The sequence below is a fragment of the Numenius arquata genome, chromosome 7 (assembly GCF_964106895.1).
Source record: "Numenius arquata chromosome 7, bNumArq3.hap1.1, whole genome shotgun sequence".
NCBI classification, from domain to species: Eukaryota; Metazoa; Chordata; class Aves; order Charadriiformes; family Scolopacidae; genus Numenius; species Numenius arquata.
Genome location: NC_133582.1, coordinates 57,109,604 through 57,178,807, shown reverse-complemented (window position 1 = coordinate 57,178,807; position 69,204 = coordinate 57,109,604). Strand labels below are relative to the sequence as shown.

Genomic DNA, 69,204 nt, shown 5'->3' with positions numbered 1-69,204 from the left:
CTCACTCATACATAGAAGGTGGAAATAAAACACAAGATGGTGTCAAAAACACTTTCCAGCTCATCCTGGGAAGTAAACTAATTATTTTCAACTTGAAAATTCACCATCATTTAAAATTCTTGGCAGAATTAAGTTTAGATTTACCTTTACATTTGCTTGGAATTCAGTGTACTTTCTGTAAAGCACAGTCACTACAAATTTTCTTTAATTTTTTTAGTTCTTCACTCATTCTTTGAAAAAAAAAGAAAAGAAAAAAGAACAGCATAAAACCCACTGTGTCCTTCCTTCATCCCTTACTGTTTGCTTCTCTTACTCTCTTTCACAAGGATTCTTGACCCATGCGAAAGCACATAATGAAATGGAAGCTGCATTAGCACACTGGCAGAACACTCTTCTGACTGTGTAAACTGCACGGAAAAAAGCAACTGCATAGCAAAAAAATTAACAAACCGAAGTTAACACCTGATTGATTCACATCAAACAATTTTCAACTGATGGCCGTCTCAACCAGCACTGACTAGAAACATGAAAAACCCCAGCTTCAAAAGGGTGAACCCTAAATTAGGAATCCAGACCGGCAAACCAGCTGACAGAAAGAGGCAAGTCTTGGGACTCCAAGAAGAAACTTTGGTGAAAGATAAGCCATTCCCTATCACCTTTATCTTTCTTTTAGGGAAACTGTACCCAGCAAATTCAACTGACAGAAAATTCCTGTGTGTTTAAGGGATTACTTACTTATTGCAGATAACGGTATCTGACTGTCAGCTTGTGTGATGTCCCCAGTACAGATGTTTGGGCAGTGATAGCAGAAAGCACTGGCAGTAGACTCAATAAAGAGCTAACCTGTAGGATAAAATATAAAGCTAAGTATAAATGCATAAGTCTATACACTGCTTAGCTTGCAAAAGGTGAGAAATGCACTCCAAACCCAGACAAACAGGCTGATTTTCACAGTGGTACATCTACTGCTGGAGCAGGACATATAGCTCAAGAGCAAAGCAGTAAATTCAGAGTAAGCATGAGATTTTACGGTTTCGCTGTCAAACTGAGTATCATCCAACACCCCAAGTAACAAGGTTTGTTTCTTCTATTTCATAGTTAGTAGGTTCCTATTCCACCGTTAGTGACATCTGCTTGCAAGAAGACTACTGGAACATGAAGAGCTGTGCCCATAGGTTAACATACTCCTAAACACTCGTGTTGCTTTACATTTTTATGCGAGGGCCTGGTAGTCTTTCACTGCTTTGAAGGGAAAAGACCAAATGATGAAACTGCTTCCCAGCGGATGACAATGGTGACACGGCAGACCTGGCTGGCAGCAGCAGGTTGTTTTCCCAACTAGAAGAGCGAGTCATAGCTTTTTCCATATGCTCCTCATGCACGCTCGGAAGTACTGCATTCGCATCACCAGCAGCTCAGGGCTGTAGGTCTTCTCTTTGCAAGAAAAGAAGCCAGGCTGTTCTGATAATGAGATATTTTAAAGAAAGATGAATTGCTAGGGGCATGGAGCATTACTACTGAACCAACTGCTTCAAAATGTATGTCAGGTGTCTAAATTAGTAATGACGCCAGTTTAAGATTTGATATTGGGAAAGAAATTGGGTTTTTTAAATGTACTTTATGAATTTTGAGCCATTCAGTACTCACGTTTTCAAGGTTTTGCTCACAACTAAGTTCTTCCATTTCTGGAAGATTCTCACATCATCACAGGACCCAACTTTACTACAGATAAGCCACGCTAATGGAGCGGGGTGAGCATACTGATTGTGCTTACAGAAACCACAGAAACAAACAAATACACCAAAATCTGCCATTCTGCCTTTCTCTTCTTCCTGTGAATTTCTTTCATCTGGGGATTGCTGATTTGGACCAAATATCTCTATTCTCTCACAAGTGCTCTATCCCAGCAGGAGGTCAAAGGAAAATACCAGCTCATGACATCACGGGGAAAAATGGACTGCTCTGGCTCCTGAACAAATGATGGAGGAATGATGATGGAACTGTGTTTATTTAACCTAGATAAAAGGCGGCTGGGGGCAGATCTGACTGGCAGTCTTCCACCCTCTCAAAGGAGTCAAACAGGCCCAACCTCTTCTTGGAGGGACACAGCAAAAGAACAAGGCAATGGCCCCAAGTTGCAAAAAGGTTAATTCTGATAATGGAAAAGTTTTCACAGTGAGAGCACTCGAGCACTGGAACAAGTTGCCCCACAGGCTGTGGCCCTCTATCCTCAGAGATGTTCAAAACTTGACTGAACACCTCTATGAGCAAACTGCTGTGGCTCAGTAGTCAGCCCTACTTTGAGCAGAAGTCGCTCAGGCGATCTCTGGGGGTCCCTTCTACGTACTTGTAAACACTTTGGATTTCTGCTTCTTAGCATATGATGCCCAATTACTTCAGGATTTCTTGGAACTCTCCCAGGGAATTACCTGGGATGACATTCAGTGCATGGTATCTATTTTCCCTTCAAACCAAAACCAAGTGGTGGTTGTTTCCACTTGAACCTGATGAAGAGGAAATCTTCGGGACGTGATGGTAATGAGAACCTGCAGCACACATAACATAACACCAATAAAAACTGCAATCAATTTGAAAACTATGTACTCTCCCACTGCTTACACCCCACCGTTAGTCCATAGGCATTAACATGTCCTGTTAATCACAGAGTTATTGTCTTAACTTATATTTACTACTGAAGTCTGCTGGTTTTATCTCAGACCTGAAGAACAGATGTGACAGTTTACCCCTCATGAGAACAGGGTATGATAAACACTACCTCTGAGGGGCTACCTTCCCAGCAGTTATCCACCTCTCCAGAGAGACACACAAATGCCTTATACATAACAGCACAAAAAAATTTGGATTTGGCTGCAGGAAGCGTTAGACCGCTTTGTGGCCTGGATCTAGGCTTCTGCCACCTTCTCTTCCAGACCTAAAACCAGCCCAATTCCAGGACACCCCCAGTCCTCGTCTTGAACAGAAGGACAGGGCTTTGGGTCAAGCCTTTCATGTACTACTATTCAAAATATCATTATACTGCTATTTCCAGCCTCCAGCTGTTTCTTTAATAAATTAGATGCCACAAACTCTCCTTATCCTAATCCAGTACCAGCTTAATTCAAAATGGATATTAAATGTGCTGAAAGGCGATTCTTACAATTAAGATAAGATCTTAAGAAAATCCCAAGAACTAGCTTCTGAACCTATAAAATGAATATTCGCCTCTTTTACTGTTTTTAGAAGGCTGACCTCTGAAATACACTTTCCCTTTAAAGTCAGGCTCCTGGTGCTATATTAGTTCTTTGTTGGTTCCCTCCTCCCCACCTGTCTATAAACATTAGAGGGACAAGCTTCACCAAGTCTATCCTTTGTCTGGCAAGCACTATTCACGGGACGATTCAAAAGACATGGGCATAAACTGAATTAACAAGTAGACATGCTATTGTTACACTCCAATGTTATTTTCACCCACTGCATGGGAGATCCAGCAGGAATTATAAAGAATGGCTTAAAAAGCGAGGGTGGACATCCAGCCGCTACGCCCAGAACAATGGCTTCATGCTTGCCTGTAGCTGCTTTTGCTTGAAAAGTCTCTCTTCTAGGTAGTTTTCTAAAAGCGATTTAACTTTCCAGGCTTAATCCAAGAACCTTATGCCATGTTGATTTTGGTCAGAAAGTTTCTCACAGAATACATTCAGCCTCTGTCTTTCCAAGAGCAAAGATGAACGAACCGTTATTTCATTAGTAGTCATTCGTAACCACTTGTTAGATTTATTAAACTGAACATTTGTTATGTCTTTGTGCTTTTGGATGAACTAATTTCTGACCTAGTTGTGGGCTGCTCTAGCCACTGTACTTAGATGGCCTATTTTCCTGTCCTAATTTCTGTTTCTCGATGTAAAACACCCTGCTTCACTAAAAAAATAAAAAATAAAAATCCCAAACAGTTTTGTACATTTTTTTTTCCTCCTCTGCACAGAAGAACCACTGATCCAAACAACACGGGGGCAAGTTTATTCTGTAGGCCAGGATTGTCTCTCCCTTGTGTCTGGCTTGGAACGATCATCAACGTGAAACACCACCACAACACTTTGTGTATCTTCCCATAAGACAGCAAAGCCCCGTGGAGCAGCTACGCCATTCCTCGCTGCCCCACACCAAAAAGAGCTTCTTTAAGGTTGGGGGTGAAATGGCACAAGAGCAATAGCACTGCCAGGAAACTGGTGTTGTTCCAGGAAGTGGAAATAAATTCATGACTGCCTGCATATACCATGACACAGCCAGCTCATTACTAAGCAAGGCAGTAAATAACTGGGCTATGTCCACAGGACATTAGTGCTGAATTCAGCTTTAAAAAAAAAAAAAAAAAAAAAAAAAAAATCTCGGTTGTTACTGCAGCTAACATTTTAAGTGTATGTTTTATTGACTCCATATATTCTACCTCCTGCATTATTAATAACTAAGGTGACTAATTGACATGACTGAATAACTGAGGCAGTTCAGGTGACAAAGGTGACTCATATTTCCCTCTTCAGTGACACAAGAAATGACTGGACATTGGAATCTTTGCTTTACAGGGAGAGACATGTTTGATCATAAACATTTTACTTCACAGACTTTGTTGACCCTAACACAGATCCTACAGCCATCATCAAACATCAGACACACTTACTGGTCCAAGCACAAGAACATGCTGTAACGCTCAAGTGCCAAGGTAGGATAAGCCCTTTATTTACTCCAAGTTAAGCCAGTTCAAACCTTGTGCATATTCACTACGCACCTCAATGCTATCATTTAAAAATGTCAAAATGTCGACTGTATACAATAAATACTTTGAAAACAATTTAGACAGCAGATGCAATAAGCTTTAAAAACAATCCTATGGGACCTTTTTGCATATATAAAAGGAAAATGAGAAATTCCCTAGATGTTGCATCAGCATAACAAGTATATTACTGATTTTTAGCACTGTTGTTTGTAGTTTTCCTATGGTGCCTTAAAGGAAGCAAAAAGACTGATGCTAGACTTTAAAAAAACCACCACCACAAGCAGAAATACCAAGACAAACGTAGCCAGAGAATAAAATGTTGCAAGGTGCATCCCAAGTTTCATCATTAGCAATGCTTTTAACACACCTGATTGTTTTGCAATGGAGTTCATACAATTTAGACTCATTATGTTTATTCTTCCTGCTCGCACAAGTATTTTGCTTATACATTTAAGAAGTCAAATTAAAGTCTAAATTTAATGATTACAAAGTATAAGATTGCAAGTGGCACTCCTACTCCTGGAAATACCTGGCTTTTTTTAGCCCTGCTCTTCCCCTCCCCAATTTTGATGTGCATGAGAGATTTTAGACAAACAACAAGGGAAGAAGAAAAATTACTCTAAGACAAAGAGTGAAACTACTGAAAGCACTGTCAATGGCTTATTGTAAACCTGGGAAAAATGAAGCAATAAAAATAAATTTATGCACACAATGTTTCATTCACAACATTTTAGACACTCTGTAATAGTAGAGAGTAAGAAAAACAGGTCACACTGTCTTAATTTTACAACAATAGTATATACTTTAAGGCATATACTTGAGTCTTCACATTTCAAATTTGTGCCTCAAAAGTGACACACACCTTTAGATTTCAGGCACGTAATAAATAACATAAAGCAGCAGCAATAACGTGGGATTGCAGCCTACAGAAACAGAAGAGATTTGCCTATAAACCGAGTTCACATTCAGAGTGTTTCAGCAGAAAGTCCCAGGAGGAAAACCTCTTCCAAACGACCCCAGCTGATGTCAGCTTTACAGGGAAATGAAGAGTAAACTACCCAAATGGCTCCATTTGAAGCTCTTCCTACTACTAAGAAGCACGTGGGCATCCAGCTCCAGGAACTCTGAGTTTTCGCTGCCCTCTCTCCTTGCTCACTTTCATCCTGTCTGTAAGTGCACATTAGCAGCATTACAAGCGCCCAGCGTACTCTCCCCCCGTCGCAGTTTCCCATGAAAGAATGACTAATGCACGCCGTTTGTAGCTCCTCCTGTTGCCAGCAGTGCCATTGAAAGACACCAAAGAAGGGCAGGAGAACAAAGACTGTGCAGGGAAGCAGAGAATAAGCATCAGAAAAAGTGAGGGAAGAAAAGGAAAAGGCATGTTCTGCTTTTGGTTATGTCTGGCAGCTCTAGATTCATGTAACAGATGGGGGTGCAGAATTTGTCACTATAGAGACAAAGGGTGAAGAGACAAATACTTAGAATCCTCTCTTGGACCAGCTATTTAAATAATCTGTTAAAAAAAGCAATCAAATAAACACTATATGCTTTCCCTAAGGAGAAGGAAAGATTTCCCTCCAACTGCAAGAAAGCCTTTTTATAACTAACAACTTGTAATTATCCATTTGAAAGAATTAAGCCAATTTAGTTCTAGCCAGAATACAAGTGAAGTTCTGCAGCCTGATGGGGAATCGGAGCACAGGCATACACTCCCGACCACCACCAGAAATTACAGCAGTCAGCACAGCCAAATGCTGCAACAGCAAAAGCATTATTCTAAATCTAAATCACGTTATTCCAAGCTTCTATGTAACTTGTGAACAGAACTGGAGGGGGAAAAAAAAAAAAAAAAAAAAAAGAACTAGATCCGAGCTACACTCCTTATAGCTCTATTTACTTAATTGAAGCCACTGATTATTAATACCAGCTGAACTGTGCCCCAGAGTTTGTGGTCAGAGGTGGATACAAACCAAGTTGCATTAGTCATAGTTAGATGCCTACCTGAACCTGAAGCAGTAAACCTGTAGCAGGTACTTCTCACCCACAAAGGACTGTAGGAGCTGGGTTCCTTAACAAGAAATACCAGCATTAATTAAGAAAGTGGAGGTACACCTATTAATAATTAACACTGAAAGAGATCTTCTAAGAAGGGCAGCAGATGATAATATTGAATAATTCAGCACTATAATCAAAGGAACAATGTCCAGTAACTTTATATGTGAGCACTTGCAACAAAATCCAACAAAATCCATTTGATATGATGATAGCTTCTTGTGTTCAGGAAAGGGTATACGTTCAAGACACTCCTTCCTATAGTGGGCATCAAACAATTTCTTAAACCAGTCTTTACAACAAAATTAAAAGCAGCTGGTAAAATTGCACTGAAACAAGTGACTCTATACTGGGCTTACACTCTGCCAGGCTTGAGCCCAAAAGATCAGAAGCATGGCTCAGTAAAGACAGTAGCTCAAGTCAGTAAATCTGCATTCCCAATAGGTCAAATTAGCCACAATAGGTCAAATTAGCCACATCAAGTCAGTTTAATTAGCAAGGGGAAAAAAACCACAGCAGATTTTTCACTCATCCTGTCACTTCATGAAGCTCCAGCAGCAGGGATAGTCTGTGTCTATCAAGTTTAGAAACAAACAGAAAGCTTCAGCAGCTGTTGAGCATTCAGATTTAATTTGTGGCCACAAATATTGCAGAATTTTAATTTGTTGCCTGGCTAGCAGCTGAGAGGTAGATATACATCAGTAAAAAAGAAACAAGTCTTTATTATTGTAGGAGAAAAAAAAAGTGTTAATATATTTAATTGCAGAAGTCTGGCAAAATATCAAAGAGCATGGAAAAAAATGTTAAAAAAAAAAAAAAACTAAAAATATCTTGAGTGACAGACCAGGAAAGACAAAGCCTGCTGCTGTTCAGGCTGTTTCTGTCTCACTGCTGGCAAGGATTAGCCTGCTGCGGCTTCCCTTAGCAGACAGAGGCCAGCCAAATTACATAATAGAAAATGCTTTTGGAATTTCCCTCTTAAATTGTTTTGATGACAAGTTCCTATTAAGAAGTGTTGTGAATTCATCAGACAGTAGATGCAGCTTCCTCTGCTTACTAGGAACTGACCATCACAACTTCTTCTCTGGCACCAAACCCTGATGAAGTGAAACTACCGCACTACATACCCTCACAGACATCCCAAGGGAGGAACACACATCTCCTTGTCTCTTTGTGAAGCCCGGCAAAAAATTAAGAAAATATCGTGGGCCACTAATTCTGCAACACATGTACACGCTGAAGCATCTGGCAGTTATTAGATTTGATGTATTGAGTATAAAGCATCACACAGCAGAGTCTAGTCCCCAGAGTCTAGTCTACAGTCACTAGTCTAGCCCTAGGGACTGTAAAGAAATGATTTTGGAGGGTACAAGTGAACTGGGACACTATTCCAGCCAATTAAAAAAACAGTAACAAAAACTTGGTACTGACTAGCAGGAAATTAACGATAGAGATGGAGGATTTTGCTTGACTACCTGCAAGTAAAAACATTTCACCCTCAAACTACGAAAATATACATGAGATGTAAATACATAAGAAGAGGCAGAGTGGAAGCACAACTGTATTTTTAAATACAAATTTTAAAAATATAAAAATACAGATTAACAGCTGGTAAAGCTAACAGTACTCCAAACACTTTAATGCCCTGGAATAGTAAATCCCTTTGATGACACAGGGCACTAGGTCACTGATTACAGATTATGTACCCCCGTGGAAGAGGAAGGGAGGAACCTCTCGCTCCCCCAGCAACAAAATGGCCGGGGAAACGCCAAACCTCCCCCAGCCACCCCTAAGGCCCCGGCAAATTCCCCTCTCCCCAGCTCCTCTCGCAGGCAGAGCACACAGTCGGCAGCCACCCACGGCGGCCTGTCAGCCCGGGGGCCTGGTGCCCTGGGCCCGGCGGGCAGCCTCCAGTAGGCCGCCCGCCCTCCACCGCCCCAGGACCGAGGAGTGAGCCCCAGCTGCCCTCATAACCATAGAGGGGGACCAAGGGGTTGCGGAACCGACACCTCCGCGATGAGAACGGGCCGTGCCGGTTGCGCGGCCGAGCGAAGCACACAGCTCTCCGGTGCCCGCCGCTAACGGGTGAGGGGACGGCCGGCAACAACAGCCATCACTACCGCTCCCAGACCCCCCCGCGCTCGCCACCTCATTTACATATTTTTACCTTTGCGCCCGGAAATGGCCAATCAGCGGGCGCGGCGGCGGGTTGCGGGCGCCGCTCACCTGCTGCGGCCGCGCCCGCGCGCTGGCGGCCGGCGGGGGGGCGGGGCGGGGCGGGGCGGGGCGGCGGTGGTCTCCTCCTTGTTCTAGTGCTGCCGGTGCTGCTGTTGCTGCTGCGCGGTTCCCCGGCGGTAACGGGTGTAACGGCCACGGCGGCGCGATGGTGTGCGGCGGCTTCGCCTGCTCCAAGAACTGCCTCTGCGCCCTCAACCTGCTCTACACGGTGCGTGGCGAGGCGGCGGGAGAGGTGCCGGTGGGCTCTCCCTCGCCCTGCGGGTTCCGCCAAGGTGGAGGGGGCGGGGGGGGGCTCGCTGCGGCCTGAGGCGGCCTCCCCTCGGCGGGTTGGTGCTGAGGGGTTGGGGCGGCTACCGAGCTGTGGCCGCCGGTCTGTCGCGGCCTCCGTCTGAGGGGGGGAGGTGGCACCGGTCAGGCCGGGCTTTGTCACCGCGGGGACGTGGCTCCTCGGGATCAAAATCCAGGGCGGTCCCGGGGCGGGCGGCGCGTCTCATCTCCGTGACCCCCGTCGGGCCGGGTAGGGCCGGGCTGGGCTAGGAAGGAGGTAGCCCCGTGGCGAGGGCAGGCCCGGCCCTCCAGTGCCCTTTTTCCCTGTCTGGAAAGGTCGCTGCGCCAAGCCAGGGGTGACCGGGGAAGGGTTTATTTTATTATTCCTTAGCGAAGGAGCAGCACCGAAATAAGCGCGGTTCGGTGAGTGACAAGTGCCATGTCGGTGTATTGGGCCCTATGAGACCTGTACAGGCCAGAGCACACTGCAGGGGGAAGGGGGTTGTGCTGGAGAGACCCCCAGCGCCCCGCTAAGCTGGCTTCGCTCCTCTGCCCTGGGCTGGACCAGTGAGTTAGGAAGTCTGGCTGCTTCAGGGCGGTAGGAAGATGTGTGATGGGTAAAAATAATAAAATAGTGTGCCAAACTGAAATAACTGGCTTGCTGGGGAGCTCCAGGCAGGTGCCTGGTTTTGTTGGGGCAAGTTGTAGGATCCCTTTCCAATAGGGAACAATGAAATATCCAATCGTGGTATGGCTATAGTTTTTTTTTCCTCATTGTCTATTTTAAAATGACACAAAAATAGCAAGAAACAGGAGTGCGTGTAATGGCTTCCTTTCACAGCACATCTGGAGAGGTAGTATGTCCTCTAATGTTTCGTGTTAACAACTGTGCTCGGGGATGACTTTCGTCAGACTGAAATTGGGGTCAGGCAGCGCTTGCAGGCAGTTTTATCAGTGCTTTTCTGAAAGCACTGCCTGATCTCAACTGAAGGTGAGACAGGAGAACAAACAGGTCTAATGATGTTCATCAGAACAAACAGTTCTCATAGCTGGAGGTTACTGGACCTGATGGTAATCGCCAGGATGGAGCATGAATGGAGGTAGAAGTGCCTGTGCTGAAGCCAGAGTTGTTTGTTATTATGTTCTTTGGTGTATGAGGTGACCCTCGTTCCCTCAGAAAAGAGTGAAACAAAAACCTTGTGTAGGAGAGGCTGTGCTATTGCGTGTGGTTCCTTGAAGGAGCTTGCAGAGTGGAGTATGTCCCTGAAAAAGTCTCGGAAGCATGATTAGGGAGCCCAGCCTACCCACTGGGAAGGTCGCCTGGGATCCCCATGCTACCCCCAGCCAGAAGAGAGGGGAGCAGGTAGGCATTGCCTCGTTTAGCATCTGTAGTTGGAGATAAATCTAGAGTATGTCAACTGTCATGATGAAGGAAGGTTAGAATCATAAAATAGCCCAGGTTGGAAGGGACCTCAAAAGATCATCTTGGCCAACTTTTCATGGGATTACCCCATCCCAGTGGATGGGTTATAGGTGAATTGTCCCATCCTGTTTTCTCATTTCAGTAAACCAGAGGTTGATGCAAGACTTCTTTATGTTGTTGTTATTATTATTACTTCTTGAGTGACAGAAGAGTGAGAGAAATCTGGATCTTTCTAACATAATACATCCACAAATTTCATTTTGATGTCATGTGGACAGCAGGTGTTTTTCTGAAGACACCATCATTATTCCTGCAGCCATATATTAAAAAGGTGTAAGGGGTCTGGTAGGTCTTTTGAGCATAGTTGGCCTCAGCAAGGGTGGGTTGATCTTTGGGACCTCTGTAGTTCTGTTTGTGATACCTGTACAATGCACCTGTGACCTTAATCTTGCTTTGATGTCTCCTTGAGTAGAATTTACTTTTGTGGGTGTCACTTGGTATTCTTTCATCTGACTGAAGCAGAACATAAGTTTTTGTTAAAGGGAAGGAATGACTTCTTTGAATTATAGTAACTGGAATATCTGATTATTATTGCTTGTGTTGTTTATTAATTATGGGCAAGTTATAAGATTAATGCTTTTAAATTCTGAGTTGCAGAAATAACATTTCATGTGTTTAGTTGGCCTGGTGTGGGCAAAATTGTGTGGGCTTCTCTGTTCCTTGGTTAGACAAAAACCTGACAGTACAAGACCTGGGTTAAAACAGCACAATGAATGATGGGCTTATTTTCTCCCAGCTGGAAAAAAAATACAGAAGGCAATCAGAGGAAGGACTTCATCATCATCTTTTTAAACAATGTTGATTCACAGTAATAATTGCTGGGAAGGGAGTAGTGGGGGTAAGAAGGGATGTAAGGTCAAATAGGTACCACTTCTTGAGTGTTTTTCTAGCTAGCGTTGATGTGTCTGTATCACATGCTTGGAATGAATTAACCCTCAGAACTGTATATTGGGGATTACAGTTTATATTCTGCTTTTCTTTAAAACACCCCTAGAGCAGCATATTGGAACTTGTGAGTGGTTTTTTTTGTTTGGTTGGGGATTTCTTGGTTGTGTCCTTCTTTTTTTTTTTTTTAAATGCTGTCTCATTTTACTTTTTATGGTAGTACACCAAGAAAAATATATGTCCTGGCAGTAATAAATCAGTTACTGGTTTAAGGCAAGAAACCAGAAAGCCACTAACCTAATTGCTCACTTACCATTCTTTTCAGATGGTACTTTGCTGATGACTTTTGGTTCTTCTCTGGACTAAGTTCATGTCCTTAGGGCCTGATTCTATTTTAAAATTTATTTTATATGAGTAATTCCGGCATCTATGCTGAGTCTTGCTGACTTCAGTATGGTTCCTTATGGAAGAGCAGAGAAAAATAATTGAGACTATTTGTTGACTCAGTGTGTATATAATGACATGTATTGCTGGAATGAGGTCTTACGTGGGAGAACTGTCTGCATATAAGGACCTTTAAAATACTAGGTTTGGGTATCTGACCAATTTTGTCTTTATTCAATCATATTTACATTTCCCATCAAATAACAAACCCATACAAACTGTTTAAAATGCCTGTCCAGAGAGTTCAGCTAAATTCAAGGATGTGTACATAACCCAAGACTTCTGATCTTCCAGGTATGAGACCCCTAGATGCTGGCTCCACCATTATTTGCTCACTTCAACCAGACGAGGATTTCCGTAGGTAGACAGTGTTCCTTCCAAGGAAGTCTTGTATAATTGTGTTGAAGTGTGAACAGTTGCTATCTTATTTCAAATCAGATTGTCAGAAAGAAAAGGGAAATCTCTAAGTCCTAGCTAGTGATGAAAGACTGAAGTGGTAGCTGGGCCACAAGATTAAATATTTAAATTTTAAAAAATACTACTGACAGTCAGTTCATTTGGATGGGGGTGTGTGTGTGCTGTTTTTGTCACACAAGCAGCTACTTAATTATTGCTGCAGTAGCAAACATGAACTGTTTGTTGTCAGTATGTAAACATCTTGCCTTTGTTTTGTTAAGCAGGCTTTCAGTTTTCCTTACACCTAGAGTGGCCTTTTGATTTAAAGTGAAACATATGGTAGCTTTGCCATTAAAAGTGTGGATTTTTCAGTAGCACAGAGTTCATTCCACAAGAGCATCCATGTTTCCTCTTAACACTAGAAAGTACTTTTATGAAAATCATTTACTATTTTGCTCTCTGAACTTGTTTTCTAGACTGTCCTGTTTTTTGCATCACTTTCCAAAGCACTGTATTTGCAAGGTTTTTTGTTTTTTTTTATCTATTGCTGCCTGTTGTTTTCTGGGTGCAGTATTTATTGAACGTGTAAATAGTGCATTTCTGCCCTCTTTATCAAAATTGATTTTCCTGTATTATGGAAGTATACAAAGATGAGTACAGAAGTTCTCAGATCTGGACAGCACGTACTTGGCATGGTAGGGTTTATCATAGTGTTTGTCTTGGTTGCAGCATTCCCGATGCAGAGGGCTGAGCATGTTACATCTTCCATGCAGATCCCCCACCTCCATCTCCCTTGTCTCTGCAGTGGGGAAACCTGGTGGCTGTGGCAGGGTGAGCATCTGGATTTTCCTAGGCAAAGGGAATGCGACTGTTTTCTGTGTTTTCATGGAATTATCAATTCCTGACTGCTCTAGTGGCTACACAGAGCCACGTACTAGCAGACAGGAATTAGAGAAACACAGTTCTTGCCTCGTGCCAGTTTCTTTCACGGTGGTGAATGAACTTGTGATCTCTGAGTTCAGTTCCGTTTTGGTGTGTGTAAGCTTGTATGGAGCATGGTATGTTTTGACACCACTCATGTTTTCAGCCACCCTTGCAGTGCAGGTGGACGCTTTAAAACCAACACAATTATCAAGAAGCCCTTTGAATGCTCTGTAGTAGCCTTGTAGCTTAAATCGTTAGTTGTCTTCTTTCTGCTGTTGTTTTCATGTTGAGGGAGATATATGTATGGAAGAAGGATCTGCGGAATCACCAGGCTTCCTGAAAACATTTCACAACTTCTTAAAAACGCAATGAACAAACAAGCAACCAAAAGTGAACATTTCAGAAGACAGTTGTTCCTGCTACACAGCAGAAAGCTTGCATTTCCAAAGACCAGGGAGTATAAAACAGGGTTTGAATCTCACTATTATTTTAATATGAAAGAAGCTCTTTACATGGTCAAAACCAACTCAATCTTGAGTATTGACCAGTCACATGAAGACTTCTGAACTAGGCTGTCAAACAAAAGAACTAGCTTTCCTGGTAAGCCACAGGAATGCTGCCTTTCACATTAATTGCTTGTTCCACATCACGCGTGTCAAGGCTGTTCAGTAACCAGACTACTGATCACCCCTCGTTTAAATAAGTCATCTGAAGGTAGAAGATTCTGCTTTCTGTTAGAAATCCTTTGGAGGTACCCAGAGCTTTACTTGCTGCTCAGCCTTTGCTTTGCTTTCGTAAAGCTGAAGAAGTACTGTAAGGAGATAAAGTTGCTTACAGATTGGCTAGCTTACAGCTGTGACAAAAATCAATTCAGCTTAGTCTTAGCTTGCTAAAGATGCACCACTACATACTGCCCGTTTTAACGTGATGTTCTTAGATGTCTAGATTGTCTTCTATATTCTCTGTGGCTGTGCAGAAATGGTTGGCTAAGTTAAAGGGGAGGGTGGTGAAAATCTCTGCCTTCAAAATATATACCATTTGAGGTTTAAACTTTAAAGCCCCCTTGAAGGAAATGAAATATGAATTTATATGTGGAGAGAGAGGTTAGGAAAGATGTGTTTCATCATGTGTCTAATCTCTCTGGTTTTAGTTCCTGTTCCATGTCCAGCTTGACAGCTATTCTGTAAATATTTCCTTTGCTGATAGCAGTGTAAATGCTATATAATCTCTTTACTGGGGAATGGGGAGGCTGTATTTCTTGAAATTTAAGTTCTGAAATGCAGTTTTTACTAACTCCTTTTTGGGCGGAGGCTACAAGAGAACGGTGAGAACACTAATTTCTGCGTATGACTTCCTTCCCAGCAAGCAGTCCAAGCTAGTTCAAATGCTGAAAAGTTGCTAGTTAGTCAAACCAGCAGATTTGCTTGTGGCTTTCTGCTGAAGGAAGAAGGAACTGGTTTTAGCATTTGAATTGTTTCTCAGTGGCATCTAGATAAATCGTTTGTTACTATCTTGGTTTCTTTTTGTAATGTAGACTATAAGCTTGTGGATAAGTACACAAGGGATAAGAGTGAAGAGAAATACATTTTTCCAATACAGGAGTGAGGGAAATGAGTCCAATACAGGAGTGAGGGAAATGAGTCCAATACAGGAGTGAGGGAAATGAGTCCAATACAGGAGTGAGGGAAATGAGTCCAATACAGGAGTGAGGGAAATGAGCAGTTATGTGCGCAGGAGAACTTGGATTTAAAGAATAGAGCAAATCAGGAGATTTTTTTTTTTGTTTTGTAGAAGTAGTAATTTATGCAGCAGTAAGGGGAAAAGAAAACCCCAACAAGTACTGTAAAGGCTAATGTTTTATCGTGTTAATCGGTCAACTGGAGAACAGGACAGTCAAACTTGTGATGACTGTCTCTGTGACAAAGAAATTCTTCTTGGTCTAGAAATTGTTATTTATGAAACATCTCTGAAGTTCAAATGTGTGTGTGTGTATATATATATACATAAAATATAATGGAAGTCACTTAAAGTGGAGTCTGAGCCATTCGGCTGATCTTGAACTTGCAGTCCCTAAAATCTTCCCTGTAGAGATGCTGACATTGAAGTAACATTTTGTCTATGGGCAATATGCTTGATTTTCTTAATTATTTTCTTTTTTATTCCATGGAGAAAGTACTCAATCTCATAGTAAAAACTACTGATCTTTACTTAGGTTTTGCGCTACCTATGAGTTTGTTCCGGTAAACATTTACTTAATTTCAAATTGATGAGTTTATATATTGGATTATGCTAAGCCTGTGTTTGTGTGTGTGCTTTTTAAATAAGCTTGCTAGAGTTTGTATTGAGAGAGAAGATAGTATATAATAAATGAGGATATTAAATTTAAAATACTAGTTGTCGCCCCCCCACACCTGTGCACACACTTCCCATAGCTCTGTGTTGCTTTTCTGGTTTGTGGACAGTGTGTGCTTATAACATCTTTCTGTGAGACAGAATGCTGCAGCTTGAGATTAATAAATTGTAAATTTGTAATGAACTTAATGACTGTTAGCTTTCTATGTAAACATGCCTTAAGTGAACAGCGTCTTTTAAATCACTTCTGAGAACAAGACTTTTACGTGTGATTTTGAAGCTGGGCGAGTACTTTTGAGGAGTTATTCATTGCTCTTTTATTGAGAGACTTCACTGCTCATAAGAAGGTGTTTTGCTGGTATGGGGTTTAGGAGCTGGTGGTGGTCGATTTAATGGGATAGATGGCACAGGAGAGTCCTTGGCAAGTGCTAAATCTGTCCCTTAGCTGCCTGCTAAAACTTTCATTTTTGATATGGAGAGTGGCAAAGTTTCCACGGTGGAAGAGCTGGCTGTGGTGTGTGGAAGTGTTGGTTGGAAGGGACTCCTGGGACTCATCTGTCCAGACTCCTGCTCAGAGCAGGATTACAACTAACACTCATTTGCCAGCAGTGGCTTTGTCTACTGAGTCTTGAAAACCTCCGAGAAGAAGGATTATCACCTCTCTGAGTATGGCTCCAAACCATCTTGCAGACATTTTTTTTCTGATGGCCAGTCTTAACCTCCCAAGCCATTTGGGAGGTTGTTGTTGCCTTGTTGTTTTGTGGTTGGTCAGTACTGAGAAGAACTTGTCTCTGTTGTTTTTATAATGTGCCTTCAGCTTCAGTTGCTATTAGATTATCCCTAGGCTGCCTCTTTGTCAGGCTTAACAAACCCAGCTCCATCACCTGCTTCTCAAACATCATCCTCAAGGCTCCAGGCCATTTTAGTGACTCTTTCCAGGTTCTCAAATTCCTTTTCGACCTGGGGGGGTTTGAAATAGGACACAGTATTTGAACTGCAGTCTCACCAGCATTTAGTTTCCTTTGATTGTACACCTCTTGGCTTTCCCTGCTTGCAATGAGAGCAGGCTCTTGGCTCATACTCAACTTGGCAACCAGTGTGATCCCCAGGTCTATCTCAGTAAGGCTGTTGTTCGACTGGTCTGTTCCCAGGCTCCACTGAAGGACCCTAGGAGCAGAATTTTGACCTATATGAGGTTCCTTTTGGCTTATTCCTCAAATTTATCAAGGTCTATCTGAGACAAATCTCTATTTGGAGGCTCAGTCGCTCTTCCTCGTTTAGTATCATCCACAGATTTTCTGAGGATGGTACTGAGAATTCTGTTTTACCACCCAGTTTGTTGGTGAAGATACTGTATATTTGCCCCAGTATTAGCCTTTGTGGTGCTTCTTACCTGCTCCCAGCTGGATGCTGAGCCATTGATTACTACCCTTGAAGCTCAGCAGCCCAGCCTGTTGTCATTCAGTCTAACAGGTCATTTCTCCAACCCGTACCTTTTCAGCTTACTAATGAGACTACTGTGGGAAACCGGATCAGTCCCAATCACTGAAAACTGGACTGTGGTTTCATATATTTCTGGTAGATTTATCAAGGAAATATTTGAAGTGTTAGCAACCAAAGTTAGCTTTATGTAAGTAAACTCATGTAGGTAAAGTGGAGTTTCACAGGTACTTCAGTCTTCCAAGGCTGACGCTGTTTTCTTTGGGGGAATTCTAGTGCTGTGAAATGTGGTTTCAGTAAAATAAAGCGTGACATTCAGGGGCTCAGTAGAGAGTCTTTTTTTCCTTTATTGACCGGAAGTAGGTGACTTCTTTATAAGCAAATGAAGCTTGTACATTTGGAATGAACATATTACTCATTTCAAAAGTAATTAGGATCACTACGTAACTTTGTTTCAAGTAGGTTTTACTACAAAGTCTCAGCAGTTTCACTCTTAGAAATACTGCATCTCAATGCTTTCGTTTCAAAACCCTGGAATAAGCGCTGTTGACTTGTCATTTCTAGCAACTAAACAGTGGCTAATGCTATGAGCCTTGTATTGTTTTACAGAGTTGTAAAACCTTTTCCCAAAACAGCTTAAGTTATTTTTTTTCTGTTTGTAGTAGTGTGCATTTACTTTAGCTTTTCATGTTATGACTCTATAAAAGCGTATACAGTTTTATTGCTCAACATTCAGATTGTCCAATCCAAACCTGAAAATGAAGGAATAACCATCATTTAGTCTCTCACTCAACACGCAGAGAAGACAGGAACTTAATACTAAATCTGTTTCTGGAATACTTTGTAAAGCTGAAGTCTCCTCCAGTTTTGAAACACAAAGTCAGTTTTTTACAATTTTAAGTGGCCAAAATTGGAGTAGCCAATAGTTATTTTGATCCAAATCACGCATCTGACGGACGCAGCATTTTTGCATAACTTGCCAGCCAGAGCCCAGTAACATGGACCTGTCATTGTATTGAATTTCCATATGTCTGCTCTCTAATTCTTTTAAACGATTTTGTCTTGTGAGAGGAGAGAAAGTATAGACTTGGTATTATGGAGGTAAAGCTTGAAAATTAGGCTGACTGCTTTAAAAAAACTAGAATGTGATCAAAAGAGAAACTAAACTATCTTACGTTGTTTACTTTTTCGAAGCTGGTCACCTTATTGCTGTACATCTGGGGTTCAACAGCAAGTTTAAAAGCCAGAGAGGCTTTTTTTCCACTTGAAAACTGTAGCGGTTCTAGATTGGGGGTGTGGCTGTTCATACCAGAAAAGCTTTTTGGGCCAGGGGGTCATGGTAATAACTTTTAGTGTCATACACACTAATTTCATGTACATACCCTCAACTAATGGAAGCTGAGATGAGTAATGGCAGCAAGAAGTAACCAGTACCCTGCAGCTCATGCGCTGCCTTTATTCAAGAGGTGTTTTAGGCACAAATTTTGTTTAGGTGTCTTCTTTTGATTTTGATACTTCAAGAATAAAACTAATTTCATTAATTGTTTTAGACCTCTTATGAAATGAGCAAAGAGCTGAACAAATACACATTTTGGTATCCCAGAGGCAGATTGGTAGAAATAAATATTTGCAGTCATAGCTCAGGCAGGAGAAAGAAGTATTTGTGAAAATCATCAGGGGCAAAGTTTCTTCTGCTTTTCTTTGTGAAATAAATTGAAATTTGACATTGCCTTTGAGATTTTTTTTATGAGCTAACACTTTGAAGAGCTGTGTGGTGGCAGTGTGAGTTCAGCGCTTAGAAGTTGATGCAGAGCATAGAACATGAGCCAGCACTTCCTGATTGGAAAGTGGGTTATGGGATTTCTTTTGTTGTTCGCTTCTGACACCTACGTGGAAAAATAAATCTTCCCAGTGGTATGAGACAATGAAATACAGTGAATGGGCGTAGATCAGAACAGGTAGATCTTGCACTTAACTGTCTGATTAGCAAGGCTAATTTTTAACATAATAAAATCAGGAAGTTTATAGCCTTGTGCTTCTGTCTGTGGCAGAGCCAAGTCTTTTTGGTTTGTTTTATTCCTCCCCTCCCCCCCACCCCCGTCTGTAATTTAGATTTACTACATGTTGGCCCAGTGATTTGGTTTTAACTGAACATTGTGATTAAGGCTTTTTGTTTGAGAAACAAAGACAAATGTGAATTAATCCTAAAACTCTACTGGTATTGAACAATTCCTTTGAATTTTATATCGTCCTTTTGTCTCATCACCTGGTAAGAGAGAGGTGTAAGTATGACAAATATCCTCCTTTTCTTCTTGCAGATTCTCTTAAATTTCTTCTGTGGATTACAGGCTTCTGATAAAAAAAAAAAATTTTGAGGTGTGTTCCTGGGTGAACACCAGGAAAAAACACCCACTTGTTTTACTAGCATTCTTGATGTTATCTTAGATTTCCATGTTTCAAAAGCAGCATTACATAGATCAGTCTTCCAAAAGGTACTTAAGTTGAAAAAATACACAGACGTATTTGTTATTAAAACAAACAAAAAAAATGCCCTGCTCTAAGATAAGCATACTGAAATGATGGATAAATTGGAAATGTCCTTTTTATATATTTAATAATTTTCACCCCTCTGGATGAGCAGTAAAACAACATGAGATGTGTCTTGTTTGAATGGAAACTGGTGAGCAAGTGTAAGTGCTTACTCTGTGTTTGTTGTTGAATAAAGACAAGTAGTTGGACTAGACTAAGCCCTTACTGTTTTGTGGTGGTTTTTTTTGTTTTGTTTTGGTGGTTTTGTTTGTTTTGGTTTTTTTTGTTTTAAATGATGATATAAATTCTGCGTATTTTTTCGGTGAGGTCAGGGTTTTGGAAAGTTAAAACTTGCATGTTAAATAGGTGTTATTTAATAGACAATGTAATGGGCGATATGTTACACATAGGTCTAACTGTTTCAAACAAGCGTATCAGGCATCTTGTGTATTGGACATCTGGGTTGGCTTTGTCTCTTCCTTCTCTCCTGCTGTACCTCATTACAAATTTCTCTGCAGCTTTTCATGTTGGAATTTTATTTTGTTCTGTGTTTTTGGCATGGAAACAGGAAAGGCTGGAGCTTCCTGCCTATATAAACAATGAATCTCAGTAAACTTACTGGAACAGATTCTGCCTGCCTTCCCCAAATACCCTCTTTAAGAGGAAGGAAACAGCATAAGAGTGTTTTGGGTATTGATATAGGATTGACTTCGTACTAGAGCTATTTTCTTTAAGAAATATGTAGCAGCGACAAGGCACCTTTGTTTTACTACATGAAGTCCTTGAGATACAGATCTAAAACATATTTTTGTATGATCTTGTTAACTGTTGTGTTATATTGTCAACTACATAGAAGTTTCTCTAATTAATTAATACAGCTATATTCCTGTGAAACAAAAGAAATTACAGTAGGCTTTGGCAAAGTGCACTTTTTACATATTCAGAGCTGTGGAGCTGTATACCCTATTTTCTTTAAATACACTGCTTGTGTTTCAGAAGATATCTGGAATTTTCATTCTTCCGGTCTGTGAATTCAAGCCAGTCATTTCGGCTTATTTGTCAATTCTGTTATAATCCACACTTCAATTCAGTGTCTGTAGTCATAGAATCATAGAATGGTTAGAGTTGGAAGGGACCTTAAAGATCATCCAGTTCCAACCACCCTGCCCTGGGCAGGGACACCCCCCACCAGACCAGGTTACTCAAAGCCCCATCCAGCCTGGCCTTGAACACTTCCAGGGATGGGGCATCCACAGCTTCTCTGGGGAACCTGTTCCAGTGTCTCACAGGAAAGAATTTCTTCCCAATATCTAATTTAAATCTCCCCTCTTTCAATTTAAAACCATTACCCCTCTTCCTATCACTCCACTCCCTGATCAAGACTCCCTCCCCATCTCTCCTATAGCCCCTTCAGGTACTGGAAGGCTGTTATAAGGTCTCCCTGGAGCCTTCTCTTCTCCAGGCTGAACAACCCCAACTCTCTCAGCCTGTCTTCATAGCAGAGGTGCTCCTAGTCAGTCACAGATAATGTAATGTGGATTGACTTGTAGGTAGATTAAGTTGTAACAGCTCCACATTAACAGTGTTGAAGAATGTATGTGCCTTAAAACATCTGGAACTGAAGTTACCTCTATGGTGAAGTGAAGGTATTGATTCATTCAGGCTTGTGCTTCTCTTTGCACTGGAAATAAAAACTGTACCTCTCTAATAACAACTTTAATGTAAAGAATGTCGCTGTATGTGGGCTGAGCCTCTCTTAATATGCAGACTAACTTCTTGTTTTCTCTTCCCTCCAGCTGGTAAGCCTTCTGCTGATTGGAATTGCGGCATGGGGAATCGGCTTCGGCCTCATCTCTAGTTTCAGAGTTGTTGGAGTGGCAATTGCAGTAGGAATCTTCCTCTTCCTTATTGCCTTAGTCGGATTGATTGGTGCGGTGAAACATCATCAAGTATTGCTGTTCTTTGTATCCTTCTGATGCATTACATGGATTGCAGCTTGGTTCAAGCCACGTAAACAACCTGCTCTGTCAGCTGAAACTGATGGGAAAGTGCTTCAGAAACAGAACAGAAATTTACAATCCTATTTTGGTCAAGTGCAGTCGAAATTAAACTTACTTCCCCTTGAACTTTGTTCCAGCTTCCTTTTTTCTCCTTTGTTTGTGCTCCAAAGACAGAAGTATTAAGGTCTCCTCTTTTTAAAAATCAAAATATTTTAATTTTTTGAGAGGTTTCTATGGTGGGTTGCTGTGTCACAGGTGCCTCTTGCGGTGTGCTCAACCCTACACCAAGCTAGAGTATGTGAACTGTTAATGTTTAATGGTAGAGAAAGGTGATACTTCCAGATAACGAGGTGGTTGTAGCTGGCAGGGGAATGTATTGTGGGTAATACAGGCTGTCAGGAAGCCCTTTGTTTTCATACCTGGTCTTTGATTGCAAACCCAGACTAGAAATGAGCACAGGCCTCTTCTCAGTGTGCTTTGCTGCCCCTTTATGCTTCCTGACGCTGTGCAAGCAGCCTGTGGTGCTGCCTTGCATAACAAAATTCATCTGTTTGGATGAGAAAAGAGATTAATCAGGTAAAATTCTTATTTTTCTTGGTTGCAGTCTATGAAGAGGTAGTGAGCTCCACTTTACAAACAGTTTAATTGTGTGAGATAAGTATCTGCCTGTGAACACAGCAGCCAAATTGTGAAGGCCGTGCCCAGCTTTCAAAACGTGACCTTTAGTATCAAAGCCTGTTCTTTTTGTTTTACAGTTTTCAGATGAATTAGTCCATAAGCGTGTAAGGCTGTGTTCCAAAAACAACTCTTGCTTTTTTTTTAAATCTAGGCTAAAGTTACCTTTTGTAATTAATTACAAGATTATGTCATTGAAGTAAAAAAAACCTGAATATGTAATACCCAGAAAAGTATTTTCTTTACTACTTTATTTAAGTGAGGTATCATGATGTAACAACATGAGTCCCTAAAACTGGAGAAATTTGCTGTAGTTTTTTCTCTCTCACAGCTCCTTTTATTAACCTCTTTGCTTATCTTGCCTTGCTAGGCAAGAAACACCTAACCTAGAAACCAGGTCTGTATAGTAGTAGCCAAAAAGGAGTAATATGTGGTGATTGAGTTCTGGGAACATTATTTGGGTCATCTTTTCTGCATCCAGTCAGAATTTACTTCTATAGTTATTTTCTTTTAAAGGACCTATTGTTATCCAATGAAATAAGGAATACCATTAGGCATATGTGTTATAAAAGCAAGATTAAATTGAGAGTGTATCCTTAACTACTCTTTCCAGTACATGATTATTCTTTTGCTAGTCTTTATTGTCCAGTTTTCTGTCTCCTGTGCCTGTTTGGCACTAAACAAGGAACAGCAGGTAAGAAGTTTCCTGACTTCTCAGTTAATCTATAGCATAATACCATATGTATATGTATGTGTACACACTTTTTTTTTTACACATATGTATATAGTCTTCCAAAAAATGGGGAGGGCAAATTTTAAGACAATCAGCATTATCCTTTTAAATAAGAAATAGACTGTAGGCAGTGCTTGACTGTGGTAGGCAGAAAGAAGTACATCTGGGTTCTAAAATTACTTTCAACTGTCCTTTTTTTCTTTTAATTTGTTTTGTTTTTAAGCTTCCTGTGTAGATTTATGGTCACAAGTGTAGCAGCATGATATTTTGACTCTCTGGTGTGTTCAGCAATGCTAGATAAGCTGCTGAAATCTCCAGTAATCATAATGTAAAGATGATAAAGCCACTGAATTGTTTTTGTGTAACTGAAAAGGTCATGGCTTCATTAAGAACAGAGGTGGCCATTAAGTATGAAAGTAAAGCCAGATTCCATGCAGTATGGAGATTAATTCTTAATTGCGTAAGAAGCAGGCAAGGGTACAGTGACTGAATAATCAGCTTCCTACATGTAAGCACGCTTTTTATTTAAAGTCTGAGCAGCCCCCGTTAGATTTGTTGCATGTCCCATTACTAGTGCTCTTTCACAGTTATAATTGATTTTCTTCCTTTCTTTTTCCTAAACCCGAATGTGCTGCTGCTATGTGCTTCTATTTCATTAGCTACACAGGCTGCTTGAATGTTCAAGTTCTTTAATATATCATCCTGTTAGACTTCAGGATCTGAAGGTTTCAGTTAGGGAATTATCAGCTTGGCCTAATGTATTGTTTTCCAATGAAATGCAAACCAGTTCAATTGATATGATATGTAATTTGCTTACACCTTCTAGAGTCAACTTCTAGAAGTGGGATGGAATAACACTAACAGCGCAAGAACAGACATTGAGAGGAATCTGAATTGTTGTGGATTCAGAGTCTTTGATCCGAATGAAACCTGTGCCTCTGTAAGTTCTTCAAGCGTGAAAAAACTTACAACTTCATTATGTTTGTTCAAGTATGTACAACTGGTTTTATAGTTGCAGAAAGCAGAGTTTTTTTAAGAAATGTGTGAGGTAGTTATTAAAACGGTACAAAGCTCTTTAGTTAACTGACTAGAAACATAATTACACAGCACCCTGCAAAGCTTGTACTCCATTGTCATTTATGTACTTGTTTTTCTGGAGTCTTTTAAAACTGCTAGAGTTTGTGCATGGCTGGCAGTCTTCTATGGAGCTAACTAGATGCTTTCAATCAATGAAGAGTCATGGGAAAATGGAGGGCAATTCTGTGTTTGTATCTGCTACAGGATTGTTTTGCAAGTCACCGCTGTCAACCATGTGCACCAATAATAGAAGAATATTCTGGAATGGTGCTGAGATTTGTTGGAGGCATAGGACTCTTCTTCAGTTTCACAGAGGTAAGTGAGTAGGAGGTTAGAAAATCAGGTGGTTTTTCCCCACTTTTAAGGCTTTGTTTTGCAAAAGAATAAATTTTAGGGGGTTCATTACAGGAACTCTAAGTAGCATCTCAGGAGACAAATAATCAATTACGTCAAATTTTTCCAGACTAAAAGCTTGTTTAAGTCTGCCTAAAAGACAGCTTGTCATTATTCAACACTGGGAATTCTTGCGACTTTCTGTTATTTAGACTGCAAACTGCAACTAGATGCCACGTTAAAACACAGTGCTGTAAAGTTTAAGTTTTGCAGTGAGTTACCTATTCAGGTTTACCATTCTCCAAAAGTAATTAAAAGAGTGCCATTGCTTTACCTCGTTCTCCTGCTCTTTTGGCATCCCCCCACCTACGCATACACACAGTCTGGGGTTTTTTGGTTCTGGGATACTTTTTTTGTGCCTCCTGGAGTGCAAAGATACGGTTTCATGATGAGTGAACTGTATTTTAAACATTGGGTTTAAATGGTCTTTGACTCTGCTTTAGTATCCAGGTGATACATATACTTGCTTTATTGATTGGCAAATAAAAAAAATACGGAGAGCAGGTCTTTCATAACCCCACAGCAGCGCATGTGAAGATACTCCTGCTGCCCCTTAGTGCAGTTTTCAGAAGGTTTGTAGATATTACAGCAATGAGAAAGATAGAGCAACTTAAACAGAATCACTCTGGCATCTGCCCTCAATTTCTGTACTGAAAATGTGATGCTGCTGGGAGGGGGGGGAAGGCAGTTGGAGGGAACGACAGGATTTGAAAGTGTACTAGAAAAATAGTGGTAACTGTAAAATGAAACAATTTGGAGGATTTGTTTATCATTACACTAAAAACAGGTTTATGGATATTTATCATTTGGGGAAGGGAAGAGTAATATAAAGGTAGACATGCCTATGAGAAATATTTTGCATTGCATTGCAGATACGGTTTTGGCTTTTTTGCTTTGTTCATCTCTCTTGAATTCATTCTGAGAGGGTGCATTCTTTTTTCTAATTAAGAAAGCTGGTGTTTGGTTGTGCAATTTTAGCAATAGTAAAATACCCTCAACTCGGGTACTGGAGATCTATTGTCAGGATTGTATGTTTAAAACAAATTCTGTAAAACTGGAAGATGGGGTGGAGACCCTCTGCTTAATAAAATCTTTGGGTTTTGTTTTCAGATTCTGGGAATCTGGCTGACGTATAGATACAGGAACCAAAAGGATCCTCGTGCAAACCCTAGTGCATTTCTTTGATAAGTTTATAAAGGACTGAATCTTCCTTCTGCACTATCTACTTCAAACTACTGATTCGCCATAGTTTGGTATTTCTCCATAATAGGTATTCTACATATACGCAAAAGAAAACTTTATTTTCTGTAAGAAATGTGTAGTTTTCATATTTAACTTCCCACTATTATACTTCCAAGAATCTCTATCTTGAAGTAGACTGGTGCATTCAGTGGCTGGGCAGAGTCAGACTGCTGCTCCGAGCTGGTTAAATAACTTAATAAATGGATATGGTGAACTCTATACAGTGAGTTTTATAGCACTAGTGGCTTCTCTGGTGTCCAAAACAACCTGAAAGTATTTTCTGCTGTATTCATTGATTACGAAAATTCACATGATTTTGCATTAAAACAATAAAAATACATGGTGGATGGTTGGACTGTATGATTTGATTAGGCTTTAGGATGAACTCTAGTCAACCTTTTGTCTTAATAATGGTCTCCCACTTTCCTGTTAAGATAAAAGTAGAAGATAAAGATGTTATTTTCTGTAGTGCACGTAAGTGTGTGTTAATGACTACTGTAGCTTCACCTGTCCCCTTCCCTGTTTTGTTTTGGCTTTCTGGTAGCTTTAGCATTTTGTTGAGAATCAAAGTAATTCTTTACTTCTTAATGGGTATATCTCCACTATGAGAAAGTGAATGAAGAAAACCAAGAGAATGTAATCTGCAGCTGATTAACTTGAAACTCTTTTTTTTTTCTTTGACAAGTGAATGAAGTTTGGTATTTGCACAGCATCAGAATCAATAGTGGTCTGTCCTCTTTAATGTAAGAAACTTATGTCTGGAAAGCTGTTGTACAGCTATTTTTTCAGATGGTGTAAAATTATTGTTGTAATAACTCAGCAGTATATATTCCTCTGTTGTTCAGCTAACAGTCTTGATTTCATGGAATATTGAATGATGTGTAAAAAAAAAAAAAAGAAAAAAGTAAAAAAAAAAAGTGATGGTTTCCAGTAGTTTGGTTTTTCTTTTAAAAAAAAAAAAAAAAAAAAAGAATTAAAGTTAGAACAGTACATTATCCGTGTAGTAAGTGTTGTCTGAGCTGAAGGAAAGCTGGTCCCTCTTCCGGCCTGGAACAGAAGTGATGCATCAGCTGGAACATCAGACAGGGAAACACCCAAGGTGCGTGATGTTCACTTTGTTTCTAACCACACCGAATTGCAGACCTGCAGTGCACCTTTCCTTCATACAGTTGCTGCTTCTGGCATGGTAGGTGGCTGCTGTAGCCTGAAAGATGGCTCTGCAGGAAGAAAAAGGGAAGAGTTAAGACCATCTGCCAAGGAATACAGCAGCCAAGTGAGGGGGAAAGGAAGGCAGTGAGGGCAGACAGCAGTGGGCAGTCTCATACGCTCTCCCTGTTTACTAGGGAGATGCCTCCTTGCTCCTGTGGCAAAAAGAAGCTGAAACACACACCCATCAGAACACTTTCATGCTTTCATGTGCCCAGTGCTCCTAAAGAAGGATTTGTCTCGAGGTTTGGAAGGGGAAGAATTGAACCTGGAGGCAGAGGGATGTCAAGAACTTTCTAAAAGCTGATCTTCAGGTGTAGCTGGTTCTTCAACATCTGCTGTCAGCGCCATCTCCTGGTGTTTGGGCTGTGAATTCCTGCCACCGGTGTCGAGAAGTGTTGGTGCCTGTTTCAAGCGCATACTTGTGCACTCAGTGTAAGAGCCCACTCATGTACTGAAAGACCTTAAGAGCCTTCAGACTATTACTGAAGTATAATGTACATGTATACAGCTTTTTTTTTTTTTTTACCCAAGCGCTGTCCTGTTTAAGCAACTCACCAGCCATTCTCAATACACGTCAAGAGAGCATACCTTACTGTAATAAATTAAAGGAGGAGCCTTATGGAGAGAGTGAACGAAGCTTAAAATAATACTGTATTGCTGCTTTGATTTTTGACTTTTTTCCTAAGTGGTTTTAGTGCTTAGCTTTGGGTAGCTCTGGTTTCATAAATATGGTAGGTGTTATTAGAGTGTAAATGTGCATCAATGAAAAAATACTGAAAATGTTTACTACTTTAGAAATTCCCATGTGTCAGAACACTTAGTGTGAATTTGTTTTAAATTGATTAAGTTTTCAGTAGTCAAAAGACAGATCAGTGGATCTTATGGTTTGATTTAAGTTTTTCTATCATAATACTTTGCTCTTTATTTCTGTGATTTAAAAATAAACAACCCCACAACCCCTGAAATTCACACCAGAGATGTGGGTTCGCTTTCGGAACCTGATTTTTAAGTGGGGCAATAAAATATGTTGAGTCTGACTTTGGGGAGAACAGCCTCCCTCAGGAGAGGTCTGACTCGTGTGTCAGTGTGCAAGAAATGTTCTGATGTGTTGAAACAGAGCATTTTTTTGTTTTGTTCAATTTTTTTTTTTTTTAGTTTATACCTATTCTTGGTGGGTTTTGTCTTTGAAGTTTGCTTTCTTCATTGCAGAACAAAGTTTTTCCTCGTGAGAAAATAGTTCTGGTCGTATAAAGATGGTTTTTGTTTGGTTTCTAGAGAGGCATTTTAATTTTTATCTGCTTGAGAATTGGGCTTAATTGTAACCAGATTTTCTAGAAGCTGTTCACAGCAGCAGAGCAGCAAAACAACAAAGTGGTTTAATTTGGAGCATTCTTAATGTTTACGTTAGATGTCTTTTGACCTTAGTTACATTGAGATGATTTCTTAAAGTCGGTTATTCTGGAAAATGTAGAAACCTGTCTTGACTTCTTTCAAGACACATTTTTATCACATAAAAATAACTGGCTATAAAATATTAAAATATAATTCTTCTTTGTCTGTGTAAGAAAGTGAAAACGGATCTTAACTAACATGCTGATACCACTGCACAGCATCTGACTCCTCTCAAGTGGAAACAACTATTTATTAAAGAAAGAAAAACTTGCATAATTTGAATTGATACGTGTAAAAACGTACCTTAAAATCTGTAGCTGATAACTCAATAGGAATCTTTAAAAAAATAAAATCTTCAGGTAGATAGGGTGATCCTTGGATCACTTCAGAGTGCAGCCAGTTTAAAAAAAGAAACAAAAAAAAAATGAACAATTCTATTCTCTAGTCTCAAGTATTTTTCTGTAGAAGTTTTGTTCTTGTTATCTAACTGTAAAGAAAAGGCTGATGATGACACCTCGACATAGGTTGGTGCTATGAGAAAATAAGCAGGAATAAAGCAGGCCGAGCACTGAAGAGCTTGGCTCGCAGCTGAAATGAGCTAAAAAGCTGCTTTCCTCCCCTGGGTTGAGTTAGTTTTCTTCATAGCAGCTTGTGTGGTGCTGTGCTTTGGATTTGTGACCAAAGCAGTTGATAACAGGGATGTTTTAGTTGTAGCTGATGCTTGCACAGAGTCAAGGCCTTTTCTGTTCCTCACACCGCCCCGCCAGTGAGCAGGGAGGGGACACAACTGGGACAGCTGCCCCCAAATGACCAAAGGGACATTCCATACCATATGGTATTGTGTTCTGCCATAAAAGCTGCGGGAGGAAGAAGGGGGATATTTGGAGTTAGGACATTTGTCTTCCCAAATAGCCATTCCGCGTGACGGAGCCCTGTTCTGCTGGGGATGGCTGAACACCCACCTGCCCATAGGAAGCGGCGAATGAGTTCCTTGTTTTGCTCGGATGTAAACTTGCAAGCTCTGGTCTCAAGTTACACAGTGATTTTACTCTTTCTAATAATGATAGATAATAATAAGGGAAAAAACAAACAAAAAACCACAGCAACGTTTTGTATGGAAACCCTTGAAATGGATTTATTTTTTAAAAAATCATTTTTACAGTTGATCATACAGTGTTATTCTGTACGCCTTAAATTAAAAGCCTCTGGCTTTCAAAAATGCTGCCCAGTACAAAAGTGCTAATGTAAAACTGCAGTGTTTATGTATATAAACCAGCACTATACATCACTAAATACCACCCCAAATAGTCTCTTCACCAGTTTCAATGAGTGGAAAAGAGACGGAAGATCAGACTTCATAGTATTTAAGGGCTTCCTTCTTCCCCTTACAGTTCAGTCTTCATGAGTTTCAGCGCTTTCTGCATATTTGAGTGCACTAGAAATGAAATATTCATACGTGTTATTTTTGTCACAACCTCCTCTGCCAGCGACTACAAATACCGCGGAGAAAATGTCATTATATTAAAGCTTTTGCTCACATCCCTATTGCTGTATGGATTGGGATGCGCTGTGCTCTTCCAAGCATTTCGTGAATAGCATCTGCTTAATTTTGACCGGTGAGAGCATAACATCGGTCATTGCACACCCGGGGGTGTTGATAGGGCAGGGATGGAGCTGGGCTGTGGCTCCCAGCTCTTCCCAACTCCCAGCCGGCCCCGGCAGGGCTCGTGTGCGGGAGTTCCCACGGCCGCCTACGCAGGGCCCTGCTGAATTATGCAAGTTCTTACCGCTTTCTTCTCAAACAAATGGATGTTTAAGGCTCCAGGGCTCTGCCATCATTCTCTTCACCTCACTAAGTCTAGCGTCCCCTTTAATTTCAATCCTGGTTAACTGTCTTTCACCAAGCACCGACTGTGAGAGGCTGTAACGCCTGGTGTTATTCCCTGTGGCGTGAAAAATGGGACCGCTCTCGGAATATTTCAGAATACGCTACTTACACAGTGAAACGTCAGAGGGCTCGTATGCATAGAGACGGTTTGAGTATCTTCCGGTAATATCTGCTCTCACAGTCAGGGAAGGATCTGGAAAAAAGGATGGGAGAGGTTGCAGAGGAGAAGACCCACCTTCAAGGAGGAGAGAAACAAACCTCTCTGCGCTTCCGCTTGCTTCCTAAAGGTTTCTGCAAGACAAGTCTGCCACCACCAACAACCAAGAGATCGTTCTTCTACACGGTCGCCGACATTTCAACTTTAAGAGTTGTATTTGCAGCTTTATTGAGAAGGGCATGGGTTTTATTCTCATCAGTGTTGATTAGCTTTACACCCCGTGCCACCGCGTAGTACCTGAATGAACCCTACGAGCTGAGGCTGCCCTCAGGCTACAAAGGTTATTAAAAAAGAAATAATCAAGGGAGCGAAAATACGGCATTTTCTTTGATCTGTTGAAAATGGTCATCATGACCTCGATTTATAAGGGCATGTGCTGATGGTACCTGTGCAGGGTATCTCTTCTGGGAGAGGGAATGCTGTGACTCTGTGTAATACCTGGATGCGGGCATGGCCACTAATGCATCTCCAAAAGGAGGAGTTTGTACGGGTTGGTGGGGCACAGAGCTGAGTACGGAGCTTTGAAAATCAGCCCCCGAAGCATCCAGGCTCCCACGGAGCCCGAGACTTGTGGTACAAACACAAACCTGGCGGGTTTACAGTATTTCTAAAGCCAGGAGGATGAGCAAGGCTGAGCCGGTGCCTACCCAGTCCCGTGACCGCGGCATCGCGTCGCTTCGATGACACGATGGAGGGAGTTAACGTCGCTGGTGGAATCAGCGAGGGAGGAACGCCGGGCCTGTGATGCTAATGACCCGGCTGGGCTTGCTCTGAAATTTCCTCCAACAAAACCAACTAGAATATCTTATATTTCTCATGGAATAAATTCCTGAGGATTTGAGATGCGTGGCGCAGCAGGGGCTTCCACCTGAGGTCAGCTCTGACGCTGGAGGTACTTACTCACCTATGAACAAAATCCGAGGGACGTACTGGCCGTCAGGAGAAAGGTTCTTGTCCGTGGTCTCATACTTAAAGAAAACAGAAAAGGTTCCCAGTCAAGACTGCAGGAGGGCGCCCTACATAAATATTTCTTCGTTGCCCTCCGTGTTATGAAACAAAGCTTAAATAATACATTTTGCAGTTTAAAGAGAGGAACCGTCTGGGACGCAGTCTTTTAACAGCCGGAGTTGAAAATTGATAACAACAGGCTGAGTTATTATTAAACTTTAAATTCCCTCATATTTAGAGTTTCTGATGGCTGCAGGTGAAAGAGACTTATCACTCAAACTATTATACTTCAGCAATGGTCATTTTCCCAGCCAACCCGAGCTATTAAACTGACTAATTATAGCTAGAGAAGCCATAATTAAAAATAGAACTTTATTGCTTTCACTTCATGAAGTGTAACTGGGAAACTTACCACCAGGTTCAGGAGAATGAATTTTTCAGCCAGTTTCTGGATTTCTTTATGTTCGGCAAAGGCCTTCTTGAGGGCTGGAGCGGGAACAAACGGGAATGAAGGTTAAAAATATGCCCCTGAAATCTGTTGTCCTTGAAAAAGGAATTCAGACAAACTGACGGAATCGAAAGGAGAATTCCCAGTTTACAGTGACAGCAAATGAAGGGGTTTTTTTTAAAGTTCATTCCACTGGAAGATGAGCAACTCGTTTCCATTCTGCGGTATAAGGGTACAAAACGTCCCTCCTGCCTTCGGATAGCGCAGCTCCCAGATGTGTCTGCTCAAGGCTGAATTTGGGCGTTTAACCCTTTAAACCTCCCAATCTGCTATTGCAGTTTCTGGCTCCCAGTTCTTAAGGCACAGGAAGCCCAGTACGGAGGTGTCGGACTCCAAGCCCGAGGTGTTCGACAGGATCTTAATGCTTGTGCAAAGATCCTTCTGGAGTTGCTGGAGCTGTGGATGGACGCAGTGCGGATCAGCTTGCCCCAAGAAGGGCCCTGGGACCCAGTGACCAGGAACCCCGCAAGGGCTCGGCTTCAGCCTACTTTGATTCGGTCCCCGCTCACATTCAGTCTCCAGCATCATGAAACTGGGAGCTGGATACGTCCTTTCCAGTTAATGACCGGTTTTCCCTACTCCCGGTCTTATTGTTGGTTTGGGCCGGTTGTGACGGGAAGCAAAACCAGATTTGTCACAGGTCGGAACGTGTGACCTGTGCTGGTGTCCGTACTCATTCGGAATTACCGTTTTCATTTCATTTCTGCACGACGGAAAATACCTTCGTGGGACAGCTTGAAGAACACGCCACAGACTTGTGTGAATTAGCATTTCACTGGGGCTTACTCAGCAAGCAGAATGGGGGCGGAGTTATATTTTTAAGCAGCATTTATCCAGAAACCCCAAACCAGCTGATTTTTAATTTTTTCCCTTCTTTAAATTTTCTTTTTTTTTTTTTTATTATTATTTTATTTTCCGGTGCAAAGGATTACCTTGGCTGTGCGGGCAGTCGTCCAGGTGGTGGATAATCATCAGGGGCTTGTTGCTGGAAAAAGAAAAAAGACTCCCGGTTAAGGACCGGGGAGGCGCTAGGGGGCGCGGAGCGGGGCGCGGAGGGGCGCGGAGCGGGGCGCGGTACCTGTGCTTGGAGCGGAAAAGGGCTTCCTCGTACGTCTGCGTCCAGATGAGCTGGTCCCCCCAGCCTGCGGGGGAGGGAAGGAGGGGAGGCGCGTTATAAGCGGGGCCTTAAAAGGTCCGGGGTTCGCGTCCCGCCCCCTGCCCGCGGCTGCCGGCAGGGGCTTTGAGCAGCCGCCCTTGCCAGAGGGCTTTAAATCAGGAGTAAAGGGGATAGGGATGCTAGGAAATACTAGAAAAAGTATTTGCAGAATGAATTGCAAGAAAACTAATTTATTAAAACAGTATAGGAGTAAAAACTTTAGCAGATTGCACTTTTTTTTTTTTTTTTTAAATTTCGAGGGGGTTTTTTTGTTGTTTTTTACCTCTGGAGAGTGTCTGAGGCAGTTTTGGTTTAGCAGTAGTCTCCTTTGTTTCCTTCTTGCCCACATCCTTTGCCAGAGCACAGGAGATGGCCACCAGCAGCAGGAACATGGACGCGTAACTCTTCTCCATGGTTGCTCCTGGAAGAGAGAGGAGAGAAACCTCACCTTGGGGTGCCTCCCGGGCTGCCGCTTGCTTCGAGGCACCCAGCAGATAAGGACGGGGTAGAGCGGCAGGTCAAGTCACAGGTATGCGGCAGGGTGAGTCAGGGCTGAACCCAACTGCTGCAGGCGGGGGCCTGGGCTTGGGGGAACCTCAAGGGAGCATGAGGTTTGCTTAGAAAATTGTCGTGGAGGACCTGGCTGCTTTCTACTGCTCCGCTCGTGCCCTTGGGCTGTGGTCCTTTTAAGCACCTATATGTTAGTTTCTTCTCTCTTCTATTTACACCTATTGAATTTTCTTAGTAAAACAGCTGAGTTTGGGCAATTCCAAAAGTACTTTCAAGTCCTAATAAGTTCACAGTTATACCTCGACCTCCCAGTGTTATTGTAACCAAGTCTTTTAGCGGCCCAGGGGCTGAAAAATGAATTTATCTCGCCCCTTCCTTCCTTTTTGCAGCAAGAGCAACTGAAGTGAGAAGTCAGAATGCTAAGCTAGGCTTTACAGTGAGTCATTGGCATAAGCACAGCCTAATGGTGCTGTTTAAACTTCCAATCCTGTCTTACCCCTTAAAAGTATCATCTAATCCTTAAAGACCAGTAGAATCTATAACAAAAAGAGCGGGGAGGAGCTGCTGTGTGGAACAGCGAGAACCGAAATGCAGTTTGCCAGTTTAAGCAACAGAAAGCAAATGAGACGTTCTGATGAGAACCTCCTCAGCGTTTCAGCTGGGATGCTTCTTTGAAGGGGGAAGACACTTCAGCAACATGAGCCTATGTTTTCTCATTAAATTTCCTCCTGGAAACTAGGGCACCAGTGGAGTGGGTACAGTAGGATGACCTAAGATGTTCCAAAAGCAATACAGAAAATTCAAAAGATTCATGCAAAAATCACAACATGCTAACAGTTTTTAGAATTCAGACAATGAAAACAAAAGTCCCGGGAAAGAGAAGCGTTTTTTTCTGGTTTGAAACTGCAGGAGGAGGCATTAGCTGAGTTTTTGTCAGTGGTACAGTGCTCTTTGCTACTGGGATGCCCGATAGACCGCAAACATCCAGCGAGTCACTGTTTCAAGGGCATGAAAAACGACTTTTGCAGCAGACTGCCTTTCTGCCCTAAGAAAGGTCTCCTTGGCAAGGAAGAAAATTGCATGAAGTTAAATTAGACCCAGTGGGTTTTCAGGGTTGCCTCCAGAGTTGTTTTGGCTGGAGTTGTATAGTGGGAGCAATGCTTTTTAAAAAAAAAAAATAAAAAAATAAAAAGGTATGGGACAACCAGGAAATCAAAGACCAGGCAAATTTTATGCTGTTGCTGATGCAGAAAACAATGGCAGAGGAACGTTAAACCTGCTGTTTAGAAATTTCACCTCTGGAAGGCTATGTGCACTTTGCTAAGTACTTAGCACACCCAAAAGAACCCCTTCCTCTCCTGTCTCTTTTAACCTGCCAAGCCAACATTTCTCTACATATTTTTCCTTCCTAGCAAGCTGTGCTGAGCTGTGCCTGCGTTGCTGCAGATTTTTCTCTCCGTTGACCGGCTGCCCCAGCCCCGGGTACCCCAGGCTCCAGCTCCCCCAGGTACTTTCCCGGGCAGCGAGAGCGTGCTGAGCCTTACCTTGTTTCCTCTCCCAGATGCGGGCCGGGGTGCGAAGGTGTTCCCGGTTACACTGTGAACGCTGCCCTTCCTACCGCCTATTTATGCACCTTCACACACCCCAACTCCACCCACAAGCTTTGAATTTGAATACTACTTCCAAAGAGCTAAACTTTCCAGTTTTTTTCCCCACCAAAACATTCAGGGTTAAGTTTTTCATTAACTAACGCTACAGTTTGCTGTCAGACACTGCACCTGAAGCTCAGACATCTTTCTATAGACTTTTGGGACATTTTACGAAAGGCAATTTTAAAATGTTGGCAAAGATCCAAGTCCAGGTAAGCTTAAGTCAAGACTCCTGATTTGCCTGAAGAGTGATTTGTCTTTTTTTGATTGGCTGGAGCATCAGTATGGGTTGCCGTTCTTTTAGTCCTCTGAAAAAGTTGAATTGATGACTCGGAACTTCAGATGTTAATTAGATAATTAGCCATGCACATTATACAGATGTGTGTGTACACATGCGTGTATAACACCACATAGGGTAACTGTAATAAAACCTCAAAGAAAATTTGTAAAGATCTCCGCAAGAATGCATTTGGAAGCTATAACAACAACCTGTGCTCACAAGTGGAAGTCTAAGTAAACCTTCATTTCAAATTTCATGTTTTCTTTGTCGTGTAGACATTTATCTATAACTACAACATGAAAATCAACCATTTTAGGTTGGAGATACACATATAATACAGTACAACGCTTAGAAAAATGAGATTTTCTCAGGTGGCTGGAAGGCCATTCCTAGTGTTGCACTGACTGCGGATGGTCCTTCCTCGGAGGTCAATGTGATTCTGTCCTCGGCAATATATGTTGAAACTACAGTGTGTTCTCCTCAGTGCATGCCTCATATATTTCAGTGAGATTAAAATCACATGTTCAAGGGCAGTGAATGCTTAACATTACTCTGTTGGGTAGGTGGAATCCATCAGATATGGATTTTCCTGTTTGAAATTCACAGTACTCTCTGATGGCTGCTAGCGGCGCCCATTTTTTATGAATATACTTAAAAGAATTTAGTGCTTTGGGCCAAGGTTGTTGTGGGTTTTTTTCCCCTTGTTCTTTTATAGATAGTAATTAGGAAAATGAGGTGCGGAAGCAAGATGGTAAACTCGAGAAAAAAAAAAAATATTGCTGTTCCTTACAGATTACAGTAGTACTGTGCTTTGCTTTGATGCTTCACTTATTAGAAGGTTGAAACCAAACCTCCCAGGGAGGCCAGTCATTTTAACTCCCCGTTCTGTATGTTTCGTGTCATCTACAGCCTGCTAAAGAAATGAAATGAGAGAAAGAGATTGCGTATCAATCTCTGCTCCTCCTCCAGCGCTTGTCCTTGAAGATTCAGAGATGTATTTTTGTTAGCTTCAAATCACATCCTCTCAGTTTTTCTTCTAAAACATATACCAAAATATGTTTCAAAGATCCATATCTGGACCTGTGAGCACTTACTTTGGACAATGAGGTTACATCCTTTATCCATTTCAATGCTGTACCAGATGTACCAGTCAAAAATTAGGTACCTGTTTTCAAAATCTTGGTCTCAGCTCAGGCAATTCATAATTGTAATTTAATACACTCTCATTGACCGTCTTCTCAGGTCACACCTAATAGCATTTGGTAGTTTTAAAGCCTGTAACAGAAGTTGTAGTTGCTCTCTGGTTGTGTGAAGAGATAATGAGCAGGTAGGCTCCCACTCACGCACTTTTTTTAAACTGGGTCTTGTCTAAAAATGCATTTTCAAAGTGAAGCCCCCACCCACTCCTTGGCTCCTGCCTTAGATGGTTTAGAGACATGTTCAATTATCTCCGTTGCCTTGTTAATGAAGAGAGAGGAGAGCTCTCCTCTCCCTCAGCTTCCTATTTAGGTCCTGAGACTGTACCCAGCCACTCAGTTAGCTTCTGACCACTTATCAGGGGCTACTTTTTCTGCCTTAGTGACTAAATCCTGCAGGAATTGCCCCAGGAGAGCTTAAACTAAAACAGGACTATCCCAGAAGATTTTTCCTCTTTTGCTATAAAGATCTGGTAGATCTTTAGATCTCTAGCAGAAGCCTTTCGCCCCAAAATTTAGGAGTTGAGACACCTCTGACACCTATGGCAGATGCAGGTCCCATTCTATTTCCTTCTCCCCCCTGAAATAATTGAAATCCGTACCTTGAAGATTACAGGTAGGTGCTCTCTGGATTGGGATATGGCTTGGTTACAGATGTTCCCAGTCACTCTGTCAAGACCGTTTCTTTTTGTGTAAAAGTTGTTTATGCTGGAGCAGGTACCAGACCCCAGACACCCCACTTCCCAGCTTAGTTGTCGGTCTGTTAGGCAAGAAAGTGATTTTTCTCACATTGGCTCAGGAAACTTTTGCTAGTACGTGCACGTGGAGAGCACTACTAAAGGAAAGACTAGGAAGGACCTGGTATCTTATAAGTGGTCCGGACATTCTCCTGAGAGTTGGAAGGCGATGGTTCAACCGTCCTTCTGTCTACTTTGTGTTCAGTACAAAGCTGCCTTTCAATACAGAGCTGGAAAGTCAAAAATTCAGCAGATTTCTTCTGCTGAACACTTAAAGCTGGTAACTGGAGTTCAGGCAAATATCTGCTAAGAATCTGGTGATTTGTCTTGAAGGATGATGATTTCCCAAAATACATCATCTTAACACTTTCCTCTTTTTTGTTGAATTAATTACTCAATGAACTTGCAGTAACTGCAGTTTATTGGTAATATTTTTCAAATTGGATAGCAGAAGAGATGGTTAGGATTTAAAATATGACATTCTGAGCCTTCGATCACTGCTTTCAAAACAAAAGACCAATCCATCAGGGTTTTGATATCTCTGAAGACATTCTTTCCCACTTACATGTGCACGTTTATAATACAAATCACCACGACTTCAGATAGAAATTGGCAAGCTGGAATGCAAGCACGGAGTATCCTTAACATAGCTTCAGATAAAGGCAGGGATTTGTCATGTAACCAGTTCTTATATTATACTGTTTTGAACTTGAAGTACTGGGATGTCTGGAAGGCATTGCTGAATGATGTGTTTTAAAATCAAGCAAGTCGTTTGAACACCCACAGTAAATATACTTGCTCTTGTATTGCTTGATGTCCTTTCCCACAGCAGTAAGGAAACTATCATGACCTGTTACGCTAAGGAGTCCCAACGTTTTCAGCTTATGTAGGAGTTAGTTGCTCAGCCTGTGTTTGCTAAGAGAAAGCCTGAGCCTAACAACATTTAGATGTAACTTTGAAATGTCTTATTCAGTCCCACAGGGAGGCAGTGAATGAGTAAAGAGGGATTCTTTGATGAGAGCGAAGCTGGGAAGCTGGGGATGTACCACAGCCTGCAGAAAAGACTGTTTATCTAGTCTTCTTAACTGGGCAAGTTGGTTAGAATTGGTTCTCCCCCCGCCTCCTCAAGTGCAGTGCTCTAAATTTGTCTGATGTCACAACTGACCTCCTCTACTAAAATTCAACAAGTTGGCTAGGCTTGTCTAATCTGTCAAAGTGGAGGATAAGGGACTACCTAAGAGCAGCCTGCAACTACTTGAATGGGTGCTACAAAGATGAAGGATCCTAACTATTCCATCAGTTTGAGGACCGTGAACTGTGGCTTAGGAGGTTCATTGTGGACATCAGGAAAAGCATCTTTGTGTGGAGGATAGTGCAGCACTGGCACAAGTGACCCAGAGAGGAGGAGGGACAACTCTGCTGTCAGGTTTCTGAGAGCTGGTTCAACAAAGTCTAAATCTTAATATCATTATTCAGTCATCATGCAGGGGGACAGAGTTGGAAAAAGTACTTTCATCCTGTCTCTGACCTTCAACTGTTTAACAGTTTATAACAAGAACTTTGAAGTAACAGAGGAGCCTGTTCCAGCTGGTTCGTGCTATGAGGTAGTTCCTAGTGCAGATTGCTGAATGAGCTTCTGAAGGCTTCTTACAACAATTCTTGTCTGCAAATATTGACACAATACAGTTCCTTTTCTTACACAGTATCTTAACAATGTATTATAGACCACTGGTTTGTCTTCCCACTGACTAAAGCCATTCTACTCTACTTTTTTTCCTTATTTTTTTCTTTTAGGTTGTATTCTATGTATTCTATGCTGTGCTGATATTCTGGCTCCTAAAATAATCTCTTATTTGCCAATATAACAGAAATGTTAGGGACGTATACATTTAAAAGGTCTTAACCAAGGTCACCTTTAAATATGTTTGTAGAATAGAAATCCCAAAATAGTCCCAGGATGGAATTCTTCCTCTTTTTGCATTCCCTGATTGAGTGAGTGTAAAGTTTTGCTGAATTTTCACTGTTCCTCCTGCCTAAATCCCACTTACTGCAAAAATAGGCCATCTCACAGGGATGAGAGTCTTTCCCTCTATTTCTTTGAAGTATAACATTTTACTGCTAATAATCTCTTAGCGCACCTTACCAATACACTACCCGGAGTTTCTTGCTGAAGACTGTTTGTGCAGAAAGCTGGCACAGGAGCAGGATCAATGATGGTGGCTTCTCAAAGATCATCTGTTGTAAAGGAACTGAGCTGTTTTCTTGGTGGGGAAACATATCACAACGCAGTGACCTTGGACAAGAGAAGATACATCTCCCGTAACGTCATCACAGAAAAACTGATAAAATATGGACTAAGTAAGAGGAGAGTGAGAGGGACTGAAAACTGGGACACACAAGCTGGACGCCAGTCACCAGCGGTGTACCCCAGGGGTCAGTACAAGGATCAGTATTATTTAACATCTTCATTAATGAATGGAAAGAGTACACCCTTAACAAGTCTGCAGGTGATACAAAGCTAGGAGGAGTGGTTGATAGACCAGGTGGCTGTGATACCACGCAGAGGGACCTTCACAGGTTGGAGAAATGGGCCAACCCATTTGAACTTCATGAACTTCAACAAAGGGCGATGCAAAGTTCTGCACCTGTGAAGGCACCAGTACATGCTGGGGTTCAACCAGCTGGAAAAGAGGCTTTGCAAAACATGACCTGTGGTTCCTGGTGGACAGCAAGTTGGAAGTTAGCCAGTAGCATGCCCTTGTAGCAAAGGTGACCAATAGCCCCTAGGCTGCATTAGGCGAAGCGTTGCCAGCAGGTCAAAGGAAGTGAGGCCACATCCAGAATGCTGGGTCCAGTGCTGGGCTCCCCAGTACAGATGAGAGATGAACATACTGGAGCAAGTCTAGCTGGCTTTAAAGATGCTGAAGAGATGGAACCTCTGTCATTCAAGGAGAGGCTGAGAGAGCTGGGACTGTTCAGCCTGAAGAAGAGATGGCTCAGGGGAATCTCATCAAATACCTGATGTGGAGGAAGTAAAGAAGACAAAGCCACACTCTTCTCTGACATGAAGTGACAGGACAAGAGGCAATGGGCCCAAATTGAAATTCAGGAAATTTCATGCAAAGGTGAGCTAAAACTTTTGTGTGTGTGTGTGTAATATGAAGATGATTGGAAGACTGGAACAGGCTGCCCAGAATAGCTGTGGTATCTCCATCCTTGGACATATTCAAAACCTGACTGGGTACGCCCCTGAGCAACTTGCTGTAGGTCACCCTGCTTTGAGCGGGGATCTTGGACTACACAATCTCCAGAGATGCCTTCCAAATCCCACAATTTTATTATTTTGTCATTCTACATGTGTAGCGTATACAAAAGAAAGATTAATTGGTACAAAGGTGAATTTATAATTGAATGCAGACATATCCCACTGTCAGCTACAGCTGACCTGTTGCCACATAAAAGCTAAATTAATGGAAACATGCCATACTGTGATCACAGATTAGGATATTATTACTGGAACAGTAATGAATGGTTATTAACTTTTACCCATGAGGTGCTCATGTTTCACCACCGTGTGGGTCATACGCTGTACAAATACAGTTGTAATATCCCTATCGGAATAGTTCGCTGGCTGTTTAAGCCAATGAGAGTGACTTAAGGCAACGTGTACTTAAAGTCTTGTTAAATGTTATGGCCTGGACACGGTAAGCACACTCCCACAGGTGGTGACACTAAGTAAGCAGTACCCGTCACAGAGGGCTGATAGGAGGATGGGTGTTCCTGCTCTCCTGCTGGCCCAGTTCCAGCCTAACATGAGACGATAACGTGTCTCTATCTCAGCATTCAAATGCACAATGCTCCCTTAAAACTACTTTTTTTTGGTAGCTGGCATAAGCAATGCTATCTCAAATCTTGTGAAATACTTAGTTTATAGTGGTCCAAGGCCCGAGATGTGTTTAAGCTATGCTTAGCATAGAGACTCAGACGTTGGGATGGAGCATCCAGCTGTCATTTCACCTCCTGCCCCATAAGGTCACCCCGGCAGCTGAGAACGGCTGCAATAGAAGCGCGCTTAGGCAAAGTGGTCTTTTTGCATCCAGCTGTTTCCAGTTGTATCACTTGGAGATTCCCTGGGAGGCAGGGAATTCCCACATAGTCAAGTCAGGTGGTCTAATCCCTACATGCCAATAAAATTGGGTGGGAAAGGTGGGGATGGGAGCGTGATTTGAAAGCAGAGCGCTTAAAACTTCATGAGGAGTCACATATATATGGCAAATTGCACACACTAGAGTTGCAATGTTAGGAGGTCTGTTAGGAACCAGCCATGCTTTTAACACGTCTGAAAAGAAAAGATGATAGAAGGTGTCATTTCTCATTTCCTGTTGAAAGACCTGTCACTATACTACTTTGATTCACCAAGTTTTTGGAGCTGAATGCATCGAGTCATTACAAATGCCCCCATGCTGGGGCTTCAGTTCCCGCACTCCGATTTCCTAGGGGGCAGCTGCTGGAGCTGCAGGGCAAACAGGCAGCTGGCAGAGCCCTGCATGCGGCCACCAGCCTGCTGCATTCTGCAGGTCTTGCTGGGCAGAACTAGCCTGGGGCCAACTGGTAGCACCCACTGGCCTTCTGGCATGGGTTGGGGGGAAATAAATCAGCAGCACAGGGTGAACGGGGGAAATGTCCATCTGTGCTTGGTTTTGCTTGGTTAGTGTGAAGATCTGATGGCTGCTGCTTTGGTGTATTGGCTAGCAGGGCTGAGATGCAAGTTGCTGATTCGTTACACAGTGCTGCTCCCTCCACTGACTATAAGTTTAAAATGTCAAATATCTTACTAAAGAGCTAAACAAACTGAAGGTAATGCATAGCAGTCAGGTAGAAGATGCCAGTTTCCTGGAGAGAAGAAAATAATCTATGCTGTACTCTTCAGTAATGTATAACTACGTGGGTACCACATGCCAACAGACCTCAGGCATGGGAGCCTCTAAGTATTACTATTAATTTAATTAAAGGTTTATACAATACATGTTTCTTTCACCTGTCTCATATGATGATCAAATAATCCATGGCTCCACCATCTGTTCTAGCTTCCTGTCTTTTCTATTTTAATGTCCCCAAAGGAATAGGCAGAGATGTCATCTAAAAGCTAAAAATGACTTGAAAGTTTAGATGAGCTTGATGTGGACACTTAGATGTTCCAAATGTCATGCTTGTGTATGTATGAAGCTGTTCTCTGCGGTTAGAAGTCATGATGTCTGGCATGGTCTGCTATAAAATCTTTCTCTTCTCTCCTTTTTTAGAAGAAAATGACAGTCTATGAGACAGTGGGTTCAACTAAGGATGCCTTCATTGTTGCTTTATTAAAGGTGTTAATTATACTCAGGTTTCTTCTTTCTTCTGACCAATAAGATTGTCGCACCTGTATTTCCTTGCAAACTTCCTGGTTAATGTGTGCAGTATATCAGCATCAAGTTTGCTTGACTTTGTCTCTCATCTCAGGTGTTATGCAGAACCAGCCCCACTTTCTGCTCTTACTGTCTTGGTTCAGCCAGAAAAGTAAATAACATTCTTCTACCTGGTTAATTAAGGTACAGTCATCATAAAAACCTAAGAATTGATGAAAGCAGTAGCAAGCTGCATCTTGAATGAGGAGACAATCCTTTTGGTGATTGACACTGCTATGTCAATGAAACTCAAGCATGAGTGCACCATAATAATAGGAGCTCTCCAACTGTCTCTCTGAGGCAGTCAAATTGGCTTTGAAATAAAACCACCCCATTTCTTCTGTTAAGTACAGGAAATGTAGGAATATAAAACTCCTGATGTAAGTAGCTCTACCTTTTAACTATTTCAGTTGGAGGCTGTAAGAGTTTCTGGGAGCTGCCGTAGTGTTTGAACCTGTCTGTGAAACTGTGTTGTACTGCTTAAGTTGTGAGGTTCTCCAGTTAAGTCAGTGGGACCATTTGCTGCACGTGAATTTGGGTAGAAGAGCTTGGGTCAGAATTACTCACAGGCTTTCTAGGTCCTTCTGATTTGGGAAATGTAGAAAAGGAAAAAAAAACAGTTTTGTTTAACAGGTATTTTCCAGGTAACTGGAATGTGCTTTGGAAGACTAAAGATACTTAAAGATGTTCATGTTAAAAGATTAAAGGTGTTCGTTTAGGGGATGAAGTGTTAAATTCACAAAAGTGTGGGGAAAAGGAAACTGGTGCTTTGTGTGTACAGATAATTTAAATTGAGAAAAAAAAGTATTCCAGGGGTTTTATTTTTACTGCATGGTCATAAGGTTTTCTTTCTGGTCGTTAATGCTCATTTAAAGCAGAATGACTCCTTTTGCTCTGTAGCACCATCGCAAGGTGAATCCATTAGCAAGAACCCCTCTAGGAAAGTCACAGAATTTTTCCTTCATGAGAGCACACCCTTTGCTGTGTTTTTTTCCTGTTGCCTGTTTGGTGAGCAAACACACCTCCTCTGAGTTCATTCAGTCATCCATCCGGTCCGTACTAAGCAGAGAAGCTTAAGCTTCCAACTTCTCTGTGCGACTCTCTTAAATCTATCCTAACACAGTTTCTAAAAATTGTTAGATTAAAGCCAAGCTGCACTCTTGACCACTTGTCAAAAGGTCATTTTTGTAAAGGAATGCTACTGTGACGGCCTGTTAGGCGACCTGAGCCTGAAAATTTCTCCGTTTTTACAGGTCAGCCCTTGTTAAGTGAATCTCAAACTGAATATCCTTTGCTTTTTCTGACTGCATCAGCTGGTCTAATAAATTAATTCACCTCTCCTTACAAATTGGTTCATATAGAAATCTTGCTTGATAAAATGCATTGGTTGGAAGTGGCAGGTACATCATGGCAGAAGCTGAATTGTGTAAAGCCTTCTAGCCAGTTGCATGAAAACGCTGCTCTCCGGTTTCCTTTGTTTCACTGATTTCTGCCTGGTGAGCGAGTCTCACCCAGGACGACCGGCAGAGCTGGCGAGCAGGAATCTCTAATAGCAGCAGCCCGGGGTGTTGGCTCTCTGCTGCGTGGCACCATAGCAATTTGGGAGGGGTTTTGTTTAATTAATAATCAAAATACTCTACTCGCTGCCTTTAGTTTTATGAAGGAAGGAGCTGGGGGAGAGAGAGCGCACCTGTGGCTTATCACAGTTATGAGGTTTAAATTTTATGGCAGACAGGTGGCAAGACTTTTTTTCTCCTCTCCATGAAGGAGGATATCCTTTTCCTTTCTCTTTCTGTGTTTTATGCAGGGCGGTATTGCATTCTGGATGTACTGGAGAGGGCATCCTAATGCAGCAATGCAGTTCCCAGCTGACCTGAGAGGGCTGAAAATTAATGCTGGGTTTATTGTGCTGGTTAAACAATAGCTTGCAGCCAAGTTGTACACAGAATTTTACTGCAGTTTTACTAACAGGAAGTGAATTGGATATAAAACTAAATGCAAATAAAAGCTCCACCCTGCAATTTTTGGTTTTTTGTTATATCATTCTCCATTTTTAAGATTGCATTATTCTCCAGTTCATGCTAGGTCAATGTTAAAGATACTAACGAAAGACCCAGCAATGCTTCTCTCCCCATTAGCTGCAGGTGCCAGCATTGATATTTTGGAAAATAAATGCATATTTGTAAGCTGTAATAATAGCACTAGTTCTTTATTTTAGTGAAGACATCCCCTGCCCCAGACCTTTTCATAGATTCTGCACCATGTACATCTTCAGAATAACACTGGAGTCAGATTCAGGGCTATCTTTATTCATGCGTTTTTCATTTCATTCAAACTTTTGCAGAGGGATCAAAACTATGACTTAGGTAATCTTTTTGAAAGGGAAGACTGGAGATCCAGAGAGCTATTAGCTGTCAACTAAATGCCTTTTAAATACTACTAATAAAAAAATCCAAACAAAGCTTCCCAGTACTTACCTCACAGTGTAGAGCTACAGCCTGAAGCATAACAGCGTTACAGTGGTATCACTGAAGTGTTTTGGGAAATGCTCATGTTTTTGTGCCTAATATTTGAATGCTTGATCAAAGAATAGGATTTTTATTGTGTCAGATTGTCATTTTGGAAAAAAATCTCCACATCTCTTTGAGAATGAAAACTAAGACTTTTCCAAATTTTCTCATGCAAAAGAGATAAAAATTGTTTAAAAGAAGTATTTATTTTGGCTTCACTTTCCGAAATGAAATTGTGTTGCAGAGAATTGCCTGGGCTGCCTCTAACTCACAGACATCCAGTAAGAACTGGCAGTGTGAAGAATGCTTTCGGTGAAAGCATGAATCACTTTCAAAGTCTGTTTTAGAAAGGATTTAACCAGGTGGACAGTCCGGTGGGAGATTAGTTAGATGAACTAAGTTAAGTAAGTCATAAGAAGACGGTGGGGAAAAATGTGGCAAGACAGATGAAATAAGTAGTTCTTCACCAGAGTCTTCCACTCCTGGTAGAAAATGTGATAGTGGAATTTTGCCTTGTAGAATAAAATGGGGAATTTAAGTGCTCCTTCAAGTTCAGTGAGACTTCTGAAAACATTAGAGCACAAGATGAACATTTTTGAAGTAGTGATTCATTTGATCTGCAACTTGTGACAATGACAAAACATTGCTGAAATTTAGGCAATTTTGGACTCAGCACTTGTGTCCACAACCCAGTTTTATGTTTGGTGCCTATTATTACTGGATTTACTCAGAAACTCTCTACTCAGTCACCCTCATGTTCTTGCTGATTAGAAACGCTTTGTTAAACATGGGTTGGATGCTTAGCACTGCACAATGCCTACAGCTTTTCCCTTTCTGGAGAAGCCTGTTTTGGATATCAACCTGGATCATTCTAGAGTTCTTGTTGGACATCTCTACACGGTACCTACAACTTTGGTCCATTTTTTCTTGAAAGGACCTCTACCATTTATGCTTCCAAAAAAGGAAATCAAATAACCAGGTGCTTTCATTCCTACTCCGTTCCTTTCTCTCAGTCACTGCAGAACTTAGTTTTTCTTCTTGGGTGAGCTGTGTTGTGTTGCTGAATACCCCTCCCTTCACCAGAATTGTATGAGGAGTTTCCCTCCTGCCAGATGTGGTTTTAAGGCTAAGCTGGCTGAGGTGTGCCCATGGGTCATGTGGAAGTGCTCGGTTGCATCCTGGTTCCTGGCCAGTTTCTGGGGACTGGCTTTGAACTGAGGCACCAGCTTGGAGTGAGATCTCAGCCCGCTCCCTGAATGACTGGGGGGCATGACAGTGCATGGATGTGTGATTATAGCTCTTGGCTTTAAGGTAATGTAGCAGAGCAGCTTTTTTGTTACCTGTCTCGATCTTTTTAATGAATTCCTTCCTTTTTCATCTTTCCAATTATGGAGATGTCAAGATTTAATAATCTTTGAAACACTCTCCCCATGGCGCAGAAAGTGGAAGTATAAATCACACATGCCTTGGAGGGAGCATGTGCTCAGGCATCCCGAACCGGACGCGCTGGCAGGAGTGTCCTGGAACTACCTTCCTCTTAATTCCTGCTTTTAGCTCACTTGCAAAGCTAATTGGATATAGTTTCTCCCTGTAAGCTGTAGCTTGGCTTGTATTTCTACTTGGTTAAATGACTAATCTTCCAATCTATATATGTTTAATCAGGAGGTGACCTAGGTCAGGTAATATGTCTGCTGTAAATGTTGCTCTACCAGCAGCATGTTTTGCTAAGCCACAGCAAATCTGTTCCGAATTCCTGCCATGCAAATCCCTTTCAAAACACTTTTGCTGAAGGAGAGAATACGTGTCAGACTGTGATGGCTGCCTCCCTATTCCTTACTGCCTTGATGTTTTCAAGAACAGTTTCAGGGATACAATATACCCATGCTATATTTATCCATGAAGGTTTCCGCTTCTCAAGCTGCTGCTAATTTAAGTTTCAAAGCACTTCCTTTGGTATTAAGCAATTATTTATATGTTGGTTAGATTTAAATAATTTGTCCTAAATCTCAGACCTGTCCTAAATTTTGTTTACTTTCATTCTTGTTATCTTTCCTGTTTCTAATAAATGCAAATCTCCATATATCATTAAAATCTACTCTACAAATTTCGAATTGCTATGTCTGTCTGTCAAATCTACTAATTTTTTTTTTAACATCTGTCTATGTATGACTATCCACATGCCGACTCCAGAAAGGACAAGAGGTCTTGCTGAAGGAGTGATGCAGGCTTCTTTTTCAGTTAGTATTTGGGAACAGGAAACAAGCTTTTTTCACGGCCATTTCAAACATTTGATATCCATTAAGGACTCTGCTTGCTATTGAAAAATTGAAGAGCCGCATGGACTTTTCTGCTTGTTTTGTGAAGAGTGATGTCAAGGCTATCCGTCTGGGGGTCTTTTCATCTTGGTCAACAGCCAGTATTTAGCACTGCCACCAGTGATGCTACCTTGGAGAAGAAATGCCAAGGCAGAGCCAATGCCTACTCCCCAGGGGTGAACCTATTCCAAACCAATAAGCCATGCCAGGGCTTGAATAAATCTGCCCATTGACAAAGGACATGCTGTCTTCGGTGGGTGCCCAGCCCCCCCGTTACGGTACCTGGTATGATGTCCATGGCATGGTTGGTGTTAAGTGAAATTGCTGCCTTTTCTCTCAGGCGTGGGAGAGGGCAGGCGCTCAGCTCTGCCAGCCCAGGCTGAGGAGCATTTCAGTGCTGGCTCTGATTGTATTCTTGCCCAGAAATGAGAGAGCAAACAGCTGTGCGAAGCTGCTGCACTGGGGCAAATATAGTTGTTTTTTTCACATGGTAGCCTGTTCAACAAAGCCCTTAAATATACCCACGTGAGAAAATAACTATCATCTTGTCCTTAGCTCTTTGTCTCTTTCTTGCTTGATTATTGCAGATTAATATGGTGCCTTTTCTCCCCCCTGTAATATTCTGAACTTCAGGGAGCATAGGAAATAGCACATCCTATGGAATGAAGTGGCAGGGAATGGTTCTTGAATACTCGATTATTCCTGTCATGTTGTTTGCCAGTTCTTTTTGTGCTGTAAATGCTCAGTAAGACCTTTCATCCCTTAAGTTCACTGCCCAGGGTGAGGCCCCACCGTGCATCCAGTGGCATCTGTGGAAGAGAATGAAGTGGCGCAGGCTGCTTTGTGCAAACGATAGATGAGTTCTGGAAATTAAGCTTCTGCTTTGCTGCCTCCACCGTGCCCCTGCAGAAGGAACAGCATCGTGGAAGCCAGGAGGCGAGGGTAAAGCGGATAGGAGCTCGGGCTGGTTTGCCTGTCACGCATAGGATCCTTGACAAAACACAGGCGTTGTCATGCAGCAAAAAGGGAAGAAACCTGCCCTGCACTTTCTGTGCCCAAAAGGGAGGGTGTGACGGTCACTGACAGCCCTTCCTGGCTGTTTCCTGGCTGGATGCCGCTCCACTGGAGAAGGAAATGCAGAATCAGGGTGGCGATACACACGTTTATGGTGTGAACCTCCTGTAGCGTAGGAAAGGATGCTGTTATCTCCCACAAAGCCTCCCACAAACCCTGTTAGGAAGAACTGCAACCACTCTTGACACAAGTAACCTTGAGCGGCTGCTTAGAGGAGTCCGCAGTGAATAGCTGCATTGTGAAGGGTTTGGCTCGCTTCTCTTCTCACTGGTGTTTCAGAAAGAAGGATCTCAAGGTAAATGAAGACAAATAGATGGTAATATAATAAACCAGAGAATGACAAAGAGGTGTTGAGCAACAATCAAAACTCTATGCGGGGACGAAAAGCTTGCTCTCATGGATACATGCCCATTTCTGGATGATTTCGTTTGTGCAGCTAACTTTACAATAAAGAAAAAGACAAAGTGCTGTTTCAATGAAAGAAAACTCTCTATCGTATCTATCATTTCACCTAAAAATTAATGTGTAAGTTATAGTATTTTTTTTCTGATTGTGAAAATTCCTTTGGTTTATGAATAATACTTAGATTATCTGTCCTGGTGATAAAATAATATTAGTCACTTTTGAGAGAAATCAGGTGGAGAAGTGTTTCCTTAGTTACACCACCGCTTGCTGTAGAAGCTGTCACTCTTACTTTCTTTGATTCATTTACCAGCTCAACTAATCCGAGTGGCCTTTCATTGGCCATGCCTAGAATTCCTTATCTTCTTTGTCCTGGGAAGGACCAAGGCATAGGCTCAACCTGCCCATGTGAGGAAGCTGCCTGGTCCAGTGATATGAGAGAGAGTGCAATGTGTTAATGGGGAGGCCAGATTCCCAAGCTCCTTGGGACCATGTGTTATATGTCCATTACCCTAAAATCAGGTATATGTGGTTCTGTCGAAAAAGAAAAAAAAAACAGTTGTAGAAAGAGAATACTTTTTTCAAGCTCAATTAACATGTAGTGTGGCTATACCATGTAAGTTACTTATAAAAGTTACACTTATGTAAGTTATCACTTCTTTACATCCATTGGCACCTCAAATTAAAAGAGAAATCTGTATTTTAATTCAGCATCTACTCTTGCCTAGCATTATGACTTCAACTGATGAGTTTGAAAATTTTCTGTAATCGTTGCACAATAATCACCTTGGTAACTACTTAGATAATTAGAGAGATGTTTTGTTCCCCCGAGAGGTGCATGAAGTAGTGATTAAAGCGAACATATACCAGGAGGACACAGCCTTTCTATATCAAGCTTTTTATAAGAAGAGATTATAACCACCCCCACAATTTAGCTGCAGAAACACACTTACAATAACCTTCTTATAGGCAATAAAATTAGTAATTAAAAATACTAACACCCATTACAGGACAGATAACACTTAAATGGCATTGAAGCACTTCATGTGTAGCTAAATCACACAGAGTGATAGGTTCTCGTAGCTTGTGCACACTCACCTTCAGGTACAAATAGGGAGTTCAGTGCATCTGTTCTAATTCAGGCATTTTGTGCTAACAGTTATTCTGATTTTAGAGTAATACTAAAAACAGAAGAAAAAAAAAACTTAGAAGGAAACTTCAAGGCTGCACACTTAAGATCAGGGCTCTGGTTTGAGGCGATCACTGTTCTCTAAACAGAAGTTAGCTCCATGTGTGGTAGATACAGCGTCATCCCTTTCCCCCTCCCGTAGCCTGCCTCGAGCTGTAGTGGATACTCTGCCTTTAAACATAAGCCTCTCCCCTTAATTTGGACAAGGCCAACTAGCTACTTGATAAACTTTAGATAAACTTGTAAGAACCAAGGGATTAAGATTATTGTTTAATCGTGTCAAAATGAACCAAGAAGAACAATAATAGTACAGCAGCTACCGCAGCTACCATACCTTCCCTTCATCTAAGCAGAGCCAGTATTGTCTACTAGGAAAACCACATTTTACTTGTGCAGTTAGATAATCAGTCACATGAAGAACCATATGAGGGTTATAATGGCCAAAAAGGGGAAATGTGTTCACATCAGCCTAAGTGCTGCTTTTGGGGCCGAATTCTGCCCCCTGTTACAGTCCTAGTAAGTCCAGCAACTGGGAATCTTCTAATTCCTCCTGTTTGTTCCTCACACCCCATGTGTTAGTGGACAGGCACTTGAGGGAGGCTCCAGTTACGCTGGTTGCCTACAGAAGGCATGGGAGCCATAGTGGTGCCATCCATAATTCCCCTATCCCCAGACCGGCATGCAAAGCAATTTACACTTCTATAAAGGAAATACCCTTAGAAGTATTTTTTTTATTCCAGATTTCAGAAGTGAGTTTTGCCAATACATTCAGAATTTATGCATACAAATACATAAGCTCTTTATTTTTGCCCACACCTTTTAAAATTGTAATTATTTTCATGGAAGATTTTACTTTTTTTTCAACTTTGCTGTTTTGAAATGTGGTTTTCAGCCTGACATCTTTTTGGCAACTTGCCCCTATAGGAGTTTGAACATTTCCATGATTTATCAACATACCTCCACAAAAGGTACTGAGTCTACATGACTGAAATATACACATCAAGTAACACCAAAGTATTTACTGGCATTGGCAATATTTGCTATTGTCAGACTTGGAACCACAGTTTCTTCTTTAAATTAATTTTAACTTTACCTGTACACGTGGTAGCTACCATAAGACCTCTAGCACTGTAACTAAAACTGGTTTACCACAAATATTTCGGGAATTTACTCTTTCTCGAAGACATTGTTACTTCTGGGTTTGTTATGACTCAGTAGAGCATGTTATGAAACGATATAGCACAGGAAGAATTTTCTTTAGCTTTCTTGGTGAGTCATCCTTTTTCTAGAAGGACACGTATGCTTTGGTTTGTTTCAGTGCAGGGAGGAAAGGCTTTATGCTTTAAGGCTTATGCATTGGTTACAAAATTGTGAATGGTCTCTTTCATTTATCTTAGCACAATGCCTTTTCCCCCTAAATTTCAAGAATTCAAATAACTAATAGAGAGTCTGTCAGTCTCTTTCATGCTACTCTCTGCCTTCAGGCAGCATACCTGCCTGTGGATAACAGTGTTGCCTAATACTTAAGCTGTCCGGTCCTCTGTGCTCCGGAGATGCCCTAGAGCTGTAGCTGGGGCTGTACAGATTCAGCTCACCATCTCTGCAGTCAACACACTTGGCCAGGGAAGGCAACCTTGAAGTACCCCCAGTAGTCATACTTGATGGTGTTAATATAGAGGATATCACATAAACACTGAAGATAGGGTCACGTTTGCACCGTTGCCTTCATATGAAAGAATACTTATTCATTTAAAAATCTCCGTGAGACATCAACAAAGTTGTTTCTTGGCTTTTATAAACAACAACCAAATGAACCCCAAAGCTTTCTTTCTCTTCAAATGAGTTGTTCCACATCCCGTATCTTTAGTCCAAGAAAGCAGAACAACCCATAATTCATTTTCACTGGAGTCTGGCTCCCGGCGCATTAATTTGTTTGGTAAGTAAATAAGAAAGGGCGTTTTTCCAAGGAAGGAAAGATTGAGCTTCCAGGCCCAGAGTAACTGCCGCTCTGAATCTTTGAATCCCCTTTTGGGAACTTATTATGGGATTTAGGAATTTTTGTCTTTTTTTTGTCAAGGTTGAGAGTATACGAATGAATGAGAACTAAAGCCACTGAGGCCATGAGGGAGTATTTCTTTCAGTTAGAGTGCTCCTCGGTGGACACGTATATGTGAAACTATTTGATACCACAAACATATATTGAATGTGGAGTTGTCTTCCAAGCAAAGCAGTGCAGGTCTGGGAGATGCGGGCTTTTGTTCCTGTCTTACAGTGCTCTCATACAAATGCTCAAGAGCTGTGTCAAATCACAGCCCCACATGCTTGAAGGCTTGAAGCAAAAAATACCTTACCAGGGCTCCTTTTTCTCCCAGTCCTGTACAGTACACCTCACCTTAGGGTACTTAGGGAGCAGCTTCTTCTCCAGGCAGTCAATCTCCTCTTCCCTGTATGTGAATGTTGTGGATGCCCCATCCCTGGAAGTGTTCAAGGCCAGGCTGGATGGGGCTTTGAGCAACCTGGTCTGGTGGGAGGTGTCCCTGCCCATGGCAGGGGGGTTGGAACTGGATGATCTTTAAGGTCCCTTCCAACTCTAACCATTCTATGATTCTATGAATGTAAACAATGAAGCCAGTGGTGTGTGTGTGTATCCGTGAACTCAGCTCTCCCCAGCTGGCTGAGTGCTAAATAGCAGGGTGGGTTCATGTGTGCCAACCTTTTACAAACAATCACTTAGGGAGGTGCAGCCAGGCTGTGAAAACCAGTGACGAGTGATCCTCAGTGAGCGCAGAAAGGTAACAGCAGACACAGTAGATCTTTTTGAAGTTTTCTTAGGCTCTTTACTGAAGCAATAACCTAGTCTGAGCATTGAAAAAAAACCCACACCACTTGTAAAAAAAGTGTGTACTTGTAAAGGAGGCTGTAGAGAGTTGGGGGTTGGTCTCTTGTCCCAGGTAACAAGCGATAGGACAAGAGGAAATGGCCTCAAGTTCCACCAGGGGAGGTTTAGGATGGATATTAGGAAAAAGTTCTACACCGAAAGGGTTATCAAGCATTGGAAGAGGCTCCTCAGGGAAGCAATGGAATCACCATCCCTGGAGGTATTTAAAAGACAGGTACACGTGGTGCTTAGTGACATGCTTTAGTCATGGTTTTTGTCAGTGTTAGGTTGGTGGTTGGACTAGATGATCTGAAAGATCCCTTCCAACCCAGGCAATTCTATGATTCTATGATTCTAGAAAGGATAACTTGATGAACATCCACTTAAGAACAGCTGGAGTTGGAATTATAGGGAAATTTTATGTTGTGTTTGATATGGCAATGTGAACTAAAGGATAACTATGCTGTATTTGGGTTCTTTCTTATTACGCGAAGGTAGGGGAAATGGTGGTTTTTGTCTCTTATTCTAAAGGGATCAGCAAATATCTGATACCTCTTAAAAGAAAAGAGTTTTCTGAAATAGGTCCCCTTTTAGTGACTAGTGGGTCAATTACTTTACAATACACAGTAGCAACCCGAGATGGTAATTGATGAATAGCATGAGCACCTTGAACAGCAAGGAGAAGATATGAATATATAGATTCCAAATTTTGGAAATTTTTCTGGTGGAAGAATAAATATTCCTCCCTTTCTGATTGGTGTTTTTTGGCTTTTTAATTGCCATGGAGACATTTTTTTTCCCACCTGACTCACACTGTGGATCTGTGCATCCATTTATACAAAGGAAGAAACAAAAGGAAGCAGACCAGTGACTTGGCCAATCCTGTGAAGGACACCTCAGCATTTGGAAATTTCTCTGTGTCAGCCTTTGACAAGAACACGTGTAGCACATGAAACAATCCAAAGTATATCAGCTTTATTCTGCAAGTTCAAGTTACTTTTGCATTTTAAGTGCTGAGGTGTCCCACAGTCTCTCGCCTCCATGGTACACAAAGGTATGGTGGCTTTTCTTTTGTTCTGGTCAAGCGCAAATATTTGCACATGGGAAAATGTTTTAGCTCTGGAGACCAATACATCAGCCATCTGCCTAGAAAAGCCAACGCCTTTCTGCGCTGAGACGGATACATAGGGGAGGATCCTGTTCTGTCAGTTCTCAGATTCCTGTGCCTCACCTCACTGACGTTAAGCCCACGTTTGTTTGACTACCCTTGGTCTGATTACAACAGATAAGTCCCGACAGCAAAGTATGGATATGTGAACAAGTGGCAATAAAGTTTGCTTCCTGAAATGTGTCGTGTTCGTAGCAAAGGGAGAACTCAGAGAAGTCTTTAATGCAAAACATGGGCTTCCACGGGTGATGCTATATTATGCCCATGTTTGTATTAATATCTATACATGTAGTATACAGGTTACAAACTCTGTAAAAGCACACAGCCTACACATGTAGGCTTTCTCAGTTATTGGTCCCGATATTGTGACTGAATTTATTCTGTGTAAAACAACTTCTGCTCTCACGTTCCCACTTTCAGTGTTTTATTCTTTCCTTCAGCTCTAACCCAAACAGCAGAGGTGAAATGAACGTGGTTGGTTTAGTTCCAGTAAACCAAGGAACAAAAGGAACAGTTTCCCACTCTTTCTTAAGAGAGGGAAGTAAAGAGCATGACTACAAATCTGCCTGCTAATATTGTGAATAAAGCTGTGTGGCACACAAGCAGACAAGAAGGGAAGAAAAGAGGGAGTAGTGTCTCATGTTATTCGTTTCAGAGGAAAAAAAGAGGAAAGAATTGTGTTGTGTCTGTCATTGCACAGGCTACAGACTTATCTTATACCAGAGCAATGAGACTTTGATCCGAGATCTGAATTTCTATTCCATCAGGAGAGATATTACCTGGCAAAATAATCTTCAAAGAGGAGAAGGCAGAAAGATGGTAGCAGTTCTAAAATTAAGGATGAATGTTGAACTAAGCTGTGAAGGGAAAATATGTCTGTAACACACAGGGTGGTTTTTACCTGAATATCTAGCTCCACCAAAAGGACTGGAATTGAATCTTTAAGAATCACAAAGATTTAGTCCCACTTCTTAAAGCTATGGCTGAGAACAGATTTTGACCTGGTACCTGTGGGGATCTGAGAAGGGAAAGAAGAGGGCGAAATCCCCTTTAGTCACTTTGCAAAGTAGATCTCATCAGACACAGATGTGTCTGTGACGTTTGTGGAAAGTGGCTGCTGTCTGCTTGGATGAGTCGTTTGTTAAAGCTGTCAGAAACTTCTGCAGTAGAAAATACTGTTATAGATTACAGATGCAACCAGTATCTATAATAAATCTGCTCACAGCTGAGTAGAGTGTAGGGTATACACAGGAGTTCAGTGCTTCTATAAGGACCAAGATGTATTTAATTTTAGTCTTTTAACTTGGTACCCTACCTGCTGCATCAGAGATGCTGAGAGGGAAGCACCACAATACTATCCACTTTAGTATAAACCTGCACCAGCCAAAGTAAATATATACAACTGTGTATTTTACTGGCAATTGCTATCAGCAGTGAAGAATGGATAAAGTTGGTTTTGACTGAGTGGTGCTAGCCAATATGCGCCATCTCCAGAGAAACCAGAGCAAAGGCTGCACATCGGGATTTCTCAGGACAGTAAATTCACTGAGGGCAGCCACAGGCATGGGATGTGGGTTGGGTTTGGTCACCTTATCTCAGAGCAACTACACTGTGTCCTTGTATCTAGGAATAGCTCTTTCACATTAGCCATTCATTTGCTGTGAGGGCCACCCCTCATCTCTATAACCCAGACAGTTTAAATTGTAAAAGTAAAGACCTTGTTGCCGTGAATTATGTTGCTTTTGCAATTTTGCTCGTCAGTTACACAAGCAGATCTTGTTTTCTGTTCACTGAAAGTAGTCACTTATATTTTTAGCTGAGCATTCTCTAAAAGCAGTTAAGTTATAAATCCAGTTAAATAATCCCACTGAGTTTGGACTGCTGACCACAGAATGGTTGAGGATGGAAGGGACTTCAGGAGGTCACCTGGTCCAACCCCCTGCTCAAGCAGGGCCATTTAGAGCCAGTTGCCCAGGGCCGTGTCCAGGGGGCTTTGAATATCTCCAAGGATGGAGATTCCATCACATCCCTGGGCAACCTGTGCCAGTGCTTGGTCACCCTCACAGTAAAAAAGTGTTTCCTGATGTCCATATGGAACCTCCTGTGTTTCAGTTTGTGCCCATTGCCTCTGGTCCCACCACTAGGTGCCACTGAAAATAGCCTGGCTTCATCCTCTTTTCACACTCCCTTCAGGTATTTATAGTCATTAATAAGATCCCCGCTGAGCCTTCTCTTGCATCTTGTAGAGTTACATTGATGTGACATTAGACAGTGTTTGTGGCTTCCCTCACTTTAGTATAGAAATATATTAGCATTTCAGTGTGAAGAGTGACAGCCATCAGCACAAAAACGACATCATCCCTGGGTTTGGGCTGTATATATGTGCATGGATCTACTTAACAGGAAAGAAGAGATGAGAAAGTGCTCATCCACCAGATAATCCCAGAGGATCCCTCGGCATATTTATGCTCTTCAGCATTTGTATGTGTGAGGATGTGAGGATGCCCTGCTTTTACTGAAAGGCTGCTGGAATATCTGGACTGACTACAGTAATCCAGGAAAGTAGTCTTTTATGGCAGACATTTTCATCTTTGCAATTGATGTAATAGTAGTAGTAGTAAGCAAGGAAACAAGAATACCATGGACAAAGATGTTATTACAAGAGTTAGAGGACAAAAGGTCTCTTTTGCAGCTGCTTTCCAGATCAGAAATGGAAAGGTTTTGTTTCACACTGGAATGAAAGTGTAGCCATGGAAATACTTCCACAAGTGCAGCCTTCCCTCAAATATCCATCCAGAGCCTGAAACCTTGGTCTTCTGAATCTTAAGTAAGTGGAGCAGGCTTTGGCTAATAGTGTAACCACCCCACACTTGATTTCCTGCCTCTGTTAGAGCAGAGGTTGCTTCAAGCCAATGTCTCCTGTGGTCTCAGCTGATATTGAAAGTGAGTGTAAGGAGGGAAAAAAAATCCCTGCCATATGACAGCAAAGACCCACCACTTCCCAAGTAATCTTTTGATAATATTTTGAGTCTACCATACTTAAGTATTTCCTATTTTGTGCTGTGCTTCTCCCCAAAGTAAATCTTCTCTTGACCCTACTTTGAAAGTTCTGCCATGGCTATTCTGGGTTATCTCTGGCAGTGAGCTCACATCCCTTTCTCCTGAACATCTCTGGCATGCTCAACAGAGGGTATGCCCACAAACTGGGAGATGTTGCCAAATCTGGAATAGATACGGACATAAATGAGTAGAGCTAAACACAACTCAAAGGAACGTGATTACCAGTTTAATTTTGTTTCTAGCATTTTCCCATAGGTTAAAAAATCATTTAACTGACTATGAAGACAATATACTGTTAATGACTAATACAAGATTTTTTTTTCCTCTTTGTGTACAGGTCATTTTTCACCACTCTGTTGAAATATACTCTTATATCCAAATTTTACATAGTTATGAAGACATAGATAGGCACAATATAACTCGTTCATGACAAATTAATACCAGGTATTGTAAAACAGCAAAGCTGTCCTGCAAAGATCCTTCCTTCATCTTTTATATGTGTATATAGGCAACATCATAGGAAATGGCAGGTAGCGCAAATAAACTGGTGCTTTGCACATGGCATAACACGTGCTTTTACTGCAAATGAATCAATTACTGTTTTGCTCTAATGAAAAAGCACATTTCTGGGATAACAAATTATTTCAACTGACTTCAGCTCTTTACTCAGAACAGGCATCTGCCTTTGCGTACAGAGATCCTGGGGAGATTCTGTGGAGACTTCATATGTGCAGATCCCCTCACTAAGCTGCCACCATGATGTCTGAGTTAGGATGTTACAGAAAAAGAGGGAATGAGCTGGGATGAACTTCACATGACTCAAGTGCCACTTAAATGAAAAGATATAAGACAAGCCTGCTCATTTTTCCCATACCAGACTTTACAGGCATCACTACAGGACTGCAGTCCTGAGACTATCTATCTCCTTCCACCTCTCTTCCTTCACTGTATCTTTATCGTAGCAAAATCTGTAGTTGCTATTTGATGATTATCACCTCGCTGAAGCTCAGTGTGAAGTGTCTGTTCTGCTTTCAGCTACCAGAATGATAGTTAAAGAATTATATAGAAGAAAGCTGAGCCCAGATCACTATTTTTTTTCCTATATAAGCTATTCCAAAATCTATAGGAAGAGTCTTTCTGTCTGATTAGCCAGCAAAGTTTCTTTTCCTTTAATGAGAAATAAGTGAATAAAACAGAGGTCCACTAACAACATACAAGGTTCTTACAATAAAAATAAAAATTAGGAGCTGAAATGGAGCTATGAACTTCTATAATAGATTGCAAATATCAAAAATATTGGTTGTAACTCTTGGTCAGAAGTCACGGCTGACTTAACAAAGTCATAGCTGGATTGATAAAACACAGGTCAAAGTTGCTGCACCTTATACCATCACTTTCAGTTATTCAGATAACTAATTTTTAAGTGTTTAATAGATTTCTCCTCTTGTTTTCCAAACGGGTGCCATAGTCTTTCCATGTTTATTCTTCATATTGTACATATAAATTTCTTGTGAAATCTGATATACCAAAGCTGCTTGGTAAGAGTTCAAAATGATAGTAGAGACAGAGAGGTTAACTAAAATATTTTAAAATATTGTGTTTCCTAATGCAGGTTCACCTCGCAGAGGCTGTGGTCATTTCACTGTTGATGGTTACAGTTCTGTCTGAATGAGGCGTAGTGCTTTCTTCATGTTCTCTATTACTGAAAGAAAAATAAATAAGAACAGTAAAAATTTACATAAAGTGCATTTGTACAATTAAAAATCCATCTTGATTACTAAATTGTTCACATTGAAATTAATTTATGGTCACACATTATATTTTAGAGCTTTTTATTGTGAAAATCCTGACTGATACTAAAGCAGAAGGTAAAAAGTTTCATGAATCAAAATGTTTAACTTAAAGGGATTTTACAAGACTCCTTTCAATTCCCTCATTTCTCAACAGCAAGCCTGGTAATCAGATGTGACGTGCATATTTGTGGTGAGATACGGCATTGGTGGCAGATAGATGTTATAGAGAAAGGACTAGCTCAACCTGAAAAATCACATTCCTTTCTGAAATACGGGCGTTAGGTGGTACCCAGGTAACCACCAGCATTTCTTTTCTGATTCCCTCCCACCACTGGCTGTTTACATTGCGCAGCTCAATACCTTTGAGCATAGTGACTTTTACCATTCTCCAACAAATTGCTCAGATCTTGATCCTGAAAATTCTTACCCGTGATCTTTCAACTTGTTTTACCTGACTGGTCCCAATAAATTTAATGGGACAATAGGTGTGTTTTGCTGGAACAGGTTAGACTATTATAACGCTTGAGCAAATGCTCACACGCAGTCCTTATTCATTACTTTGAGATCTTAACAGGTTCTCAAGCACAAATGATTGGGATGGGGTCTATCTGGCTGCTTAAAACGTGAAATGTAAAGTAACACAATGAAGGGGGCACTTACAGAATGGCATGTCTTGTGGTTCGTAAGTGTAAAGCCGGTTGGAGTATCTTCCTGTGATATCAGCTCTCACTGTGAGAGATGGGTCTGAAAAAGTAATGGTATTAAACGCTGCTTTCCATTCCCACAAAGGCTGAGAGTGATGTGGGTGGCGCTGCCTTGGCAGCCCTGTTTCTGAGCTGTTCTGATTTCATCGATGAGGCAATTACGAGGCCGTTACGCTCTGTTCCGACTAACTGCTCTTGGAGAAATCCTGAACAAAAGCTAATGTTCATTTTTATATTTTGCAGCTACTTTAATTTATAGATGAGACGTGCATTTCATTTATATTTAAGAAAAATATTGTTTTAGATCAGGGGAGGCCAGTTTCACTCAATGCATACATAGTGAGGGTTGTGCTATCATAATACATGACCTGCCTAGAGCCTTCAGAATGAAAATCTTGTGATTGTCAATGTTTCAACCAAAGGAGCAAGTTATTTTGGACATCTCTTCTCCCAGTTCCCCCTCCAAGCTTTTTGTTAACTAGCTGCCTCCTGTTACTGCATTGCTCTCTGTCTAAGTGTGGACTTCATCTCACCTAACTTTGGATGCCACCACAGAGCTGGTCACTCTAGGGTCCCTGTACAGTCAGTGAAAAGGAACAGGCACTCTGGGGCATTATTGATTCAATCTATTCCAGAAGTCACTTTATGATGGGATAAATCATTCCTTAGATGCCACTGACTATTGACTTGCTCTGTGGTAATGTCCACACTGTAGACATCTACGTTCAATCAGATATTTGACTGTTTTCAGTAAACTTTGTCCTATAACAGTGCTAGCAAGCAGCACGGAAAGCAAAAGTCCAGATGCTAACAGATATTTAAACATCTTTCCCCCAAGCACAAATTAGGTACCCTCCAGAATATGAAGTTTACGAGGGTCAAAGCCTGAGACAGAGGGAGACCTGAACTCAGATCTGCCAAGTTCCAGACTAATGCCATGGTAATGATATTTTCTTTTTGCAAAGAAGCTATTTTCTTTTTGCAAAATAAATCATTTTGATGTCCCCAGAGGAGGACATAGATTCAGATATCACAACTTTGAAAATACATGAATGTTGTGCATACCTATGAACATGATTCGTGGCACGTATTGTCCATCAGGTGACAGGTTTTTGTCTGTAGTTTCATGCTGGCAGACAAATTAAAGCTAGTTATTAAAATATTTCTTTAAATTTTGCTGAATAGTCTTGTACCAGAGAAAAAAATTAAAAAGGTACTACTTGTGTATGTATACACATATGCAAATGCCTGTAACTGAAATGCCACAGATATTTAGCTAAAAGGACATGAAAAAGTAAGACAAAGAAAGAGAAACACAGGCCAAAAAAAGTTACTAGTCAAACTGCCCCAAACCCTTCATACCATGAGATTCAGCATAACGAAGTTATTTTGGGCCATTTCCTGTATCTCTTCATTTTCTGCAAAAGCTTTCTTCAGCGCTAGAAAAGACACGATCATTTAGAAATCCATCTCAAACGCTGCTTTTCCTTCTGCGTTTGGGCACCACGTTGGCCGGAGACTGGCCACATTGTTCCTGTCTCTGCTGATTCACATTCCTGAGGAGACACTTAAGGGCTCTATCACTGCTTTTTGGGTTTTTTTGACCCATGTCTGTACAACCTCCCGGCTATGAGAATGGAAGCTCTCTTCTGTTATTTATGAAGCCTGTCGTCTCAATGGATGCCATGTCTCAGCCTGACAAAAGTGCATTATTCTCAGAAAATTCTTACTAGATCGATTTCAGCAGCCCCATCCTCATCTCCTTCTTTAGTTACCAGCTCAGGAGAGCCAAACAGTATTAAATCTGTTCGATGAGTCAGTAGCAAATCCGTGTCTCTAAATTTAAACTGACGAGCGCTGCATTAGGGATAGCAGCACTGAATATTTTTCATGTTCCGTGTTGGGTAGTTTCATAGTGGAGTTTTTGTAAATAACCGTAATAAATCCTTAGCTTTTGAAGTACATTTTCATTTACCTATTTCTCTAAATAATTTTCAGTCAGTGCAAGATAAATATATAGATATGTGCAGTTCCTTATAAAAATATTCACAAAATTTTAACACTCAAAGAATCAAAATTACCTTGGCAGTATTGACAGTCTTCCAAATGATGAATTACCATCAGTGGCTTGTTACTTTATTAATAATAATAAAACATGTAGTTAGATCATTTGACAAGTATGTAAATGGGTAATTTTACTAGCAGACTGGAAAAAGTAAATTATATTTAATCTTATGGTAACCCACAGTAAAACCAAACAGACAGTCTGTAAAGAATTACAGACATTTTTGAGGAAGGGAAAAGAACATAACTCCTTCATAAAAGAAAGAAAGAAATAGAGTTTCTATATCTAAATAGGTTTTCTGAAGTAAGAGATTCTAGAAAAAAGGAACAAAAAAAGAGCCATCATAATTTCATTCCCAGTTAGTATATAATCAAACTGAAGTGATATTTAACATTGCTTAGGTGTGAATAACCTTAATGAACCAGAATAAAAGAATTTTTGTAAAATTGGGTTTATCATCAAATACTTCCCATGATTTTTTTAAATGTTTTTAAATCTTTCTTGAACAGATATACAGTAATATTTTTTTTCTCTAAATAGTTTGGTAAAATATCAGAATTTTATGGTTTTGGATGTTTAACAATAGCTCATGCTACACTATTATGATCCAAAATGAACTGTAAAAGGGGTTTAAATAAGTATTGTTATGAATTGTCAGATACATTTTCAGCTGAATCCCTGAGCAGGAATCCCAGAGAAGATTCAAACCGGAACTTTCTTTTCTACCAAGACACCAAGAAACTGTGAGTACACCATGCATATATGCCAACTAATATAGTGTTGGGTAAAACATCAGAGGCAGTAGATCACCATGTGAGAGCCATTGTAACTGATTTCCAGCTGTTGATTAAGGAAGGAATCAGAAGTGCATGATATTAAGGAAAACACAACAGATGTGTTTTTAAAATTATAATTATTTATCGATGCTTATTCAAATGACAACACTTTTGTGACAAAGAAGTGACAACGTTAAACTATCAGCCCGTAATGTTGCTTCAGTCATAAGACCTCTACAATAGCTTTTATTTACAGACACAAAATCTGTTTTATTTGTCTGGGTGGTCTGCATATCAGCTGTCATGGTGTTTCTTCATTCTGTTTCGTTATAGTATATTCAGGCATGACTGATTAACGACTTTGTCTTTCAAACTAGTTTTTAATCTCTTACCTTTTCTTTGCTTGATAAAGCCCTTCTTCATAAGTTTGTACCCAGGTAATTTCATCTCCCCACCCTAGAAATATAACAAAAGGATTAACTGGTGGCCAGGCAAGTAACTCACAACAAATTCTTTTTTTTATATTTATCAATAGTTGTACACAAATAGGATTTGGGGGTTTTAGTCAAAGGTTCCCAAACATTGTGGATTTGCTAATTCTACATCTCCTGATAGATGCACTGGAAGATTAAAAACAAACCAACAAAACCCCCAAAACCCCTCAGCTGGTTGCATATCCAGTTCATGTCCTTTGACAAATGCGTTAGATAAATACTCAGAGATCCTTAAATCCTTTATATCTTTATGCTGTCTGCTCTGTATTTCATGTAGACCCTGGGGCTTATACAGAAAGTTGGCTTATAAAAAAGAGAAAAAAATTAAAAAGAGACAGCCAAATATGATCAAATTTAATATGAATGTTGTTAGTACAGGCTTGGGTTATAAACTTAACTCCCAAGTAATGAATTTCAATCCCTGGAGTTGCAACGACTTCATTTAATTAAATAATTTAATAAAAGAATGGCTGTTAAGTAAAGATCTCCACCGAAACAAAATCCAAATGAATCATCAGGTTCATAGCTCATCTGTAGATGGTGATACACTGATCTCAAAAATAAATTGTCCAGTTGGTTTCATGCCTTCAGATTCCAAAGACACCCAGTCCCTGTGTAGTAAATCCCTGCTTCCCAGGAAGTGTTGCTCCATTCACAACATCCCTCGTGGGAACTGAAGAACAGTTTCTGGCTCTGTTTCTTCTCTGCTGTCTGGGCAGCGCTTGGACCAGCCCTGGTTATGCAGAGATTTACCGTCAACTTTCTCACGGGACGATTGCCTGTGACACTACAAGGTCATCTCTTCTTTCAGGAAAGCGATTTCAATTACAGATCTGTCTGGTTGGTGGTGGGATTCTGGCGCGTTGACCAGCGCGTTCCCAGCCCTGGCTGAACTCAACTGCTGACGTAGATAACTGCACAGAGGAGTCAGCCAGCAAGAGTCATTTTGCAGCAGGTTTAAGTATTCCCCTTTGATCTGTGAAAATTACAGGTAAAGTGCTCAAGGCATCCCAAAAGGCCAGAAATCAGAATTAGAAAACTGACACTTGCCTTCTGTGATGATTTTTTTCAAAATTGCCAGAAACGATGTGGAATAAGAAGATGCACTACTTAGAGTGTCACTTAACACTAGAGAAACACACCTCAGTAAATATATATGTGCTTTCAAATATATTCCAAATAAAAACATTTGCTGACCTATATGGTAAGAAAAGGAGGTAACCACATATGGTAAATATACACTACCTCTTGACAGTGTCTGAGGTGCTCGTTTTTCCTTTTTGATTGCCATTGCAAGGTTGGAAGAGACAGCAATTAGCAGAAGAGATAAGGCCAACGTTGAGTGGAGCATTATTTCTTTGAGAAGATCCCTCTCAACACAGCAAGGGAACTGGAAAACAAAGCAACAGTTTTAGTTGCATGGATTTGTCACCTGCTGCTCTGTGAATCAGTGTTAGTGGTATCATACAATCATAGAATGGTTTGGGTTGGAAGGGACCTTAAAGATCATCAAGTTCCAACCCCCCTGCCCTGGGCAGGGACACCCCCCACCAGACCAGGTTGCTCAAAGCCTCATCCAGCCTGGCCTTGAACGCCTCCAGGGATGGGGCAGCCACAGCTTCTCTGGGCAACCTGTTCCAGTGTCTCACCACCCTCACAGCAAAGAATTTCTTCCTGAGATCTGATCTAAATCTCCCCTCTTTCAATTTAAGACTGTTATCCCTCATCCTATCACTCCACTCCCTGATCAAGAGTCCCTCCCCATCTCTCCTGTAGGCCCCCTAACAATCCATACTACAGAGACAATTTTGGTTATTTCTAGCAATGTGTTTCTTTGTGAGATTAATGCAAAATAGAGGTGCTTAATTTTATCATGCAACCCTGCTTTTGGTTGTCAAACTCAGGCTGCAGGGGGCAGTTTTCACTACAGTGTGATCTGGGGAGCAAAGTTCATTTCAGCTCATTTCTGGTCACCCAGCATTTGATTCTGATGAACTACTATAATGTTGTCATACTGCATCATGAAAATTTTAAAACAGCGCTACTAGTTGCTCATTCTGTTCATTCTGTTAGTTTTTTAATTTCAGTGAAACGTAACAGCTTAGGATCTTTTACATGCACAGTAGGTTTTTTGATGAAAAGATGTCTCATGATGTCTTCCTTAATAAGATAGGAAAATTGACAAGTATATGCCTCCAGTTATAATACATTTTAAATTGGCAAATCCCTCCAGAATGTTGAAATTGCCATAATTTCTTTAGCCTGCACTCTGTGAAACAGGATCTTAAAGATTGTGAGATAAATGTAAAAAAAATTTCCAGCTGTTTTTCATAATGAAACTCAAAAAATTTCCCCATTCTTCATGGGATTTTCAAACTGATTTTCAGCTCAAATCCTGCTTAATAAGAGAATCTGCCTGTGCTCCTGGCCGCTTCAGTATTCTGAAGATGTTTGCTTCTATTCCTGACAGAGATCGTTATAAGAAATTCAGTGACTTCAGGTCTTGATAAAAGCCAGAGAACAAAAGCAATGGTTGAGGAAAGGCATTACAAAGCCAAATTTTTTGAAGTGGTAAGTCTTCTTTCTCCTTGGCATAATCATCTTTAAGCATTAGAGCTCTTGTGTTCAGGTGGATATCTGATGACTTGAATTAAGTTAAAAAATGTAATGCATATAGCCCAGGATACCACCCAGTCGGCTCATCAGTTCTCACTGGAGATTTCACTTTTCAGGGGCTGAGCTTTAGTAGTTGCCAGGATGACCCATTGAGAAAGTGCTTTGACTTAAATAAATAATAAAAAAGAACACCTCCCCCCAAGTACTTTTGCCTGTATTGGTAAAGAAATTTTCAAACTTGAATTTAAAAGTGATATCCAGTATGGAACTACAGCCCTGACCACTTGTAAAAGAAGATGCTCCGTGCTTCTTAGAACAGAGGCATGAAAAGTGCAGCAGCTTTTATCCTTACTTTAATGAATTCCTCAACATTGCCAACATCACTGTTAACAGTTTGACTTCTAGTGAACAAATTCAAATACAACTTCCACTGTTTGTATAACAGCTTCCACTATTTGTACAAGATTGCATGTTAAAATGTGCAAAATTTTTGAAAAAGTGTAGCATCATAGTAAGAATTCTATATTTCTGAAGAAATTTGCCTGGGTTGCTAAAATAGTTAATGTATTAATTTAATTTTTCTCCTCAGTCTTGTTCACAACAGTTCCCTTTCTCCCCTCCATGGTGTCACAACTCTGGAGTTATTCGTGGTTTCACGTACTTTCCTCCGTAGGCTCGTTCATGTCAGCTATTGTTGACTGAGTTTAAGAAAGCAGTCTCCTTTGGAGCTTATTAATTATGCACGTTAATTTGATGACTGGAGATTATGTATATTTAATAAGAAAACGAGAAGTTTCCCAGTGTTTCCTAAGGAGCAATTATAACTTTTAGTTAAGTCTGGGGGTTGAGGATTTTTTGGTAATAAAAATTCCGTTCAAATTTTCCACGTTTGTGCAGATCACTAACCAGTCAGCAAAAGCACGTCATTACACCCTAATATTATACTCCTGACAAATGAGTATTTGTAGCAATTCTATGTGAAAGTTAGTAACTATCCTTAGTATCAGTTTACCTATTAGATGTTAATAATAAAATCTAGCGTTTATGTTAAAGTCCTATTTAAAGATAAATAGTTATGGCTTTGAAATCACACCAGATAAAGCAGGTATGGAATGCGTGAATCCGTTCTTTCTTTCATGATGTATTCATGGAAAAATCAAACTGTAAGTCTCTTAAAGTCACACTATTAATAATCTGAAGCTTAAATAATTGATTATTGTCTTACAGAAACCCAATAGGGTTTTGGAGAGATAATTTATGGAGCTGTAGCTGGAGGCAGTGTAAATTAAATATTCTGAATTTTTGATGTTACATGATTCAATGCTAGTTAATTGATTAAGAAAAAAAAATGTCAGCCAACGCCATATAGATTGCCTTCATCTCTCTGTCAGAACAAATGTTTTGCTAGCTAATCTCTAAGCATCTATCATTTGTCTTTTTTGTATAATTAGGCTTGTAATACATGCATCAAGCAAACCTCATCACTGTACTAAAGGAAAGTTAAGAATGAGAAATATTTGCTCACCAGCGGCGATCAGTTCTCCTGATAGAAGGTCCTTTTTCTGGAGCTGGTTACTTAAAAATCAGTGTGGTTTTAGCACAGAACACCTGAGCTGCCCAGGTCTCTATGTAGCAACAACAGCGCATTCACCTGGGAAAAACTGAGAGGAACCTTATAGCTGAAAACCAAATTCACGTGTTTTCAACCCTCCCCCTTTCTTTTCTGCCATCCCTCCAACTTTTGCTCTTGTGAGTTCCCATGCTTATACACTGCATCCTTGGATTTCTCTTCATCTTGGCTTGTATCAGGTGTCTTGTATGAGGACTGAAAACAAATACTGGCTTATGTGTGATTGCTGCTTCCCCCCCTCAAAACAGTCTGAGCCTGGCTTATGGCCAGTGAAAAAAGAAACCACCAATGAGAGCTGGAACTGTAGGTGCTTTTGTTCCCAGTGAATGGCTGGGTTCACTGATGCTCGGAGATAGGTATGAACCTCATCGGAAGATACAAAGGTTACTTTGTGTAGAGGAATGTAATTAACAAATAAAAGGAACTTTTTTTTTTTTTGAGAGGGAAAAAAAATTATTTATTTCAAGAACATGGTTTAAAGTATTTGATTATTGCTTCTCTGAGTTGCAGTTTAAAAATGGTCTGATTCTTTGGACATGATGCTTCACATAATTTTGACCTAACTTGACTAATACAGGCAAAGTCCTTTATTCATCATTTTTGCTGGATCACCTTTTCCCTCCCCCTTGGGTAGTTTTTGCGAGGAAATCAGAAGCAATCTTCTTTTGGTTCTTCTTCTCCCATGTATTTGTTTATATGGACTGTATGGTTACACTTTTTCCTCCTCCTTTTCATGTAAAGTCTGAATTCTTATTTGTCTTTGATGCTTTGATCTCCTGATGTTTGTTATCATTGGCACGTATATGATTAATGACGTATGGTTCTTGCATCATGTATTATCAACTACTTTTGTACCAAAAAGTGCAAAAGGTGACTTTCTGTATTTTCAGTGCTGAGTTATCTTTCACATTTGTAATGGAGAATTCAAACTTGCATTTCCAGTTAAAAAAAGTAAAGTAACTGTATTTAAATCCATGATACACTTAGCTCCTGGAATGGCTGCAAAAAAAAGGAACATAGTTTTGCCTACAAAAAAAGGAACGTGCATATCTGTTTTGGGTTACAAAAGAAGTGCAGGCAGGTATTTAAATCAAAGTGCTATATTACATTTATTCATTTAAATTTTAAGCAAATAAAAAAGAATATTTGAAGTCAAACAAAGAGTGATTTAAAGTACCTCCCTCTATCCAAGCTTTGGGTTTTCACATAGAAATTCCAGGCACTGAAGCTTCAATTTTTTTTACTCTTCAACTAATTACAGATCATTAAGTAACTAGAAATGTAGACATTTTCCAAGTGTACTGAAGTGTATTGCTACTCAACCCTGAGATATTATGTTGTTCAGCTTTGAGATATCATGTTCTTCACTGCACAGGTTTCTTATTGTAAGGAGTAAAGGGGTAGATATTCAATCAGATAGATTAAAATTAGTGCTGAGCTACCTGTGAGCATTCTTTGGCAGGTGAATGTTCAGCAATTTGTCTTCTGTGTTCTATAT

General features: G+C 41.0%; 3 protein-coding genes across 3 annotated transcripts; 1 reads left to right on the top strand and 2 right to left on the bottom strand.

Moving 5' to 3' along the window:
* The first annotated feature begins 9,099 nt into the window (after positions 1-9,099).
* On the top strand, positions 9,100-26,781 carry TSPAN13 (tetraspanin 13). The gene is made up of 6 exons (XM_074151096.1): positions 9,100-9,266; positions 21,575-21,742; positions 23,067-23,147; positions 24,013-24,126; positions 24,468-24,578; positions 25,767-26,781. The coding sequence occupies exons 1-6, from the start codon at positions 9,204-9,206 to the stop codon at positions 25,839-25,841; spliced, it is 612 nt and encodes a 203-aa protein (XP_074007197.1). The 5' UTR covers positions 9,100-9,203; the 3' UTR covers positions 25,842-26,781.
* Positions 26,782-29,884: 3,103 nt separating this feature from the next.
* AGR2 (anterior gradient 2, protein disulphide isomerase family member) lies at positions 29,885-33,629 on the bottom strand. The gene is made up of 7 exons (XM_074150520.1): positions 33,500-33,629; positions 33,139-33,202; positions 32,993-33,045; positions 31,965-32,038; positions 31,509-31,572; positions 30,497-30,580; positions 29,885-29,934 (listed from the first exon to the last, which is right to left on the bottom strand). Exons 1-7 carry the CDS (start codon positions 33,627-33,629, stop codon positions 29,885-29,887), a joined length of 519 nt encoding a protein of 172 aa, XP_074006621.1.
* A 25,651-nt stretch (positions 33,630-59,280) lies between these two features.
* On the bottom strand, positions 59,281-64,811 carry AGR3 (anterior gradient 3, protein disulphide isomerase family member). The gene is made up of 7 exons (XM_074150945.1): positions 64,706-64,811; positions 63,359-63,422; positions 62,207-62,259; positions 61,488-61,564; positions 61,191-61,254; positions 60,082-60,165; positions 59,281-59,330 (listed from the first exon to the last, which is right to left on the bottom strand). The coding sequence occupies exons 1-7, from the start codon at positions 64,809-64,811 to the stop codon at positions 59,281-59,283; spliced, it is 498 nt and encodes a 165-aa protein (XP_074007046.1).
* Between the last annotated feature and the right edge of the window lie 4,393 nt (positions 64,812-69,204).

Coding starts and splice junctions, on each gene's coding strand:
- TSPAN13 (XM_074151096.1), top strand. CDS start 9,204: ATGGTGTGCGGCGGCTTCGCCTGCTCCAAGAACTGCCTCTGCGCCCTC. Junction 24,127..24,467: donor CGAATGAAACCTGTGCCTCT/GTAAGTTCTTCA, acceptor TATCTGCTACAG/GATTGTTTTGCAAGTCACCG. Junction 24,579..25,766: donor TCTTCTTCAGTTTCACAGAG/GTAAGTGAGTAG, acceptor TTTTGTTTTCAG/ATTCTGGGAATCTGGCTGAC.
- AGR2 (XM_074150520.1), bottom strand. CDS start 33,629: ATGGAGAAGAGTTACGCGTCCATGTTCCTGCTGCTGGTGGCCATCTCC. Junction 33,046..33,138: donor CTTTTCCGCTCCAAGCACAG/GTACCGCGCCCC, acceptor TTCTTTTTCCAG/CAACAAGCCCCTGATGATTA. Junction 29,935..30,496: donor GCCCTCTGACGTTTCACTGT/GTAAGTAGCGTA, acceptor TTTCATTTCTAG/TGCACTCAAATATGCAGAAA.
- AGR3 (XM_074150945.1), bottom strand. CDS start 64,811: ATGCTCCACTCAACGTTGGCCTTATCTCTTCTGCTAATTGCTGTCTCT. Junction 61,255..61,487: donor TCGTTATGCTGAATCTCATG/GTATGAAGGGTT, acceptor TTTGTCTGCCAG/CATGAAACTACAGACAAAAA. Junction 59,331..60,081: donor ACCACAAGACATGCCATTCT/GTAAGTGCCCCC, acceptor TTTTTCTTTCAG/TAATAGAGAACATGAAGAAA.